This window comes from Sceloporus occidentalis, unplaced genomic scaffold, assembly GCF_023333645.1.
Source record: "Sceloporus occidentalis isolate IW3139 unplaced genomic scaffold, rSceOcc1.0.p SCAF_120, whole genome shotgun sequence".
Taxonomy (NCBI): domain Eukaryota; kingdom Metazoa; phylum Chordata; class Lepidosauria; order Squamata; family Phrynosomatidae; genus Sceloporus; species Sceloporus occidentalis.
In genome coordinates, this window is record NW_028317100.1 from 171195 (window position 1) to 243283 (window position 72089).

The 72089-nt window shown below is 40.6% G+C and overlaps 1 protein-coding gene across 4 annotated transcripts; it reads right to left on the bottom strand.

Annotated features, from left to right (window-relative positions):
* Window positions 1–20077: 20077 nt before the first annotated feature.
* JAKMIP1 (janus kinase and microtubule interacting protein 1) lies at window positions 20078–55284 on the bottom strand. Of its 4 annotated transcripts, none has more exons than XM_089498389.1 (20): window positions 55156–55284; window positions 53661–54143; window positions 52497–52706; window positions 51532–51645; window positions 51119–51265; window positions 49898–50035; window positions 49251–49310; window positions 42985–43113; window positions 40955–41083; window positions 40211–40294; window positions 35755–35817; window positions 34386–34484; window positions 32142–32243; window positions 30280–30333; window positions 28880–28945; window positions 27098–27166; window positions 26658–26735; window positions 26001–26204; window positions 21006–21071; window positions 20078–20128 (listed from the first exon to the last, which is right to left on the bottom strand). In XM_089498389.1, the coding sequence occupies exons 1-20, from the start codon at window positions 55282–55284 to the stop codon at window positions 20078–20080; spliced, it is 2475 nt and encodes an 824-aa protein (XP_089354515.1). The 4 variants fall into 4 exon arrangements, with proteins under 4 accessions (XP_089354515.1, XP_089354514.1, XP_089354516.1 ...); XM_089498388.1 differs by having other exon boundaries at window positions 51532–51651; XM_089498390.1 differs by lacking the exon at window positions 35755–35817.
* Between the last annotated feature and the right edge of the window lie 16805 nt (window positions 55285–72089).

Sequence of the window (72089 nt, forward strand, 5' to 3'; positions counted from 1 at the left end):
GATGACTGATCATATAGAGGCCATCACTTGGTCTTAGTTTATAACAAGGGTCATAAGGGTATGAGAAAGGGTCTGTATATGAGTATGAGCTTAGGATAGTCAGAGGCAGAGTTGCCACGTTCTACAACTAACCACTAAAGTGAAAACATTACTATATATTGTAATTACAATTCTTAGTGATTCTTAGCACAGTATATCAAATCTAGATCATTATATACGTTTGGGTTAAAGATCAGGTCTAAATCTTCCATGTACCCCTCTTAAGCCCCTTTCAATAATACATCCACCATATAATTCAGCTCTAGCTTCAGGGCCCTTCTGAACTGAAAACAGAGTGACAGGGAAATAAAACGCTCTTTTATTTATTGTACGATAGTATACGAACATTTACAGAATAGAAGGTACTGTATCCAGCCCATATTAAGCACTTAAATGCCCAGAATAATTTAGGGGTCTTGGTTCCAGTAGAAAGGCAGGGAATATGGCAATGCTAAAGCCGTAGGAGGTGTTGTTCTGGATCACTGAGCAGTAATAGCATGTGAGCCTCTCCCACACAAAGTAAGGACCCCCAGTCCATTAAACCTTACCCACTAAGATAGCTGGTAAGTGATATTTGGTACGTTTTACCCTGCCAGTGCCTACATCATTAATAAATTGGCTTTCCTTATTTACCATAGCCAGTGCCTTCAGACTTCACGCCTCTGACAACCTCACTCAAACAGATAAATCTATTGGGGTCATCACATCAAGATTGGCTGTCCTTCTCTTCCCTTCTACTGTTAGCTCCTTCTTCATCCACTAGTTTGCAACCCCAATTGTTAGCGAATGCCAGCTAAGTGTTGTGCTTCTATATTTTATATACCAGTGCTCCTGAACCTGAGGAACTGTACTGATGGGTTTCATGGGGTTATTCAGATTCATTTAAACTGTTAAATCTATTTTATCTGGGAAAGTTATAAACTTACTAAAGAAACATTGGTATCTATCTTACAATGTGTTGTTGCCTTTAACCACTTCATGACACACCATGCATTGTCATGAATGGGCTTAAGGGTCCTTAAGGGGTTAAATCTGTTGCCCTCAAATATGGGCAGATCCCACGCTCACGCTTTACATTTGTATCATATCTTGTTATTTTAGTTTTTCCCATATTTTTTTTTTGAATAGTTTCCATAGAGTGTACGTATCTTATAGCCAGCATCGGAAATTGTCCTTACAATTAGAGGAGGGATAGAAATCTACCATAACTTCATTGGAATCCTCACTGGAATCTGTGCTTTAAGACAAAAAAACAGTCAGAAAAAACCCGGGTACTTGGTAGACAGTATAAGTGAGAAGGTTACACACCAAATGGCACTATGGGAATTTGGTTTAGGTACAGGAAGATTAGAAGAAGAGCGTTCGATGAGGAGAAAGCATTCTTCTAAATATATCCGACTTTCATTTCTCCTTTGTGCATCTAAAGTGTGAAAGAATACTTTTCGTTAGAGCCAGGATAAAAAGCTTACTTCTCTTACCGAAGGAAGGCCCACAATTGGAATAGATAGTTTTGTTAATATTGTGACACAGAGCAAACATCCTTATTTCCGCCAACCACATATCATTGATCATAACACTTCACTCAAGGATGCGCCCACATAGCCTATTTTTCAGAAACAAACCAGTGTGAAAAGCTAGCTTATTATTTTTTACCCTCTTTCCAGACAAAAGGCTTCTCTCGTTATTTCTTCTCCTTGGATGGAAAAGAACATAATAATTCACTCTATGGAGCCTGTTAAAGCACATTACAAACACAGCCGGCTCATATATCTTAATCCTTTGATAATATGGTTAGCAACACTGAGCCATCCAAATAAAATCTGCCTTCCCATCATGAAAATGGGCCAACAGACTCAAGACTATCCACTCTCTCAGAGGCCAAATGTTTCTCTTATTCCTACCAAGTATCATGGGCAGACAATGAAAAATGGCTTAAAGATGGAATAATGGAAGTTATTAATCTAAAGACCTACACAAAAACTCCAAACAAAAAACTTTTTGGGGCACGTTCTTACGGGTTCTCATGAATCCTTTTTTTTTTTGCATCGCATAAGACTTCCATGTGGCAGCCTTGGCTTTGGCAGCATAGAAGGAATAGATTGGTACTGTACTCGGGCCTAGTAGTAAAATAATAATTACTCAAATTGATACGCTCAGACATGTCAAACATTTTAATAGTTCGTATTTTGTCTGCTTCTTTGATTATGCGTTCTATGCAGCAGTTGACAAAGACCATTCAAAAATTTTCACATTTGAAACATTGTTTGTTTAGATTTGCTTGGCAAATATAGAAAACACATTTGGTAAAAATTATACCGTTTTGGCTAACTGGGGTATAACGGATTGCAAGATTTTGACACTATCTAGGTCTCGTATAATAGACCTGATGAAGAGACCTAGATAGCCTAGAAAGCTTTCAATCCATTATACCTCAGTTAGCCAATAAAGGTTTGAGCCTTACTAAATTTGCCCTCGCTTTCTACGGGTGACACGGTACAACTCTATACCTTCATCAATAAATATGACAACTGAATTCTAAATGGTACTACTGAGAGCATTTAAATAAAACAAAACATAACCAAGACTATTAATTGTGAGCTTCGGTTACATTGCGGTTTGAGGATTGAATAAGCCTTCCGCCGGCAGCCTGAGATGTGCTGAATTGCATTATGCTGTGAACGCTGATTTATTGATCGTCTGGAATGAAGGATAATGGGTTTTTAGATAGAGCAGATCAGCGCAGGCTCAATTAGGTGTGCGCTCGAGAACAGATAGCTATTTAAAGGTCTAGAACAATACATGCATTTGTTTCTTTGGTTATTACAGATGTTTACGTTCTGTAGAAATTAAAAAATGGATATTGATGTGTAAGCAAAAGGAAATATTGTGTACATTCTTCGACAATAAGACAATACACATTTTAATGAGACATTAACTAAGAGGCGAAGAGTTAAATTATTACTTTTTGTGGTATTTTAGTATTTAGTATTTTAATTAGGTATGCTACTACAAGTGCAACAAATGAAAATGTAATATCCAGGATGTAAAGACATGAAAGTAATTCATTATGTAGTATTTGCAACCAAAGGCACAAGAATGCACATGGTAGAATTTTATAGAAAAATGTGAAACTATTTATATTGTTTATAACCTAAAAAAAAATTAAAAACACAAATTAGGGTACGTTTCTAAACTAAATTATTATCTTTTATTTATATAGTGCCAACAATTTATGCAGCGCTTTTTACAATTCAAGGGGTCTGACAACTAGAATGGACAGACTAAGACAAAACGATGCATTAGGTGGATGGAGCCCGGCTTGCAAGCTTACAATCTAAATCTAGGAAGATATAAATTACAAATGCCCTCCAAAACAAGGGTATATAATTATATATCAAATGTTAAAGTGTTTGTATTTCCTCTGTTACACAATTCAGCTATATTTTCTGATACTGCTGAATATATATATATATATATCCTTATTTCCAGCTCTGCTATTTTAACACCCTCCTTACATCCATACTGCCCTCAAGTTCAATGAATGGAACAGAATGTTTACCCAAACTACAGATATGGAGAAAAAAAAAGAACATGACTTTTTGTTACTGAAATCCTATGGTTATTCATAGTATTTAAATAATTATTTAAATTGGATTGAATAATAGTTGAAGTAAACGTATCTGGAAATTATTGCATCTGGTGCTGGTCCCCTTAGGCCAGCAGGCAAGTCCCTTAAAGAAAAATCAAATAATATGATTTATATTAGCAATACTGCTAAAAAATTTTAATATGGTAATATAATATGTCTGCTATAAAAATAGTAGAATTCTGAAGATAGACACAAGATATTTCACCCTTTTGAGACCATGTCTCCTTAATGTATCTGTTTGGAGATTCATAGCTGCAGACATCAAGCTATAGAACACTCTTGAGCAGATACCAAATATCTTACACATTCTCCACCTTCTCTGTTCCTTTCAAGGAAAATTGACACCTGCGAAAGAGTGGTTAATAAGTGGTCGCTTGCACCGTACACAACGATTCAATCTGCTACCTAAAATGTTGCGTGTGGCGTTATATAAGTCATGTCAACAGGCCCAAAATGAGGATGACTAAGACGGCTCCGGCACTTTAAGGCCGGTGGCCGCCAAATGGCATGAGTTTCCATACTCACACAGAGCAGGGCCAGGCCTATCCAGCTGGTGACCGTACACTACAGCATCCAATCTGCAGCTTTAGTGAGTCCTGTTGGCCAGTGACCCACCACACATTGGCCTGCAGTGCTAGTTAACCAGTCCAGGCCTGCATGTTAGGTTACTACCAGTAGTCACATCACCCATAATGTAAGTGGCTGCAGAAAGTCCATGCAGAAATATTTTTTGGTTTTTATGGCAACAAACTCTCAGTGCTTGCTTTTGTGAAAGATGGTGTTGGGCATAAAGCAGTATCTGGAAAGGTATCTCTAATGTTGCATTTAGTTTCAAAAATGATACGTTGACAGAGTAGGTGAATGATTCATACAGTATATGAAAATCTTAGGTCCTCCCGTGGAACCTCATCTTCAGAGAGGATGATACAAGAGTCTAAGAGTTTATAAATATTATCAACTTTATAGAATTCGAATAAATAAAGTAAGGGATTACTCATGGGTGGGAGTGATTTCTACCTCTGTATAGATTCTCAATTTTAAGCTTTTCCTTTCTAATTTTTCTACCTTATTATTTAATACAAATCTAAAATTAGGTTACTACGGTAACCTTCATGTGACCTGTGCTCAGTAGACAGATGGGAAGAGCTCTTGGCTCAGTCAATAACGTATTTAGGTCTGCGGTTATCAAACCAAAGAATTAATGTGTTTAGACATTTCCGTACGCGGCTCTGTATCAGCATTGCTTCATACATGGCCCAGTTTTTAACTGGTACTCTTAATGGAAACCAGAATATGATTGTGAAAAAGGAAAAGGCTTTCTTCTGCTGTATTCCATCAATTTCTCACTCAGTGTCTTTATTTTAGTGACTGAATGCTTGTAATGATGTTTAGGCTTCTGGAAAACTTTCCATTAATTCCTTCAAGCTTTATGGTTACTGGATGTATCTTAGGGTCACTGAGTCTTGCTCAGTCAGAGGCGTCAGGTTGTCTCAAGAGATAACTGTTAGCAGCGAGTGATACTTTAAACTCTCTCGAGTATGAGAAAGGCAAAAGAAAAACTTTAAAAACGTCTGATGCAGAACCAGGAGGAGAACTCACTAAGCTCAGGTTTCATGAGAAATCACAAAATTGAAAATTTTAATTTTGTGAGATTCACTAAAATGTTCAAAAGGCCAACAGAAGAGACACATCTGGCACTGTGAGTGAAAAAAAATGGGAGACGACTAAGCTTCTAGGGTGTAGCACCCTGTGATACCACCCAAATACCCGGGCTAGAAGGCACTGACCACCAGTGGAAAGAAGTCCTCACACCCCAAGTACAGGTAAACTAAGGTGGTGATTCAGACATAGACTGTGCGGCTTCGAAGAGCGGCAAACCCGGGAGCCTGATCGCCCAATTATGTGACACAAAAGTGATGGGCTGCTGCCAGAGAAACTGAAAAGGCTTCCTAAACATTGGAGTGCAATTAATGTTTTGACAAAGTAAGACAGTACCTTCACCAGATAATACCTATTCACTAACATTATTGTGATTATACAGATACTTTCCCTATCCACAAACTGTATGTATCAAAGGACATTAGAGACTTGGTGCTGGAGGCCCTACAAATACAGTAGTATAAATGGTGCACAGTAGTAAATATTAGGGGTTAAAAAAGACACTCATTGATGCAGGATAACTCACAGGAAAGACAGTGATTGTGTTAGCTTTATTGACCTGCATTAAAAAACATAAGATTTATTCACGCGGTCGACTTAAACAAGGTGTAAGCGCGGATGATTTAGTGCTATTCAACAGGACAGAGTTCAATTCACCTCTGTGTCTCCCGGCCTGAATTATGTTACTCACTATTGATTAACGTTTGTAACAGCTGGTATCATAGAAAGGACCCACAATTGGGAGCAGAACTAGCTAGAGCCCGCATTTTATCCTATGACAGTCCATTTCCCCTAGTGTTTGAGCCCCTGGGTACTCTGCGGCTGTAGAGGTGCCCAAGGTGTAAACCAAATTATAGCCCAAAACGATCTAAGAGGTTCAGAGCAGACTGAGTACGATTGAATGTTTTAATGAAGCTGAGGTCTGGTACAAGAAAATCTGGAAACAATGAACTACTGGTGGACCACAAATAAAACTGCCAAACTCACAATTGGTGTAAAATGCGTGTTGGGTTGCATGCGACTAAAACAGCAGGTATAAAAGAAGTAATATGCGTAATAGAACACATGCGTGACTTAAATGGTGGAGTCTTCAGTCGAAGCTGATACCTCATCAGGGCCGGCCTTTGGGGCGCCACACTCCAGGGGGCGCCGCCGCGGGGTCCGACGCCACCGTAGCGTACCGCTGCCGCCAGCAGCGTACCTAGTGGCGGGGGGGCGGTCCGCACCGGGTGCCGCTCATCAGGGGGGCACCCGGCACCCCTCCAGAGATGGACAGTAATGTCCGCCGCTGGAGGAGCAGGCTCGCAAGGGAGCGGTATCGGAGGTCTTTAACAGACCTCCGGCTCCCTTGAGTGATTTTAATCCGGTTCAAGGATCTCCCTTGAACCCGGCTTAAAATCACTCAAGGGAGCCGGAGGTCTGTTAAAGACCTCCGATACCGCTCCCTTGTGATCCGCGCGGCAACAGCTGCTGTGCGCCGGGGTTTGTTGTCAGATCCCGGCGCACAACACTGAAGCCGCGCCCACCGCTGTCTGTGCCCTCTGACCCGGAAGAAGACAGAAGAACGAAGAGGAGGAAAAGAAGCTGTAAGGAGAAAAGAGGAAAGGTAGGAAAGCATTCAGTGAGAGTGGATTGGTATATGTGTGGATTAGTGTATGTGTGGATTAGTGTATGTGTGGATTGGTGTATGTGTGGATTGGTGTATGTGTGGATTGGTGTATGTGTGGATTGGTATATGTGTGGATTAGTGTATGTGTGGATTAGTGTATGTGTGGATTAGTGTATGTGTGTGGATTGGTATATATGTGTGGATTGGTATATGTGTGGATTGGTATACGTGTAGATTGGTATATATGTGTGGATTAGTGTATACGTGTGGATTGGTATATATGTGTGGATTGGTATATATGTGTGGATTGGTATACGTGTGGATTGGTATACGTGTGGATTGGTATACGTGTAGATTGGGTTACGTGTGGATTGGTATACGTGTGGATTGGTATACGTGTGGATTGGTATACTTGTGGATTGGTATACTTGTGGATTGGTAAGTGTGTGAGAGTGATGGGTGTTATGCTGTACCATTTCCAATGTCTTTTTCATGATCTAATTATACTCTAAAAGTACATCATAACTCCCATCATTCTATACTGTTCCATACAGAGCTGGGAGACAGAGGCCTTGCACCCCCACCGCAGGACTCCTGAAAGGTAAGTGAACTTCAAAGAGGGAAAGGGTAGATAGTTAGGAGGGGGTAGATAGGGAGAAGGGAGTGAGACAGGGGAAAGGGGGTAGATAGGGAGAAGGGAATGAGAAGGGGTAGATACGGCAGAAGAGAGTCAGAAGGGGTAGATAGGGCAATCATACTCCTATCATGCCAAGTCTGCGAGTAAATCCTGGAATCTGGGTATACCTGGGCATGATAGGAATGTGATTGCTGTTAATCATATATATATATATATATATATATAATATTATTTAATTGTTTTCTCCTATTTTGGTGTGTTACTTACTTTAAATAAAAGTGTTAGATTTTTTATGGTGTGGGGGGGTCATATTCGGTTTTGGCCAGGTAAATGCTGCACTTTCGGTTTCAGTCCAGAATTCGTTTCAGTGCATCCCTACTACTAAGCCAGACAATGAAGTGGTAGGCCTAGACAACATCAATGTTTGGCGTAGTATATAGTGATTGGGGTTTTGTTACAAGTTTTGTTACAAGTTTTTATTCCTTTCTTTTTTTGGGATGGGGGGGCGCCAGAGGAGTAGTCCGCACAGGGCGCCAGAACACCTAAGGCCGGCTCTGTACCTCATATTGGGCCAAAAGATGTAAAGTAACATGAACTTTGGGGACCTGAAGAAGAGATCTCTAAGCGTCCAAAAGCTTTATTCTGTTCCGGTTCAATAAAACTGTACCAACTTCAACGAAAGACTTTACTACTGCTAATTATTCCACATCTGCAACAACAAACTCCATAAGACATATAATAATTAATACATAGTCCAGCCCTAGATCTAGCTGGTACAAGATGCATGAAATTTCACAGCTACTCTTACTCTGAATTTATCTCTATTCACTATGATAGGCAATGAAGAAATGTATTAGAAGAGAATAATATACTTTAATATATAATAATATATACTTTATACTATATACTTTATACTATGTGCAGTCCAAGGAGATCACTGCGTATGCTTAATACAAGCTGTTGCCCGAATATACCATGATACCATGATATACCATGATATTAGCACATTTCTTTATCAAAGTTGCCCCATTTTTTTGCACAGATTTATTGGCAGCTCTCTGTACAGTATAAGCCGTCGCTGGGATATTTGCAGTGCGCTTTAAAATCCAGGGTTACCATAGCAACCTCAAACACCAAGTTACAGCTTAATATCTGTTGCCAACTTCTCATCTGTTTAGCCACACACAATATTGAATTCACCCCAAAACCCACACTAAAAAGCCAAAAGCTCCAGTACGGATAAAGGCTTTAATTGAGTCGTGATTTTTATTGGGCCGGTTAGGCAGGCTTAATATTTTCCTTTTATTAATTAATTCATAATTACTAGCCACATTTTAAATAACCGGACCCACTTTTTGTTCATATATGTACACGTAAAGATACACTCACTTTGACAGTAGTTTAAGTCTTTACTTAGTATGAGTGTCCTTGTACTCCATCTCTTGCATGCACTTGTTTGCTCACGAGAGAAAAGAAGGGTGGCAACTTTTACCCCAGGACAACAAATGTAGGCTAATGGCCTATGAGTGCATTTGGCAACCAACACACTTAATTCCCAATATCTATCGCTGTCCAACACAAGTTCATATAATGAGACAGCATGAAAAAGCAGGTAAAGGATCCAGTCATCGCAATAGGTTATTCTAGACACCCCAGTGAATTATTAAATAACAGCAGCCCATAGGGAAAATACCCCTTTTGCCATCCTTACCAGTCCTCACCTGCTCAAGGCAGCCCCCTACTGCTAGCTCAGTTTCCTAGGCAACTGAACTGGGGGGTGCAGGGTGCCATGAGCAATGTGCCTATATAGTAGCCCCGGCCATGGGCGAGCGTGATGATATGGTGTGATGATGTGATGACATAGAACAATGTACCCAATGAGGCTCATATGAGAAGGGGAAGTATTTATCAATACAACGTATCCGAATACAGCCAATATAATCTATTTAACAGAACAAAACAAACTACGCATCTCAGCACAATTACTTAACATTCAGCAGACTGCATTAAAGATTTGCCGCTGTCCCATAACACATTAAATGCTTAGCTTCAACTGCAATGCTGTAAAGTTCAGAGGTAGCACAAACACTAATTACCAGCAGTAATTAGCAGAGTATTGACTACCTTCCATAAACGAAGGTGGTACATGTAATAATAATCAATTACGCTGGCCTATGCCTGACATGTGATTAAATATAACCTTCAGCATGTGTCCCGCGTGCGTGCGATTCACCAGTGTCAATAGATCAACTAGTGTAAATGGTTTTAAACACGCACATTTACGTTAGTAGCCTAGAAAAACAGGGAGAGAAGGTTTTGCCATTACCTGTAAAGCCAGCCCTAGAGGACCCCAAGCACGCACAAGCAGACCCTTTTAATCTGGGACTAATGACATCAGATATCATTGACGCCTGCAGTTGTTAATTGCCAGGCATGGTGTTAGATGCCACAACACTTATGTGTAAGCAAAATTGGTACTTTGCGCTTACTTGCTCCATATTATACGATAAAATAAGGAAGTTATAAAATAATACAGTAAAATGTTCAGATATATTTATCCTTCTATTCCATTAAAAAATAATTTTAATTTTTCTGCAAGGGACACTTTTTATTGTCATTATTTTGTTTATTTTGTTTTACTTATAAAAGATGTCTATTGAGTTATTGAAGCATTATTTTCTGTGTTATATATATATATATATGGTATATTTAGAAAGGGGGACCCCTCGGCACAGTTGCATGGGACCCCACTCTTCTGAGTTACTGTAATGGTGTTTGGGGTATTTGCTGATAGCGGTATGTATCACTGCACAGTCTATTGAGTAGCAGAAAACTTTGAATTTGAAAAGGTTTAATTAATCCAATAAAAATGCCTTCCCACCTAGCGGTTAAACACCAATTTAACATTCGTTAGTTAACCAGATTTATTTTCTTCATAATTTCCTTACTTTTAATCCCAGAATAGAATAAAAACAAGATCCCCACTTTAAATATACGTTATTGAGCTTTTTTATATTGGATTGTAAGATTATATTTTAGCAACCTATTACTTGCCGCTAAAGCATATTAATTACCAGAGTTTACAATTACTTAGTTTGCAAATGAATAGCAGAATTAAACTCGGTATCTGCTTAGCAAGACCCCTGCTGAGATTGCATCTGCTCAGGTCATACAGAGTGCGGACATTAAAGGTGCAGTACCACCTCTTTGCCTGAATTTATCACCTTTTTTAACTAAATGTAGGAACATCATTCCTATTTCTGCTGAATGCCAAAACCTAATAAGAAATAATTTTACAATCATGTTAATTTGTCCCATTCATAATTTCATCTTTCAACCTGTAGAAGCGATCTCTGAGGTCCCAAAAGCATACGTGACTTTTTTTTAATGTTGGCTCAATATATCATCTTTCACTTTTCTCGAGGACTAATAGGGCTACATCCACCTTCTTGTCTGACAATTGTTTCTGAGGACACTTAATAACCATGTGATACAAAAGCTAGTGCTGATAGGTTGGTGCAGTAGAAATTGAAAAATGTTTTTGAACATTCAATATAAAAAAAAAGTACAAGAAATTGTTACTCACTGGTTCGTCCCTTCCAGGTCAGACCACCTCTTTGTGAACAATTTTTGAACCAGCCAAAGGGGGGCTGGAATGCCCTGCATCCTGAGATTAAAGGCGAGGCTGCTTGCACAATGTGAAGGCGCCAGAAAGAAAACTGCTAGTGAGGTAAGAGGGTGAGTAAAGGAAGAAGGTCGAAGGTAAGAAGAGAGAGAGCGAAAGGGAGGCAGTAGTGAGAGTGTATAAGTATTTTTGTGTGAGCATAAATGTGTATGTACACATGTGTGTGAGTATGTACATGTGTATGTGTAAATTTAGGACCATGGATGTGTATATGTAAGTGTGTGTGAGCATGAAAGTGTATTTGTATGTGTCAGCATGGATAATTATGGGTAAATTTGTAAGCATGGATGTGTAATATTTCTGTGTGAGCATGCATGTGTAAATGGTTGTGTGTTAGCATGGATGTGTATGTGTGAGCATTGATATGTAAGTGTATATGAGTATGTATAGTATGTGTAAATGTTTGTATGTGAGCATGGATGTGTGTGTGAGCTTATATGTGTAAGTGGGCATGAACATGGATATATATATATATATATATATATATATATATATATATATATATAAATATAAGTGTGTGAGCATGAATGTGTAATTGTAAGCATGGATGTGTAAATGTGTGAGCATAAATTCGTATGTGTAAATGTGTGTAAGCATTAATGTGTATGTGTAAGTGTGTGAGCATGGATATAGAGGTGTAAGTGTTGGGGTGAGTGTATAAGTCTGCGCAAATGTGAGAGTGTTAGCTTTACCTTTTAACAATGTTTTAATTGAGTTTAGACCAATCTACAGATTTCTGGAAGTGTTTTTGTCTGTCTGTCTGTCTCGCAAAACAGACTAAAATGTATCGATGTTCTGCGGATCCCATTAAATCACTCCAGTGCAGAGATTTACCCAAACCAAAAAAACCCCATTTAAAATACTTTATTAAAAGTAACACACCAAAATTAGACAAAAAAAATAAATCAATAACAATAGTAATATATATATATATACATATATATATATATATACATATAATTAACAGCAATCACAATCCTATCATGCCCAGGTTCTAGCATGTACTGGCTGACTGGCTGATTGCTGTTTGCAACCATATATATCTATTAATACTGTTATTGAATTATAGGACGAAAAAAAATAAAAAATTGATAACAGCAATCACACTCCTATCATGCCTAGACAGCCTCCCTATGCCATGCTATCCCCCCACACTTCCATGCAATCTGAAACCCTCATTCACAAACATTCATCATAAACTACAGCATAACACCCATCACTCTCACACACTTACTAATATTTTCCTACCTTTCCTCTGGCACTGTCACTTTTCCTCCTCCTCTTCATTCTTCCTCTTCTTCTTCCTCTTCTTATTTATTAATGACCTTGTAGAGGGATTGTATAGTAAAGTATCAATCTTTGCAGACGATACTAAGCTCTGTAACGTGGTTAACACAATAGAGGACAGTGCACGATTACAAATGGATCTGCATAGGTTGGAGGCTTTGGCTGGGATGTGGCAGATGAGGTTCAACACAGATAAATGTAAGGTTATGCACATGGGGAAGAAAAATCCAGGCTGGGAATATGTATTAAATGGGAAAACACTGGGGACGACTGACATGGAAAAGGACTTAGGAGTTTTAGTTAACAGTAAATTTACCTGTAGCGACCAGTGTCAGGCAGCTGCTGCTAAGGCAAATAAAATCATGGGGTGCATCAAAAGGGGCATAGATGCCCACGACAAGGAAATAATTCTACCACTGTACAAGTCACTAGTCAGACCACACATGGAATACTGTGTACAGTACTGGGCACCAGTGTACAAGAAAGATTTAGTGGAGCTGGAGAGGGTTCAAAGACGGGCAACCAGAGTAATAAGGGGAATGGGAGGACTACAGTACCCAGAAAGATTATCAGAATTAGGGTTATTTAGTGTGGAAAAAAGACGGTTTAGGGGGGACTTAATAACTATGTATAAATATATAAGGGGGCAGTACAGAGATCACTCCCAGGACCTATTTATACCCAGGACTGTATCTATAACAAGGGGACATCCTCTACGGCTGGAGGAAAGAAGGTTTCTACACCAGCACAGACGGGGGTTCTTTACAGTAAGAGCGGTGAGATTATGGAACTCTCTGCCAGAGGAAGTGGTTATGGTAAACTCAATAAAAGAGTTCAAAAGGAGCCTGGACGTGTTTCTTGAAAGCAATAATATTACAAGTTATGGATATTAGATTAATAGGGACAGAACGTTGATCCAGGGATTTATTCTGATTGCCATATTTGGAGTCGGGAAGGAATTTTCCCCCTGGTATGGGGCAATTGGCATCTGCTTCTTAAGGGTTTTTTTTGCCTTCCTCTGGATCAACACAGTAGGGACACAATATGTATATAGGTTGAACTTGATGGACTTTGGTCTTTTTTCAACCTTATGAACTATGTTACTATGTTACTATGTTCTGTGTCCTGTCCTTCCGGTGCGCGGAAGACGGTGGGCGTGGCGTCAGTGTTGTGCGCCGGGATTTGACATCAAGTCCCGACGCACAGCCACAGTTGCCACGCGCATCGTTTTCGGAGGCGTTCCGGCACCCCTCAGTGAGCGGCACTCCAGGCGGACCGCCCCCACACCAGGTACGCTACCTGTACGGCGGCCAGTCCCAGTGGCAGCCGCTTAGTTTTTAACTTTGCGGCTGCCATGAATGGTCGTCTGCCGGCCGCCCGGCTCCTGATTACGCCCCTGATTACGGTATTATTGTATTATTGCCCTTCATATTGTAAGGGGCTCTGCTATCATATATTATTTTCTACATTTTGTCTTTACATATTACCCTATGTTTGCTTTTTTTTTTTTTTTTTTTTTTCTATGATGATATTGGGACTCCCTGCATTTACTGGAGCATTTGTATAAGGTCATATTGCCTTGATATATTTTATTTTACAGGTAATATTTTGGTAAGTTTTAAATACAAAGCATTGTCTTAGTATCTCATGCTAGCAAATATGACTATTGCATTTGTATGTGGATATTTCAATATCCATCCACAATATTAATTGATTACTCATATTGAGGTTTTCTTGGTCATCTTTCTTTTTTTTCTTCTGGTCCCTCCATCACTGGATGCCTAAAGTATTTCTATATTCCTTTCCCCTATTTAATAAACCCTTGAACCGTGTAGCATACATTGGGCTTATCGGTCTATGTTCGTGATAAATGTATGTGTTGGCCTTTTGGTTAAAATTGCAACCAGGCAGAAACTCATCAGTCATGCCATGTCTTCCATGGGATTATTTCCTTTATTAATATAAAACCGTTTAACACAAGAAAAAGTTCTAGGTCTGCCTTGATAAATGAAGCCTGTGTAGGTAATGTAATCTTTGCACCTCTCACAGCCGATTCTCTTGGACATCCAGACAAAATTTTGTATGAACATCTTCCTGTAGAGTAAAACCTAAAGATTGCAACATCAAAAGGCTTTAATCCCGAGTCACAGCGTGATACATAGAGAAATAAAAAGCTAGTCAATAGAAAAATAATCAAACATTGAATAATAACATACATTTCATCTTCAAATGTTTTTGGGTTTTTTTACATTTCATCGGAAGGATAGTAGTTCTTGTATTGTCTACTTCATGGTGACCTTTGGCATTGGTTGTCAAGGTTTTTGACAAATTGCTTTTAATATCAGGGGGGAGGATAAGTCTGAGTCTCTAGAGATCTAATCTGGATTCTCAAGACTGTCCGATAACAGAATGTGAGTGTGACCAAGGAGATCCTGATTGGTACACATATCGATTGCCTAAATAAAATGAATTGTCTGGGGCCTTGGTGATTCTCTGCTAAACAAAAAGCCTTACAAATATAAAGAAATACAAACCCAATGAGGAAAATATATGACTTAAGGTTTACGACCTAAAATAAAATGTTAATACTACTAAAAACAATTCTTCTGTTTGAAAATACCTGTTACAGGCTGACGATTGCAATGTCAGATGCAATATAGTTTACTTGGGTACTTAAAAAGTAAAACATTCTAATAGATAGGGTGTGCGTGTGTGTTATGCAATCACTTTATTCCACAGAGAATTGGGTATCATGGATATGAATGAGCCAGGGTGGTTCAACTTTAGGTCTAAGGCTGTGCGATCAGTCATAACATTATGACCACTGATAGGTAAAGGGAATCACGCTGATAATCTTGTTATCCTGACATCTGTCAGTGGGTGGGATATATTAGGCAGCAAACATTTCCTCCTCAAAGTTGATCTCCGTGTAAGTATCTGAGCGTCTTTGACGAGGGCCAAATTGTGTTGGCTAGACGACTGGTTCAGAGCATCTCCAAAACCGCAGCTCTTGTGGGGTGTTCCCGATCTGCAGTGGTCTAAGGAAAATGGTCCAGGGTCATCGGCAACCAATGCTTATTGATGCACATAGGGGGGCGAAGGCTGGCCGTGGGCTCAAATACAACAGAGAAGCTACTGTAGCTCAAATTGCTGGAAAACAGGAAATCAGTTTTAAGAGGATTTTCACTTAATATCCCGGCAATACCAATGTCTGCTTTCCAAGTCTTTAAGGATGCTGAGGCAAGCCCTGTGGATGCAGTGTTGGTGCAGCAGCAACTACTATGACTGCAATCTGAGTACTGCAGCAAGTCCTGTGAGTGCAATCTGGATGCTGGGGCAAGTCCTGTATTTGCAATCTAGGTGCCAAGGCTGGCCTTGTGCATGCGACCATGAATCATAATGTGCATTTTGTTCGCACTTTGGTCGTTTTCTGTTTGTTTTATTATTCTAGCTTTGTTAACACCATAACATTTAAGTTGCTGATCTGTGATGAATCAATGTTCATATTCTAAAAAATTTAAAAGTGATAGTAATATACTGATGGGTTATTGGGAGTTATGCTGTATCATCATCAGTGTCTGGCTCATTTTATAGTGATGGGAGTTATGGTCTAGCATAGTATATAGTGATGGGAGATATGCTGTACCACTGTTTGTGTCTATCTTGCTATAATGATAAGGGTTGTGGTGATGGAAGTTGTGGTATTCTACTGTCAGGCTCAGTATATATACTGTATATATTAATGGGAGTTATTCTGTACCACCCTCAGTGTCAAAATGTGAAGAAATCACTGAGTTTGGGGAAATTTGGCTTTCCTTTTAACTCTGCAGTTCTAATATTATTAATTTCCTTGTTATTTACCTACTTTCCTCAAAATAACCTCTGTATTGATATAGTGGGGGAGACAATTTTCTGTTCTTACCTTGGGTGCAAAAAGAGCTAGCTACCGCTTTGCCCCTCTCGCTCAGCTGCTTCTTTAAAGTCAGAGTGACACATTTAGTGTAATGTTGTTTGGGGGGCAAAGGTATCACTGATGACCTGTTTGGTTTGGGCCGAAAATGGCACCGACAAGCTGTTTGGGGACAAAGCTGGCACTGTGGGAACTGATTGACATGTTACATGTGAGTGACATGCTGAAGTGGGGGGGCAAAGAGGTGGAGTAGAAAATGGGTGTGGTTTGAGGGGGTTAGGTTTGTTAAGGGGAGGAGTTAGCAATACTACCACACCCACCTGTGGGGGCACCCAAAAAACATTTTGCACACTGATGCCACATTTCATTATGAATTCTTAATGAAATTCTTAATGGCCCCGACTTTTTTCCTTTTCTGCAAGAAATGGTGAGTTGACTAGAAATCACATTGATTTAACTATACTATTATGCATCAATTGAGTAGCTTGTTGGTGTTGGCCCTTCAAAGTGCATTGCGAAGTCAGTGAGTTAGTGGGTAACTTTCCTGCAAATGTCTACTTTGATGGAGTTTCAGAACGGTTTATCTCCAAACTAGGTATCTTTTTACCTATCAGACATATTTCCATAGAATAAACAATAATAGAATAAACAAAAAGGGAAAAAAACTGCAAAGTGTTCAAACACCACTAGAGGTCACTCTTCCCCCGGCTATATCCATTCTTCACTCTATGCAGCTAGGCATGGCCATTCATGTATTCTCTCTACACAAGGTAAAGTGTTCTTAATGTTAAATAAATATATACCTTAAATGACCTTGTATATTTATGTTTAACAAACCATCAGCAGTCAGAATTAGCATTTCTAACAAGATCTACAGCTAGCAAAATATAGGTGATATATAATAAAATTGTTAGACAGAAAAGAATTGAGTTAAAGCAAATACTTCCCAGATTAAGACAGAGAATAAGAATCACCCACTTTGCAAAGAATACACATTTTATTCCCTATTTTTATTATTTATTTATTTTCATATATATTGATACAGTCTCTGAGTAACAGGACATTTTCTGTACAATAAATTTAGTCCATTTAAAAACTAAATTGTTACAAAACTCATAATCGAATTCAGTGGTCAATCCACAGCAGTCTCATGACGTAAAAAGGAAAAAACATTGATTGGTGTGGTCTCGTTTTGGCAGTTGCAGAAAAATCAGGTGTTTCTTCCATGTGCTCTTTTAAAACCCTACAAAATAAAGAAATGATTTTAATATGAAAACAAGTAAAACTAAATTTAACCATGCTCTATTATTTAAGCTGTTTTCATTTAAATGACATTAATAATTGTAAATAATGACAAATTATTACATATTCTATTATATAAAGTCTCGCTGAAGTTGTCTGTCTATGAAAAGAGAGGTTTACAAAGAAGTGAGAAAAAAGATGATGCGCGGAGAGGTGCAGAAAAACACAAAAACATGGATACTACGCATGTGAAACGTGCGGATCAATTCACAAAGACAAAACGTTTACTGAAAACGTCAAGTTTCAGCCGAGTTGCATATTATGGGTCAAGCTGCGGCCGAGTCACGGTCATAGTTTAACTCGACCATGGTCAAGTTGATCAAGGTTGTGAACCAGTTTTCAACCAGTGGTCAGGTTGGAGGTCCTGTTGAGCAGATATAGTGGGGGTAATTGAGTTCTGAGTCAACTCTCCTGTTCCTGAGTTAAGTTAAGTAGTCTAGTTGAGTTAGTGTTTTTTTTCCTGCTTGACTACAGCTTGTCTGAAAACGCGATTAAATTCAAATTTCTGTGAATAACCGGGGTGTTATATTTTTCGTAGCAACCCGCTATGAGTTGGCAGCTGCGTCGGCATCAATCAAAATGTAGTATATTGACAGCTAAGTTGCTTATTTTCAGAAACTTGACCTTACTGCCATCCTAACACAAGATCACATACGGATCGAGGGACACAGTAGAGAGAGACGTTCACATAAAGCTGCACAGAGACAGGACTCTCAGGCAGGCAAGGATGGCTCTCTGTTTTTTTGGTGTCTTAAGCAAATACTTTTGGGGGCATTTTTAATACATATGGAGAAAATAATATTTCTAAGGAAACATTTATGATTCCCATTAAAATACTGTAGGTGCCCCTTAGATCAAAGTATACCATATATACAGTGAAGGAAAGATTTATTTGATCCCCTGCTGATTTTGTACATTTGCCCACTGCCAAAGGACATGATCAGTCTATAATTTTATTTAAACAGTGAGAGACAGAATAACAACAAAAAAAATCCAGAATACGTTATAAATTGATTTGCATTTTACTCAGTGAAATAAGTATTTGACCTCTCCAAGTCATTAAGGTTTCGGGGATGACGTTTGGCAACTCAAACGTTCAGCTCCCTCCACAGATTTTCTATGGGATGAAGGTCTGGAGACTGGCTAGGCCACCCCAGGACCTTGATGTGTTTCTTCTTGAGCCACTCCTTTGTTGCCTTGGCCGTGTGTTTTGAGTCATTGTCATGCTGGAATACCCATCCACGGCCCATTTTCAGTGCCCTGGCTGAGGGAAGGAGGTTCTCACCCAAGATTTGACGGTACATGGCCCCATCCATCGTCCCTTTGATGCAGTGAAGTTGTTCTTTCCCCTTAGCAGAAAAACCCCCAAAGCATAATGTTTCCACCTCCATGTTTGTTGGTAGGGATGGTGTTCTTGGGGTCATAGGCAGCATTCCTCCTCCTCCAAACACAGTGCGTTGATGCCAAATAGCTCTATTTTGGTCTCATCTGACCACAACTCTTTCCCCCAGTTCTCCTCTGAATCATTCAGATGTTCATTGGCCAACCTCAGACGGGCTGTACATGTGTTTTCTTGAGCAGGGAGACCTTGCGGGCGCTGCAGGATTTCAGTCCTTCACAGCGTAGTGTGTTACCGATTGTTTTTTTGTCAACTATGGTCCCAGCTGCCTTGAGATCATTGACAAGATCATCCCGTGTAGCTCTGGGCTGATTCCTCACCGTTCTCATGATCATTGAAACTCCACGAGGTGAGATCTTGCATGGAGCTCCAGACCGAGGGAGATTGACAGTTATTTTGTGTTTCTTCTATTTGCGAATAATCGCACGAGCTGTTGTCACCTTCTCACCAAGCTGCTTGGCGATGGTCTTGTAGCCCATTCCAGCCTTGTGTGGTCTACAATCTTGTCCCTGACATCCTTGGACAGCTCTTAGGTCTTGACCATGGTGGAGAGTTTGAAATCTGATTCATTGGACAGGTGTCTTTTATACAGGTAACAAACCGAGATTAGGAGCATTCCTTTTAAGAGAGAGCTCCTAATCTCAGCTCGTTACCTGTATAAAAGACACCTAGGAGCCAGATATCTTGCTGATTGATAGGGGATCAAATACTTATTTCACTGAGTAAAATGCAAATCAATGTATAATTTGTTTTTTATTTGGTAATGTGACAGATCTTTAAGCGTCCGTGGAGGACGCTCAAGTCGACCAAATAAGTGTGAGTCTTGTTTACAATGAGATACATTATACAATGAAAAGCCAGATTATAAATACCCACCATGAGTGTTCGCTGGAATTGATCATCAAGGCCACAGAATGAATGCTAGTGAGAAAAACAAAAAAAGGAACAAAAACTATAAAATAAGACCAAAACAAAACAGAAAGAAGAGAAAAAGAAATGCTGTGAGAGATGTACAATTCACGGGATCCCTGCAGTCTGCAAAAAACACAAGGCTGGCCCTATATTTGTTATATATCTTATGTAGTATATTAAAGAAACTATAAACTATTAAACTATATTTACAACAATTCCCAGCAAAATATATTTTTACTATGTACATTAGTTTGGCATTTTCATTATATTTTTAAATACTCTGTTCTTGAACTGGGATCAGTGACAATAATTAATATACACACAGGCAAAAGCTTTAAAAGTAAGAAGGCTTTTCTTTGCCTTTTTATTGGAAAAAAATGATTTGTTCCTCTTTAATAGCAACACATAGGAGACATATAGGAAATGTATAGGAGATATATTGTAGGTTGGTACAGGTACTAGGAAGAAACCTGGAGACAGCAGCCAATCAGAAATAGGATCTCCACCTTACTCATCTTTCATTGGTTACCAACAGGGTGTTTTTGTCGTGTAATTTTGTACATTATACCAAAAGCTACGATGCACTAGGAGCCGAAGACGTAATAATCAATACACTCAACATACAATCTTTCCAAATTTCACATTTTTTTAATGAATTTATAATATTATAGAAATATCATATTTGGTGTATTATGTGCATCATGACATGACTGTATTTTTTAAATATTTAACGTGTTATTTTTTTAATTCTTTGTATTCTGGTCTGTCATTTATTTTTATCCATCCTCTACAAAGATTATTTCTAAGTGACCCCAAACTTTTGAACCATAGTGTGTGTGTGAGTGTGTGTGAGCGTGTGTGTGTGAGCGTGTGACAGCAAGTAATAGATATGGAATTAACCAGAGAGATGCATTTACCTTTTCTTCTATCTCCTTGAGTTGTCTTTTTTGAAGTTCTATTTTGTCTTCAAGTTCACGGATTCTCTGTGAAAAGGAAAGTAGATGGTGTAGAGTAACAAACCGCTTGTGTTCATAAACAGGGCGCGTGGCTGGATGATCATGGGCCTGGATCTATGTACCCGGCTCCCAGGACAACTCAAATCACAAGCTTTGTATGTTTGTGGAAAAAGGCGATGCAGTGCAGTGCGTGTCCAACAGATGGTCCTCCAGCCATATAGAACCCGGTCTGTATGATGTCAAGTAACATATAGTCTATGGCTATAACGGCCAAGCATCCTTGGAGTTGTAGCTTCACAATAACTAAAGAGTTACACGGCAGCTGTTCCTGCGCTACCCTCGTCTCATCGAAACAAGTATAGGAGCTGTCATTGAATATACATTGAGGATTTTCATTTTGTCTCCATTTCAGAGATTTTTTAATAAAACATGGTTGCCAAAGTTTCTCCCTCCTCAAAAAAAATACAAAAAACAGTAAAATCAAATCAAATCCCTAAGGAAAAATAAAGAACTATAGGACCTCTCTGATATATTTAAGGAGAGTATCTTTACTCATGCCGTACACCTCTCGGATGAGGACAGTGCATAAAATGCTGAAAATAATAATAAAATAAATAGAAACCAATACATTGAAACACTATCCCCTAATAAAACAGGAGGAAAAATGTTAGAACCAGAGGTCATAATCGAGAAATAGATTGGAATGTAAGGCCGTTTTACTTTATTGAGAGCGTGGTAGATAAGTGGAACAACCTCTCAGCAGAAGTGGCAGAGGCTAATATAGTGAGGGGATTTAAACATGCATGGGAAAGGCATAAAGCTACCAAATTTAATATTTATTTTTTTTTGAAAAATTTGCCCAACTTTTTAAATATCAGTGCTATCGAATAAACATAAAAATAGTTTTAAATGAAAACCCTTGTTGCCTCTAAATCATGGAAATCTCAAGTGAATTAAGACACAGCAAAAAAAAAGCTTGCGTCCGTAAGGAGTTAAATGGCGCAACACGGTCTTTACTTACATTTACTTGATTTTTCATAAATCAGAAGATATTTTATCTTAGATTGGATTTCTTGACAGTTTTTCTCGCTGGTAACGATGTATTAGGTCACGATGAAAATGTTACTTAAACCATAATCCAATAACAACGTTAGAGGCAGCAGACGAGCCAAGATTACACTTCAGTCGCACCCAGACTTTATCTTTGATTAATCTCATAATTGAGGATGAGATTAAAAACACGTAATTTATCTTTATGGTAGTGACCTCATGTCCTGATTTCAGGGGACGGTTTCCAGCATTAGGACATTTGTCCACGATCAACTAAATGGTATTTAAAAACTAACATGCTATTTTCATTTTTACCATACTCAAGGTCATTAGAAAAATCTTAAAATAATACAAGTACAGATTTTTAGGAAGATCACATATTTAAGTAACGCAGGAAAAAATGCCCCCTCGGGGTAATTAAGAGTGGGGCATTCTACTGGTAGAGACTTTTTCAACTGGGTCCCTTGGCTCTTGCTACGTCAATTACAGAGCTGCGTATTGTCATCAATATTTTGATTATTTGGAAATTAAAAAGAAAATGTAAATTAAAGAGCAAATTACCATTTTAACCATTTAACGACCAGTGAAAATAGATGAGATCTATAAAATGCAGTTTAGAAGCCCAATAAATACAAACTGCAGAAAGTGTCAGAAGATAAAATATCCGAGTGCCAGGTGAGGATATTCTGTCAAGCTAAGCGAGGGCCGGAAGGTGAGGTTCTAAGGGGGATTCGGCCGTCTAAACCCATGGATTAGTTAATGTGATCATTTGCAATAGGATTACGGTCATCATAAAGCCTTCAAATACAATTTTAAGAAGAGTGTAAAAGGAAGACGGTAAAGGGTTGACTAAAGGTGATCAGCATCTCCATGTCGCCATACACTGGGGCTCGTGTCTGAAGTCTCAACGTAATGGACTCTCGAGACACTGATGCAAGAATCGCGGTAAGAAAAAATGTAAAAAGCTTCAAGGTCCATTCTGTAATCTAAACAGGACTGGGCTTTTTATCCACTGGAGTAAACCGTGTCGACTAGTTTCTTGCATAATATATTTCACATTCTGTAAGCTTTTCTGGCTACAGACCAGGAAAACAACTATAAATTCGTTTTTTGTGTGCGAGTGTCTCTTTTTAGATGTTGACGGGGCGAAGAGATATCTGTTTTCCCAAATCCAAGCAGCTAGAATGATAGTAACTTGGCGTATGATATGTTTCAGAGGCTTTGTAAACCTTTCAGTAGGAAAGAGAGGGTTGCTAATAATAATTATTGTTAATTATTGTTATGATGAGAAGAGGAGTGATCTGTTGGTTTCTTTCATTCCTGTGTCCGAGTATACGGTCTATGGCGCAGATTATTAGATTAATATATATAACATAAAAGCCCAGCAGTGCTCTTTCCTGCCAGCAGGTGGCAGCCTTATAATATTTCTATTTATTCATCTGTAATCAATAATTGATGTAATTACCCACATGGGGTATGATTGACAGAAACAAACCATTCTCGTAAGAATACAATGTAGACTAATTCTGTAATTGTATTTAGCAATTAAAGCAATATGTTTTAGTCTAAATTCAGCACATTTTGAGAAATAAATACATAATATTAAGGTTCTTAATTGCATTTTTCTGCATAGTGGACCTCGAGCAATCAGGTCATCGATTTAGATTTGTTACGGTGTAGGGCTGCAACTAACGATTATTTTAATAATCGATTAGTTGGCCGATTATTTTTTCGATTAATCGGATAAAAAAATTCATTTTTTTTTAAATTTAAAATAATGTAATAAAAACGTACAATTTACACTTTCATCTCTTTATTGTAATGGCCTCTCTCTATTCACCTTCTTATTTTACTGACATAATAAAAGCTACAAGAACCCAAACACAGTGTTTCTCAAACTCGGTTTTAATACAAAGTTATTAGTAAATATTAATTCATATGTTAACTATTTTTCATATTTAATAAAAACTATGAGAAAAAAGCCTTGTTTATATTTTCTTTTATTTACCAAACTGCCCCCAGTTATGCACATCTGACCCCCCAGCTTGCCCCTCTGCCCCATATATGCCTTATACCTCTTATATGCCAGAGATTCCACTGTGCCCCCTGATATGCCACTGTGCCCCCGATATGCCTTATACTCCTTATATGCCAGTGATATCCAACTGAGCCCCCTGATATACCTTTTACCCCCAGATATGTCTTATGCCCCCCTTATATGCCTAATATCGATATGCTTTATACCCACTATATGCCTTATAACTTCCAATATGCCACTCGCCCCCATTTATGCCTTATACCTCCCTATATGCCACTGTGCACCCTGATATGCCACTCCGCCCCCCCATAAATGCCCTGCACCACCCTGAAATTCATTATACTCCCTGATTCACCACTCTGCCTCCCCCAGATATGCCACTCTGAAATTCATTATACCCCCCATACACCACTCTACCTCCCCCTATACACCACTCCCCCAGATATGCCATTCTGCCTCCCTGAAATTCATTACACTCCCATACACCACTCTGCTACCCTGAAATTCATTATACCCCCCCATACACCACTATAACTCACCTATACACCACTCTGCCTCCTCCCCCCATCCCATACACCACTCTGCCTCCTCCCCCTCCCATACACCACTCTGCCTCCTCCCCCATCCCATACACCACTCTGCCTCCTCCCCCATCCCATACACCACTCTGCCTCCTCCCCTCCCATACACCACTCTGACTCCTCCCCCTCCCATACTCCACTCTGCCTCCTCCCCCCTCCCATACGCCACTCTGCCTCCTCCCCCCTCCCATACACCACTCTGCCTCCTCCCCCTCCCATACACCACTCTGCCTCCTCCCTCTCCCATACACCACTTTGCCTCCTCCCCCCTCCCATACTCCACTCTGCCTCCTCCCACTCTGCCTCCTGTCAGCAACGGAGGTTCACAAGACACCAGGGAGCCGGGTAGAGAGGCAGAGTGGCGTATGGGAGGGGGAGGAGCCAGAGTGGTGTATGGGAGGGTGGCTCCCATACACCCCTCTGACTCCTCCCCCCTCCCATACAGCGCTCTGCTTCTCTCTCCCGACTCCCTGGTGTTTTGTGAACCTCCGTTGCTGACAGGCACTTACACTGCAGCTTCATAGAAGCCTCAGCGTAAGTGAAGGGCAGTAACGGAGGCTGTCTGTGCGATGCAGACCCCCACCGGCTGACAGAGAGGATGATCCTCTGGAGGAGACCACGATTCTCTGTGCACATCGTGAAGACCCCCACCGACTGACAGACAGCCTCCGTTACTGCCCTTCACTTACGCTGAGGCTTCTATGAAGCTGCAGTGAAAGTGCCTGTCAGCAACGGAGGTTCACAAAACACCAGGGAGTCGGGAGAGAGGTAGAGAGGTGTATGGGAGGGGGGAGGAGTCAGAGGGGTCTATGGGAGGGGGGAGAGAGATGGAAGTGAGAGACCGGCCGACAGTGTTTCGCAGCGTTTCGGGGGATCTGGATTCTATGGTTATAATACGATCTCTGTTTGAGGTCGGATTATATAAGGAGAGGAGTTTTTCAGAGCGTTTGCTCTGAAAAAAACTTTTTATAATCGATAAAAATCGATTCGACTAATCGATAATGAAAATCGTTGTCAACGATTTTAATTATCGATTATTATCGATTAGTTGTTTCAGCCCTATTACAGTGGCCAAGTATACCAGATATCAATACAGCTGCAAATATAAATATGTGACGAGCCAATAAAGGCTGGCATAAACAGTATGTATGGTTCAGATACTGAATTAATGTAACGAATGCCTCGTAGAATTCATCTCCAAACAAGAAGATGCTGTCTGTGAAAGAATAATTAAGCTGGCTTGCCGCCCATTGCTTTGGTTAGTATGTCGGAAGGCGGTATGTGTACCTGTTGTGCCTGGTGTAAGAGCTCCATGCGCTCGTGTAAGATCTGGCTGTCAAACTCGCGGCTTTGTCGGAGGATCTGCCTTCGAAGCTTTTCCACCGCCGCCCGTAGATCTTCTCTCTGGGTCTCGTTCAAGCATTCTCTCACTCTTCTTCCGGGATCGTGCTGCAAAGCATTATAGAGCGTGGCTTCTAACTCCTGGATTTTCTAGCACAAGTCACACCATTCAGCCGCAAGTTCAGAAAAAAAAGGAATACAAAAGGAACAAATAAGGATTTAGCACAATTAGACATTGTCTGGTTACTAGCATTAAGAACCATGATTTAGTATGGAGAGAGATCATCATTCTTAATGCTTCATTCAGTTACAAAAAGTGTTCAAGTCTTTAAGGAATGCATTTGACTTATTATCAAAGAACTTCTTAATAGGGATAGGAGTAACATAATGAGGAGGAATAATCATGCAAACTACGTTTCAATACTTCATGGCTTCACTCATATATGTAAGTAACGCAGGTATAGGATGTGAGGATATCACAGGTCCAAGTCCAAACCCTTCAGAGGAGTGAAAAGCAATACCCGGGCAAAAGGGCATCACGTGAACAGAATAAAGAGCTAATGGCGCGTTTGGGATTGACATGCAAAATGTTTAAGGGCCTACCATGTGTGCTTCATCAAGTGCTTGCTTCCGGTAGTCAAGTTCTTCTTCTAAGTAGCCTTTCTGCTTGCTGAACAGCTCCTGACAGAGAAAGGAGGGTAGTAAGAAGTAACCTTGGCAGAATTGTATGAAGTCTTTGACAAGGAGAACAGTATATGCTCAAACAGGATGGTAATGCCATAGTTATGAGTACGAGTAATATGTGACATGTCACGGAGATCTGAGGGCTGTATTGAGCCAAGAAAATAAAATCCTAAGAGGTCAAGGAAATTTGTAACCAGGGTCAGTTTAATACCAGATTAAGGTCTTGATGTGTAGACCCCAGGGGCATTCTTTGAAGACAAACTTTAAGATAAAAGCTGTATCAAGCGTGTACCGTCTGGGCATTCAGTGACTATTAGTAAGAAATAGGTCTCAAAAACAACACTTACTGTGGCTCTTACCTTCTCATTTTCAAGGTCAATCATTTTCTGCGTCAGGGCGGCTTCTGTTACTTCAATTTGTTTTAACCACTGCAACCAAAAGCAGAAGTGACCCGGCTAAAGGTTAAATCTGGCACTCGGGACTGCTGTCTGAACACAGGCATCATTGCCTATATGGGGCAGTATACGGAGAGACAAAAGTCCCAAAAGAACCAATAACTACAAAAAAACGTGTCAGGTACAAAAGAAAAAAGCGGTGAAACCGTGTAGTTACTAGTTACCATAGCGACCGTGTAATACACCTGTGTGACTAATACAGCTCATTTGTATAAATTCCCCATGTGACTGCGCAGAGTCCCTAAAAAACAGTAAAATAGGAACAAGGACGGTAGCAAAGCTTACAATGTATGGATACAGCACTTTTACATGCTAAATATATAACTATATGTTGCGTGTCGTATTATTAAAGGGAAAGATATCATACACAAGCGAGGATATGTACTAGATACCATACACAAGCGAGGATATGTACTAGATACCATACACAAGCGAGGATATGTACTAGATACCATAAACAAGTGAGGATATGTACTAGATATCATACACAAGCGAGGATATGTACTAGATATCATACACAAGCAAGGATATGTACTAGATACCATAAACAAGCGAGGATATGTACTAGATATCATACACAAGCGAGGATATGTACTAGATATCATACACAAGCGAGGATATGTACTAGATACCATACACAAGTGAGGATATGTACTAGATACCATAAACAAGTGAGGATATGTACTAGATACCATAAACAAGTGAGGATATGTACTAGATATCATACACAAGCGAGGATATGTACTAGATATCATACACAAGCGAGGATATGTACTAGATACCATACACAAGTGAGGATATGTACTAGATACCATAAACAAGTGAGGATATGTACTAGATATCATACACAAGCGAGGATATGTACTAGATACCATAAACAAGTGAGGATATGTACTAGATATCATACACAAGCGAGGATATGTACTAGATATCATACACAAGCGAGGATATGTACTAGATATCATACACAAGCAAGGATATGTACTAGATATCATACACAAGCGAGGATATGTACTAGCCTACGCTTGGCAACGCTGAAAAAGAAATACTGAGTTCCCAAGAGACCTACAGAGTCCGATTACACCTCCTCGTCTCAGAGAAAAGGAAACCAAGCAACCGGCTGGATGAGACGTCACACCGGCTCCCTCCATACTAATTGCCAATTAACTGCTAAATCAGAATGATGGAAGTAGCACGAAATAACGAGAGAAGCGCTTTATGTGTAAAATCCAATCATATGGTCAGCCCCGTGCCTGTGGAGCTCGCACTTGGCGTAATTTGCACTGGCGTGGGCTGCAGTTAACACAACTTCGCATTTCCAGGGTAATAAAATGTACACGTGATATGAACATATGTAATAATTATAGATTTGAATGTGTGCACTCAAATTAGCAATATAGACCTTAAATAATTGGTAATTTATAGGATTTTTTTTGGGTATAAATATTATGGTTCCTTTTACGTATAAAATGTAAACAATTTGGACGTCTTCCTCATGCGCAAAGCTGACATGTATGTCACATATATATACAGATTCTTTAGACCGTGAAACAGATTCATGCAGTGTACGACATGTCTTTGTAGCAGACTGAAATGTTAATTACTCAGCAGGTAATGTACACAGAGTTTCAACTTTTATAATATTGAGAAGGGATTCAGAAGAATTTTGACGTGACGTGTTTGTACCTTTTCACAGAGAGAGAGGACTGTTCCTGCCTGGATTACCGCAACCTGCTCTTCATTCCTCAAATTCTGAAAGAAAGTCCAATATTGTTAAAACGTACATTAACATTTAGAGACATAATTCTTTAGGATGATCACAAAGAGTATTCTACAAAAAAACAGCTTTCAATTCTTCAATTAAATGTATTTTAGTGGAATAATTGAATGTTTACGCCAACTACTATGAACATTTGGCGTGTATGCCATGTTCTTTAGCATTACATGAGTTTCAGAATGGTGTTTACTGACTAAAGGAAGAGTAGTAGGTAGAGTCTGCAGGAGACTGGTAGTGGTTTCAACTCCCTTATTCACTATTCATTATACAGGGCCAGCCAAGCTCTTCCTATAGCAGAAGCTTACTTCTACTGCCCTTCTGAATGAATAGTGAAGGCAACTCTCCTGTTGACTCTCCCTTAAGTGAATGGACCCCAAAGAAAGCATATCCGTAACCAAGTATCGGGACAACATATTCATGCTAAACCCGCCTTGACTGTGACACTGGCAAATGTATTTGTTTATCCATCAATATCCAGATTCTTAAACAGCTGCAAGGCCCATGTAAAAATAAGATAACCTTATAACACACTATTTGCGTCTTGGTGGAGCTGTGAAAACCTGAAAGATGATCATTTCCAGGAATCATTATCTCTGGAACTCACAAAACCAAATTCAGGGGCAGCTTGGAGGAGAGTGTAGTAAGAAAGCCTAGCATGGTAAATATGTAACGCACACCTCACACAGGTTACTGATCCCCCCCCTAATTGACCTTGCAAGTTTCACCCAGAGTATCAAGGTGAAGCCTTCTTCCCACAGAGCTCCAGGTTAGTATCTCCAGAGAAGGGAGTGGATTTGTCACATGACCACAAGATTCTGCTTACTACTACTCGCTCTACATCCATGTCCTAGCCTTTAAAACTTTAAAGTCTGGCAACCAACACTTGGGAGTTGTCAAGGTGAGTAGATGGACTTGGAAGTAAGCAGCTAAGTAACCAGTTTCTCCAAGGAGTAGGTTAGTTAAAACTTGCTCTTGAAACCTATTAGTCTTATCAAATGTAACATATCTGGCCATGTAGTAGAAGTCCATGGATGCAGCTAGATGTTATAGTCCTATCTCTGATTGTTTTCAGTTGGTTCAGGCAGACTTGATAAGGCTGGCTTATGGAAATGGAGAGGAAATTGTTCATATAACGCTGACTCTGCCACAGTTTGCCACTGATCCAAGTTTCTGTAAGGTGAACATTGAAATAAAAATGTCTCCAAAGGATTTAAACTTTTGTTTCTTAACCCCTGTTCTACTTTTGATATAATTTAATCCGAGATTCAAATATGGCTTTGAACACAAGCTTAGTAAACACTGCAGTTACCCCATTATCTCCAAGAATGTCAAGTTTCTTCATTAGTTCTGAAATATCAACATCCTGGGACAAAAATAAAAAAAAGAACAAAAAACATGAGAATTAATCAACATTTTTAGACCAAAGCAAACGATGAACAAGCATATGATTGGGAATCCAGGATGAAAAACTATGTGGAAAGAGTGGAAGTCGATTTAATGGCCCCTGATGAAATCCATACATACCATGCAGCTATATTCTGTAGGCTTAAATTAGTAATACTTAGAAATAGGGAGCTAATAATTAATAACATGTATCTGTAATACGTATATCATAACATATATACTAGACATGCATAAAGATAATGCAAACATCTATAACTTTAATGTTCCTTAATGGACAGTGAAGCTTTATGACAAGTGCTGTAAATTAAATTAAAGTTGTAAATTAAATTCCTTCTCCAAACTAATTACGTGGCGGGGGTTAACCCGATTTTCCTGGTGCACTTTTTCAAAATATAGCAAAGATTAAGAGGAATTTTTTAGTCATCATGTAGAGGAGCACTAGAACTTTTTTGTAATGTACAGTATAGAATACGACCAAAAGTAAATCCTAGCGATCCATTTCTAGCTTGTGAGCTTCAAAATGTACTAAGGAATTGACAGCCAATTCAGAATGCCAATTAAGTCCTAAATGGTTTAGAATTATTTCATACTAAGAATATTAAAATATGTTTGTAACAATTGTTAAGGGAACTAAGCAATTCCTTTTAAGATATGTTAATATGCATGCCCGGGAAGTCTTCAGATCTGCGCTGGAGGCTCCGGTATCACAGCTTTTGCAGCCTTCAGCTCTGCTGGTGGTGATTTCCCCCAAATCCCTATGCTCTACCCACAGTCTTTCCAGGTATGTCTGCCTCGCTTCCACCTTGCGTTTATTTCTACCTAGTTACTTCCCAACATGACTAGTCCCACCTGCCCCAACCTTGCTCCAATATCGATAGGGTTGGAGAGGTTTCCTGGACACTCAGTGTAGATGTGGGATAGTCACATGTAAGTCAGTTAGATAAGTCAGATACGCTTGGCCATTGGTCCACATAATTATACACATCCACTTTGGCCTACTAAGCGGTATTGTGGGTCTGATTAAGAAGTCTTTCCCATCTAATAATACATCTAAAAATACATATTTCCACCATAGGGCTCACATTCCATTTAGATAACAAAGCTGGGGAAACATAAGGTCTCTGGTAAGACCCAAGCTGTCCTAATTAAATGTGAGGTTACAATTTCGGGCAACAACTCTGCACTTTTCATCAGTATTGGATCTTTATTGGATACCATGTAACATGGACCATGTTACAAAGCCCCTAGAATTAATGACCCAAGACTATGATCTTTATCATGATAGTGTGTATATTTTCTAGATGCAAGTTCTAAAGATATAACACTATATTATTATTTGAGACCTTCCTCATAATTTTACCTCTACCCAAAAAAAAAAAAAAAGACAAAATCAAAAACCAGAACAATGATCAGGAAACAGAAAGAGTATCCCTAGCCTAAATAGTTCTTTACATAATGACCTCTGTAAGGCCTGAAGATAACAAACAAAGCATGTTTTCAGAAGCTCCCCTTAGACCTTTTCTTCAGCATTCTTACGTTACGGTTGGAAAACCTGCACCTTTGGGTGGGCCAGCCATTGAGTAACGTTCTCACCTCAGTCCCTTAGACATACGAGTATGACCATGCGTCGGTGAGTGACGTTTGAGAAGCCAATGTTGCTTTCGTTAATCAGTTTGCATTAAGTACTCATGGTTGGCATTTGTGATGGGTGAACAGTAATGGAAACAAATGACATCCAGCAGAAGAAGGAAGTGAAGCAGCATCTACCTTAATGCCTTCCTGTCGGCAGAAAAGCTGCAGAGCACTTCCATTATTCTCTGTGAAGTTGGCTATATGGAGGTTAAAGGCTGGAGACCTTCGCTCTCTCTCCTGGGGAAAAATGTGTTATTTTTACATTTTAACCTAGTAGGAAAAGCTTGGCAATGTCATGGATTACACCCTTATAAAAAATATGGTCTCTCTAACAAAAGGATGTCCAACTGGGGACCCAAAACTAATTTAGTTGAAGCCCAACAAATGCTTGGGATTGGCAGCTGCCTAAACTAAAACTGGGTCATTTTCAGTTATTTTAAAGCCCCTTCATACACCTTAAAAAAAAAACACCAATTTGAAAATCTATGTATGCATACATTCGTTAAAATTAAATATTGGGAAATATTGAGAAAAGAGGTTAGTATGTTTAATAAAATGAGTTCTCTTGTGCCGATAGTCCTCTGTGCAGGTTGCGGATGTTAACAAGCGGTGCTGAAATAGAAGTTAATTAAAGTGTCAAGTCGCCAAGATCTCCGTATATCCTACTTCAGTATAAACACGCCTCTCACTGGTAAGATGGAGGGTCTCTTAGAAAAACACTTAGATACTTAGTAGCTAATTTCATAATTAAAATGTGAAATCAGATTTGCATGTTTAGGGATGTTCACGAGAGTAAGTGTAAAAGAACCATGCATTCTGTACATTATTATTAAACAGAAGGGCACATTGATAAGAAAACACATTCACAAACCTAGAATAACGTGGTCCCATCACATACAGAGGACCATCCTTCCCAAGTCCATAACATCAACATTAAAAGTAAGGGGAGTATCCGCCTGGATATAATCATTTCAACTAAGAACTGTAAGTTGGCTGCATTAGACGAGTATTAAGGTCTTCTTTGGGGAAAGGAGCAGCAGAATTAATAAAAGTACCCTTCAAAACATGACAACCGAGTTCCCATGACTATGAATTTTTAAATGCAGAAATATAGTTTAATGGACGCACACAGGACCACCAACACAGTGGGATTATCTTTGGTGACAGTTTCACGCAATAAGTGTATTAACGCGACTTCATAAAACATTTTTATATGCAATATATCTATGGCGGATCAACTGAATGTTGGGAAATGAACATCCCCGACAGCCATAAACATTGAGAAGAATGGTTTTAGAATGTCTTATGTCTGCATGACTAGTATATCGTAAAACTCACTTATTACACCTTTTTATTATAACATAGAGGGAGGGCTGCCAACATTTAACCTTGGGGGATGAATTTAAGGCAGCCCAGCAATAAAGCAGGCAAACACACATCTGGAAGACAGCATATCCAATGCATACCATCCAGTTTCATTCAAAACAGGTAAGAAATCATTAACAAAACTGGAATATAATATAATATATAATTATATATATAATAAAAAAAACATAGCTGCTTGGCAAGCAATTTAGTCATGAAAAATGACACAGGACTCGCAAAATTGGGGTACTTTGAGTGGCGGGTTAAGCAATATATGGCCATACAGTGTGATGTAATCCCCAATATTTATGCATTAGATAGGGGTTTTAAATGGTATTCTCTGAATTCATCCTAAAGTTTGTTACTCTGGTGGCTATATGTGGAACTGCAAGTTCCCTGCTGTGACCCTGAAACTAAATTAAATAAAGCAGCCCTTGCCAGCACTCTCCCATCTGTTGGCTCTATATAAAATATACACACAAAATAAGTGAAAGGGGAACATGCAGCTTAACAATGCAATGGTGTAAGACGAAAAATAGTGAATGAAAACGAAAACAAAAACAAATTAAAGCAAATAAGGCTCAGTGCAAACAATATTTTATTATGACAAAAATATAAATCTTTAAAACTTATTTTAACAAAAATATTTTAAAAAAAACAATGTTAAACATGCAGGGAAAATGAACAAAACAATAAAAAAAAAAAAGACAACATTAAGATGAGTCACAGGACACATTTAATTTGTTAGACATGCAGGAAATGAAACGGAACAGAAACAGTGAAAGGTAAGGGGCGCTTAATGCTTTTAATAATATAAATGAGTGAATTGCAAATTCTGACTATGGTGCCACATTCTTGTGGAGGTTCATATCTATTTAAGGCATTTTTTCCTCCATGTCCCTCCTCGATAATTCCCCAATGTGTTATAGAATGCATGTTATATTAAATATATTTAATTCTGGACTCAAAAGCAATTTCAGCTCCAGCAGCCAGTTTACTGATGTTATCTCTTACTTCCAGTTCTAGGACTCGGAATTCTAGAAGCTCATTCTGGTCTCTAGCATCTTGGATTTCGTTCCTCAGCTGGTTCTCTTCCGTTTCATACCTGTATATCTAGCGATAGAGAGAGAATGTATGAAACAGCGAGAAAAGTGGCTTTATTTTTACACACACATATATATATATATATATATATATATATATATATATATATATATATATATATGTTAGGGGAAAAGTACACAGAATTTGGGGGGGATGAAAAGTTATACATACACACACACACATATATATATATATATATATATATATATATATATATATATATATATATATATATATATATATATATACACACACACACACACACACACACATATATACATACATACATACAAATGATTCATCTGTAATCATTTGAAATTATTTTGGGCGGCGTTCTGGATAGCTTGCATTCTCTTATATTAGGATTTGTAAGAATTGTCAATTATATATTTTCACCCAATTTTCATTTCGACTCCCTGCTATAAACAATGGCGTTGACTTGGGTTTATTCACCAAAGCAAAAGCTTGCAGGTGGATCAGTTTCAATACACCGACTTGCATACGAAGGACCAACTCCAGCGAGTATCTCAAGCATGCAGAGTCGGATGGGGGACAACTAAGCAGCCCTGGTACAAACGTCATACATGCAGCTACGTTACATTCATGCCCTCGCAGCTGGCGGCTGAAGAACCGAGTGGACGACGTGCACAGAAATGCGGAGAGGTTTCTTGAAACACCTCTCACTGGTTTAACCAAGATTATTGGTCAAACTCTTCTTGAGGTGGAACGTGTCAGCGTTAGCTCTTCATAATGAAGTCAGTAGGTTGAAAAACTGTATATCCTACAAACTCCCTCTTTTCTGAATAAACCGTATTATTTGTCGATTCACAAAACGTCACATGAACTGTCATATCCAAGTAGAGATAAACCCAAGAAGCTAGTTATATTTGGAGATATTCTTAATCAACGCTTTTTTGATTTAAACCTAAAAAGGTTACTGTAAAATCTGGGGTATGGTTTGCACCTTTCATTTAGAATTAAAGAGATATGTGTTAGTTTGTACTTGTGTTTAACACACCCCGTCTCTAAAACTACCTAAAAATGGGAAATAAAAGTAACTTTTATACGCACCACATAAAAATTTTAACCAAAGTGGCACATGGTTTGCATATTGGAAGATTAAAGCACAAAATGAAACATACTTCACAATACTAACAAAATAAAGTGTGTTTTCGATGGCAGGCGCACTGTAACCGCGTTTAAATGTAACCAAATAAATAAGATCATACCCCATGCAGACGGTACCAGATGTCGCCACTCAGAAGAATGAAAGTGTTACCTTTTCTAACAAATCCTGATTCTTCCGCATAAGTTGTTGTTTTTCTTCTACCCATTTGGAATCCTACGAGAATAACGGTGGGGAGAATTATGAAGAAGTACAATATTGCACAAACTTTTGCACACAGGGAATATATATTACCGTATTGGCTCGGATATAGGCCGCCCCCGTATATAGGCCGCACCCTAAAAGTTTGGTGCTTTTTTAAAGAAAAAGTTTTTTTCTTTAAAAAAGCACCAAAAAAACATGCTGCCACTCTGTCCCCCTCCCGAGATATGCTGCCACTGTCCTCCCCCCCCCCCCCGAGATATGCTACCACTGTCCCCCCCCCCGAGATATGCTGCCACTGTCCTCCTCCCCGAGATATGCTACCACTGTCCTCCACTGTCCTCCTCTGCCCCCCCCCCCACTTACCGGAGCAGACTCCCGGGTGTCTTGCGGGGCCGGCGGGGGACATCTACGCAATACGCGTATAATACTTCCGGAAGTTGTATACGCGTATTGCGTAGATGTCCCCCGCCGGCCCCGCAAGACACTCATGAGTCTGCTCCGGTAAGTCGGGGAGGGGGGGGGGAGGCAGAGGTAAAACGCATCGTGCGGTCCGCTTAGACAACCTCCCATGCCGGCACCCCCCCTCCCCGTGTAAAGTGCTGGCAGGGGAGGCTGTCTGAGCGTATCGGGGAGTAGGATGCAGGTCCCCTGCACCGCTGCGGGGGATCTGTATCCTAACCACGCTGCCTGCCCGGCGCCCGGGACATGCAGTCCGGGCGCTAGACCCCGAATATAGGCTTAAAGTGGGGGAAAAAGTGCGGCCTATATTCGAGCCAATACGGTATATATATATATATATGCATCATGTCCATATCAACAAGGGTATATTTACGGTGCTCGCCTTGCTCTGTACACATTCTGTGGAGTTATCTCACGGGCACCTTAATTCCCAGCCCTGTATTCATCGCAACCTCTTCTACCAGATATCATCAGAGACACGTTAGAGCTCTACGCCTCACTTACACAGCAAGCAGTGCTGCGCACACCGGTGACCGTGAGCTTAAAACCAAACCTCGTACTTTTATACAAAAAGAAACCGTGGGAAAAGCTCTGAATGCAAAGTGACACTAATCCATTAAACGGCAACATGCAAGTCACTCTAAAAGCTGGACAATCTGCGAGTATCCGTACAGACGTACCGATAACAAAGAGATGCGGTCACGTCTCCTGCGAGCAAAGGAGTTAGCGGGTGGAGAACAGTAGAAATGTCTAAAAAGGATTCTAATGAATCTTTACGTACATGCGCAGCACGTGTTGTAATGCAAGCATATGAGGTCTGTGGGTTACTTTCAGGAGGGTTATTTACCATGTTTTAAGGGTTTTATGGGTTGTTCCTTATACAGATGACCCTCTCTTGCAAAGCCCCTCTTTCACTCATACCTATTCATCGCAACAATTTTAAAGTTTCTCTTTCCAGGGGAGCAAGTTACTGGTTATACGTTTATCAACACAACATAATCCTTATTTCAATACGCGCTCTGTTTGGATAATAGCCTTTAAGGGGGTCTTCATAAAGCATATTCACTCAACTTGGACCGCAAGCAGCGCCCACATGTGTTCCATCACTCCCTGCATCTTAAAGGGAAACTGACCACAGTTCTCTGTCAGCAGTTTACCCTGAAATCTACATAATGGGGAAAATCACATTTCTGCAAAAATTCAAACCATTTGAAATAAAGTACTAATATTAAATAGACCTTTAAAACGGTCAACGTCGAGTACGAAAGATGCGATGCGAAAACTCACCATTTTATTTTCAAGACAACAAAAAAATATGCAACACAAAACTTGATTTATGATCTACACAATACTTTGAAAAAGATATTGTTTCCCATAAACACATAAAAGGACCACTGGTTATTTAATACGACACTAACAAGAAGTCTGGTCCATAAGTCTTGTTTTAAGAAAGAAGACTGAACCCGTCGGTTATATTATATGGACGATGCACGAAGGATTTCTAAACTAGGATGATTAAAAACCGTGTTCTTTGGAGGGGTAGGGGGATAGATTGTGATCATACGCATGATGTATGGAACGTGATATCAGCCATGACTCTTGGCTTGGTACACACCGGCTGCTCCCAAATGATCAAAGCGATTCTTTATTTAACCCCTTAATGACAATTGCCGGTCCTGGCACGGCACGGAAAAGCATGTGCTTTACGACAATTGACGTGCCAGGACCGGCACGTCTTTAAACGGGTGCAGAAAGCGATCTACTATCGCTTTCTGCACCCAAAAAGCGTTGCTGAATGCCTCGACCTCGAGGCATTCAGCAACGCCGCGATCGGCACGAAGGGGCCATCTCTGGCCCCTCCACGGGGCGTCAACATCCGCCATACTTTGTATGGCGGCGGACGCCCGTTTTAAAAGCGTTTAGGAGGCGATCGACGATCGCCTCCTAAACTTAAATGGTGTCGCTGGAATGCCTCGATCAGGAGGCATCCAGCGACACCAAACACTAACCTTTTGATGGGCTGTGACCGCTCCGGAGAGCGGTCACAGCCGCAGCTGCCGGCAATCTTCGCCATCAAGGAAGATGGCCGCCGTCCTGTAACAGGAACCACAAATTTTAAAAGTTCGCTAGATAGTCCAGACCATCTAGAGAACTTTGGCTCCACTTGCAGGTTGAATACAGGTACTGCATTCACCATGCAAGTCAATGGAGCCCAGCTTTCTAATCACAGTGTGATTAGTAAAAATAAATTAAAAAATAAAATAAAATTAATAATAATTAGAAAAAAATAGTAAAAAAACAGTAAAATGTAAAAATCATTTCCCACTGATGTCACTATCAGGGGAACCTCCAAGTTGAAAAAAAATGTTACATTTTTTTTTAAAAAAAATAAAATAAAAATATATATATATATATAAAAAATATATTTTTGTGAGCAAGTCATAAAATTAGCATATTAGCTTAAAACAATTCTCGCATGGAAAGAGTTAAAATACTGGCATATTAAATGCCCGTGGGGTGTCTACTTTAAAAAAATGTATGATTTGATGGGGTAAATTGAATTGGCCGGGTTCAACAACGTCCCAATTAACACGGGGGGGAGGATGGCCACACACCTAATTTCCAATTAGAAAAATGCACACGTACCAAATGTGGCCTTTTAGTTCCCCCAAAAAATGACACACCCATGCATGTGGGGTATCACTGCACTCAGGAGATGTTGCTGAACACATTATGGGGTGTCGTGTGACAGCGGCATATACCAGGAGCTGTAAATTCATACATAAAGTAGGTGTGTGTGGGAAAAATACACACACAAAAATATTACTGCAAACTTTGAAAAAATGCTGGTGGTAAAATATGTGCATGCAAAGAGTTAAAATACCAGCATTTAAAATACCCTGTGGTGTCTAGTTTTGAAAAATATATGGTTTTGTTGGGCACACTGAAATGGCCCGGCTCAAAGATGTACCAAATAGGGCATGGGCAGTGGATCCCAAATGCCAAAGTTCAACATTGAAAAAAGCGCATGCCCCAAATGTGGCCCTTTTGCCCCAAAACAGCCAGGCAAAATCATTCATGTGAGGTATCGCTGTACTCAGGAGATGTTGCTGAACACATATTGGGGTGTTTTGTGATAGTGACATACACGAGAACATTTTAATTCATACCTGAAGTAAAATGTGTATGACAAAACAAATGCAAAAAATGACTACCATAAAGTTTGACAAAGACTGGTGGTAGATATGGTGCATGGAAAGAGTTAAAATACTAGCATTTGGAATACCCTGGGCTGTCTAGTTTTCAAAAATATATGACTTGATGGGGTAAATTGCATTGGCCGGGTTCAAAGATACCCGAAATGGCACATGGGGGGAAGAATTACCAGATTTGGAAAAAATGGCTTTGAAATAGCAAAACGCTACCTGTACTTATTGCCCCATAATGGGTAGAAAAAAGCAAAAAAACATAAAAACATTGGGTATTTCTAAACTCAGGACAAATAGTAGAATCTATTTAGCAGGTTTTTTCATTACCTTTTATAGATGAGTAACAGATTTTTCAACTAAAAGTTAGAAACAGTCATTTTTTTCTAAATTTTTCACCATATTTTATAATTTTTTTAATAGTAAATAATATGATACAATCAAAACAATGTCATCTAAAGAAAGCCCTTCTTGTCCTGAAAAAAACAATATCTAATGTGTGTGGGTTCAGTAAACGGGAAAGAAGAAAATTACAGCTAAACACAAGCAGCGCAGAAATGTTAAAAAGGCCATTGTCACGAAGGGTACAAAAAGTAAAATCAGCCTTTGTCTCGAAGGGGTTAAACAAACTATGGGGTATATTTGAAACACAAAACAAAATACCAGGTTACAAGCACAGAAACCAAACTGCAGAGAAGCAGAGAATTGCGACCACGCGGAGGCTCGGCGCCGGCCTTTACCTGTCCTTTCTCGCTCAAAGAGTTTTCCAAGTCTTCAATCTTTTCCTGGCACCGCAGTAAGTCCGCTTGCAATTGCTCGCGGGTCTGCAAAGACACAAAAAACCATCAGCAACAGCCCAGAAAAGCACACTTACTTATAATTTTCATGGTGCGTAAAAAAAAAATAATCATCAGTAATAGTACATAAAGTTAAACAAATGCAAAAAATATAATGCTATACAGACATAAGGTACATAAGCTACTTTTAATACAATGAATGACCTTTCTTCAAAAGACATCATCGATAGACTACTAATATCATCAAACCCAGGAGTGGAAACCAGAAACGTGGCTATGAGTGTCGACATAAAATTACCCAACAAACACTACCGTTCAAACGTTTGGGGTCACTAAGTTGTTTTCATGGAAATTTCTTGCCGTGACATTATTGCAAAAGGGATTTCTAACGATCGATTAGCCTTTTAAGATTAAACTTGGATTAGGGAACGCAACGTGCCTTTGGAACACAGGAGTACGTCTATGAAGATATTCCATTAAAAATAATCCATTTCCAGCCACAATAGTCATTTATAACATGAACACAGTCTCCGTCTGCTTCTCATCCTTTTCATGTTATTTTAAAAACTAGAACATTTCTTAGGGACCCCAAACTTTTGAACGGTAGTGTATGAATAATAACACTAGTATAACATGCCGCCGATGTATAAAGAACATTTACCAAAAACATAAATTAAAATGAATTACTCTTGCTTCTCTTTCGGCATCCAGCGTTCCCCCCACTTGCTCCTGGAGCAGCGCGTACGCTCTCTGCAACGCTTGGTACTCTCGCGTCAGCTGGCGAAACCTTAAATCGGCTTCCTCTTTAGGCGTGCTCTTCAAAAAAATAAAAAGCAAGTAAATGTGACAGTAAATACCACGGCACACATCTGTACGCCAACGAAACCATGATCATTTCAATAAACGAGGGGGATCTTTTGTGCTGAAACTCAGAATAATAAGTAAAGCCTGAGCTATAGCATAATATATCCTTAGGTTTATGTTCCTTTAGATTGCTCTTTGCAAAACTAGGTTCGTATTTGCTGTTTCTTGATCATGTAGCGAGATAATCGCAGCCAAGCTGTTAAAGCAACGGATATATATATATATATATATATATATATATATATATATACATATACACACACACACATACATACATACATACATATATACACATATACATACACACACACACAATGCTACAGGCCTACAGACTTTGGCTGCCAGTGTGAAGTCCCAAACGCAGTCCTTGTGCACAGGTGCCGTGGTCCACCTGCATTCCTCCAATACATTTTTTTCAGCTCCTTGACAGACCCCCCTGTACCAATTGCCCCCACTGAGTGCTGATGATCTGCCCTTCTCATCAGCTGCACGAGCCCGTACGTAGTCAGCCGCTTTGATATTTTATCCGACTAGAATGCCTGCTGCCTTCCCCAGGACCATCCAACTATACTGACTACTACTGTCTTCAGCTTCTCGGACGTTCCTGGGTTTCATACTACTTACAGGGTAAACCATCTATCGAATCACTGGGAGTTCGGTCTAAAGCAGGGGTGGGCAATTAATTTTCCCATGGGGCCACATGAGAAATTGGAATGGTTTTAGAGGGCCAGACCTCTACAAACTACAAACTCCGAAGCCTTGTCCATTTTGTTAACTTATGTGCTGTTTAATAAAGTTATTCAAGCCTACGTCATTGGTAGAGGTGCTTGAATAAGTAAGGCCTGAATAACTATTAGCACAGCACAGAAGTGAACAAAATGAACAAGGCTTCGGAGTGCATACCGTATTTTTCGCTCTATAAGACGCACCTGCTGATAAGACGCACCTAGATTTTAGAGGAGAAAAAAAAGGAAAAAATATTTTGAGCTAAAAAATGGGCTAAAATATTTATTACAATAACTGAATAAGCTATGAACACAGTAAGACACACGCAGTAAGACACACACAGACACAGTAAGACACACACAGACACAGTGAGACACACACAGACACAGTGAGACACACACAGACACAGTAAGACACACACAGACACAGTAAGACACACACAGACACAGTGAGACACACAGACACAGTAAGATACACACAGACACAGTAAGACACACACAGACACAGTGAGACACACACAGACACAGTGAGACACACACAGACACAGTGAGACACACACAGACACAGTGAGACACACAGACACAGTAAGACACACACAGACACAGTAAGACACACACAGACACAGTAAGACACACACAGACACAGTGAGACACACACACACAAACACAGTAAGACACACACACACAGTAAGACCTCCCTCCCTAACCCCCCTTCTCAGTATCTCCCCTCTAACTCCCTAACCCCCCTTCTCAGGATCTCCCCCCCCGCCCCGGTCACTTACCTTAAACTCCTGTGTTGGAAGCGTGAGGCGTTTGTCTCGGGTGTCGGCGCTTCACTGCTGATCGCCGGCGTCTGACGTCATATGCCGGCGCCCAGCGTAAAGCGCCGGCACCCGAGACAAACGCTTCCAACACAGGAGTTTAAGGTAAGTGACCGGGGCGGGGGGGGACACCGGACTCATTGGTGAGTCACCAGGACACTCTTTGCGGGCCGGTCCGAGCTATTCAGCGGGCCGGATGTGGCCCGCGGGCCGTGCTTTGCCCAGGTCTGGTCTAAAGCAAAAAAGTATAATCAGAGCTTCGGTTTACAGCACAAAGACTAAAAGTCTGGCACATTGTCGCACTTACGTCTTCTATGTCTTCTTCAGGGGTCGCTGGGGTCCTGTCGGTTTTATCGCTGGCAAATGAGGCAACCGAAGAGCTCTCAGAATCAACAGATTCTTCATCAAATCCAAAAAACGTCTCCACAACATGCCTCTAAAGAAAAGAGAAACAAATTGAGATGTACACAAAGAGATGCAGATTTTCATATTTACATGCCGATTAACCCATTCTATAAAGGTTTCACCTTCTACGGATCAGTACCCCCAAAGCGGTACTTCTTATATTGACATTCATTGCAGCCTTTCCCTCTTTCTACATGGGAAGGTGAAAGTGGAGGTAGAAAATATACTGAGCATCACACGTCCCCATATACTCCCGTTTCCACGTAAAGCCATGTCACAAATTCTAAATATCCCAAATCAATAGATTTACAACCACCATATGGAAATCAGATGTCGTTTTGGACTCAAGATGGAGTCAACGCGGTGGGTTTGTTGCCTTCTTCTGGGTCATCAGAATGGTTGACCTTGATGGACTTGCGTCCCTTTTTGTAATATACTAGTACGTTAGAAGATCTAGTATCTAGTGAATAAAACCCAATGAGCCGTTTCTTATTGTTGTAAAACATGGAAAAAATTCATGCTGGAATTATCCGGGAATACACCTTCTGCCCCGGAGACTCCGCGGCTATCTTGGCATCTGCAAGAGTTCTGGATCTCTTTTGTCACACATTCTCATTCCTGTTGAATGATCAACCCATGACTTAAGTCTCCATAGCCCTGGTTACTTCTACCTTTTTTAATAGACTCACAGAGTATACCTGTCTAAACAGATAACACCTGACCATATGCCTCTACTGGCCATTTGCCCCTACTGGCCATATGCCCCTACTGACCAAGAGGTAGGCTTTTGTAGTTCTCCATTGACTATGTAACCCACTATTATTGCCAATCAGGTATGGTCAGCCATTATTACCAAGTCACTAACTCCATCATCTGTAACCATCATCCTCAGTACAAGGTTTATTGTGAGGTTGTCTGTATGATAAAGATCTTAAACAAGCATATACATTATTATTCCAATAGATAAAATGTTTCTGTTATATCTCACATTAAATCAGATAGCTTTGTATGTTATACATTGTATTAATATTTATCAGGATAGAGATGTATAAAAAGTGGTTTTGGTACATTGGTTACTATGGTGATAAGACCAGGTTTTCAGCTGTTGCACCAAAATCCCTTTTTTATGTATAACCCCCACTATTCTAGAGTATAGACTGATCAGAATCCACATATATTCCACTTGGCACCATCTCACAGACAGTCTGCAATGAGAGGTCTAAATGACAAAAAAAAATAAAAGAAACAAATTATACATATACATCTTTCCCCATAAATAACATTTCTGTTGGCCTGAAACTTCAAGACAACACTTTTAAAATTGCCTCCTTACCCCTAGGTAGGTGAAGTTCAATCCCAACAAAAATATACAGATTTTGACCTGGACAGATTTTATTATTTTACATTTATTGATACAATGTCTACAGCGTGGTAGTGAAACATGCTTATTTGTATGCATGTCAAGATCCTGTGTTATTGACTTTGCTCACAGTAATAGTTTCATCCCAAGAGATAAGCTCCGCATTAGAAGGTCATTTCTATAGATAATTGTTATTGACATCATGTGCATCATAAGGGAAACAATACAAGGCTGAAGTAATATTTTTCTTTTGACTCACAAAAAAGAATTATTATTACATGGAGAGAGGAAAATAAAATAATGTAAGCTTCAGTCTCAAGGATACTGCTTTTTCTGATACTTTTTTTTTTTTATAACAAAATTGACATATTAAAACTATAATAACACCTATAAAATAATGGTAAGTCAACAGGTGTACAGTGGGTTTTGGCCAAATTTTTTTTTGTAGGATAAATATTTAAAATAAAAATAACACATGCTACACCAATATTACCGTATTTGCTCAATTATAAGACAAGGTTTTTTTCAGAGCAAATGCTCTGAAAAATACCCCTCGTCTTATAAATCGGGGTCGTCTTCTAATCAGACCTCAAATAGGTCTGACTATGAGACGACTATGATCCAGATCCCCCGCAGCTGCAGGGGACCTGGATCCTCCTGTTTCCCACCCCCCCCCCCCACCCCACTTACCGGTACTTCTGAGTCCCCGGTGTGTAGCTGGGGCAGCGTGTAGATCCCACGCACTTACGCTGCAGCCCGAAATAGGCGTGGCAAGCAGCGGGGGTTGTCTGCGTCCATCGCGCAGACCTTTCCCGGCTGTCAGAGATCAGGTCTGGCACTGATGCGGGGACCTCTGATCTCTGACAGCCGGGGAAGGTCTGCGCGATGGACGCAGACAACCCCCGCTGCTAGCCACGCCTCCTTTCGGCTGCAGCGTAAGTGCGTGGGATCTACACGCTGCACCGGCTACATGACAGGGAAGTCAGAAGCACTGGTAAGTTTGGGGGGGGGGGGGCGGGGGAGTGTTAAATGGGGGGCATAAAGCATTTCTGGAGGCAGAGTGCTCTGTGAAATGCCTTTTAACCCCCTTAATGCCACTCTGCCTCCAGAAATGCCTTTTTAACCCTCTATATGCCACTCTGCCTCCTGAATGCCTTAAACCTCCCTATATGCCACTCTGGCCCATAATATGCCTTTTAACCCCCTAAATGCCAGAGTGGCATATAGGGGTATAAGGCATTTCTGGAGGCAGAGTGGCAGATAGGGGTTCAAAAGGCATATCATGGGGCACAGTGGCATATAGGGTTAAAAGGCATATCATGGGGCACAGTGGCATATAGGGGGTATAAGGCATTTCTGGGGCAGATGTGCATAACTGGGGGGCAGGTTGGAAAATAGAAGAAAATAAAACCAAAATATTCTTCTCAATCATAGATTTTATTAAAAAAAAAATTGTTTACATGAGTTAACATTTACTGGTAAAACTTTTTTCCTATAGGGTCGTCTTATATTCAGGCTTTTTCTTTTTTTCCTAAATTAATATTCAGATTTGGGGGGTCGTCTTATAATCGGGGTCGTCTTATAATCGAGCAAATACGGTACTAAAAATTATATATATATATATATATATATATATATATATAAAAATTTGGCAAAAAAGCACATTAAATTCAAACAGGATTAGTAGACCTCCCAACACTTGCAGAACCTGAAACATTAGAAGCCATAAGCCCCCTTATACATACCGTCACTAAACACAACTTTTAATAAAAATAAAAGCTGAAGAGATTTAATACACAACACCCAGGGCAGACGTTACCTTCGTGTTTATATGTCAGATCCTGGCACCCGGAAAAATACAGACAAACCAAGGCGCACAGGCAGATGAAGAAGGAGAAATACACAATGAGAAGCAAATCTTCCATGGCGGTAGAAGAGCGTACTTCAGTTATCCTTAATGTATTCCATTTAAATGGTCTGCTTGGTTTCACGCCCCGGCCAGACCACGCGACTCGGACAGCCTCTTAAGGTGCGAGCGTCAGAAAGGCTTCAATCGTTCAGCTGATTTAAGAAATATATAAATATATAGGAAAAAAAGCATCTACAATGCTAGCCGCTTGAGCTCTCCGAGCCGGATCTGTAAGAAGGCTCAGGTAGCCAAATACAAGCCACATGTGCTTTGAGTCCCCTGACGGTTCCATGCGAGATCCGGCTAGCAACAGTAACCCAGCCAGCATCGACAAACGGGGACTAAAAATACACACAACATGCCGCACACAAATGATGGCTTCTTAACTCGCACACCAATCCGAGACTTCTTACAAGAGGTTAAAAAGTTGTAAAATTGACTGCCTTAAGACATCGCGGATACTGCACTAAAATGATCACCACTGGTCACCTTGTTAACCGTATAGAATAAAAATGAGACATCCGTACGAATTTTAACCAGATTTGGCAAGTTCATTATTTGGTACAAATGTCTGAAAATGAGGAGTGACCCCCAAAGCAACCAACCTAAATAAAGAGTTCAGAATTTGCATTTTGTTGCTGTTTTCACTCTCTCACTTTATCGCCTACTCTCTCTCTCTCAATGTCTCTCCACCTTCTCCACAAACCTCTTCCATGCCCCCGTCTCTTTTTCCGCAGCTCCACTTCTCTTGCCTCTTCATCTGCTTCTCCATGCCATCTGCTCCATTAACAAGGCCTCCCGGAGCACTTCTGCACAAGGCCGGCGCCTCCGCGCACCTCTCTCCCCCAATTGGAGGAACGCGGGAGAGGCTGCCCCCGCGGTGTGGTCCTTCTGCAGAAGTGCTCCGGGAGGCCAAAATAACGTAGACGGATTGGCGGAGATAGAGGTGCAGAGATGCTCCTCTTTTCTACGGATCTGTCAGCATATTGCATCTGAAAATATCCATTTTGTGTGAAATTTAGGGAGACAAGACCAAAAAATAGTGAATCTCACCCTATTCTCTCCGCCACATCATAATTTAGCTAATAAACAGCTCAACCAAATTAAACTAATAACTTCCAAAAAAGAAAAAAAAATACATCAAGCTGTTTATTGACTTTTAGGTTATAATGTGTAATATTTAATAAAACCTCTTTTTTTAGAATCAAGTACAGAGACCATTCCTGGCGTTGCCATAGTGGTTTATTTTGTTCCCCAAGCCCGGCTGTGCAGACTAACATTAGACGGGGAACATCTCATCAGCATATCTCCAAAAAGGTTTAAATGGAACCCGTTATCTTCTGTGCAATTTGTCTCTTAATCACAGATCGTGTAACTCATCAGCCGTAATGGTATTCAGACGAGCAGCGAGTATCCGCCAGACAGAACACTCGCGCTAATACGCCACACTTATCACATCACACGTATAACGAGCTCTTCATATCCCACCAACGGCTCGATGAGAAGGGGAAGAGATCATTTCCATCCGTGGAATATGCTTAACCCCTTCTTTACCAAGGCCGTTTAGTCCCCCAAAACCTGGGACTTTTCCATATTTTTACACTGTTTTCTTAAACCTGATTCTTTAGTTTTTTTGTGCATCTACATGAACTGTATATAGTCCTCTCAAGGACAAATACAGCCTTCTTTTGGTGTCATTTTTTTGATGCATAGTCCAACATTTAGTATGAATGCATTAAAATGAAAATACTATTTTCCCCATGATGATAATTGTCCGCAAACCAGTTCAGTTGACCAAAATACTACAAACTATGTTAGTGTCTTAAATTTCAAAAACATGTTTTTTGGAAGTTACGGGGCAAAAAATGAAACACGCCTGTCCACTTTTCCAAACTTGAAATAACATTTATTTTGTAATGCCTATGTCTCACCTGGGGCTGTTTGGAAGCCCACCAGCTGAAAATAGCCCCATAAAAAGTATACGTTTTTGGAGAGAAGACAACCCACGGTCTTTCACTAAAGAAGGAGTTGGCAGTATTATCTCACAGAAGTAACTTTCCATGATGAAGGGACCAGCTCACTGGAATAATATATATATATATATATATATATATATATATACACACATATACATATACACACACACACACACACACACACACATTTTCTTAAGCCTCGGGCTCCCTATTGCACACATGAACATATATGAAACAGCACCCTCTAGTGTCAGCTAAGGAGATAAAATAAATCTTCAGCTTTTTTTTTTAAATTTTTTTAATCAAACCTGTAACATTTGTTTTTGAGAAAAAGGAAGGTTTTCTGCAGTTATTAAGGAATATTTTAGAGAAAGCACAAAAAAATAAGTGACATATGTAGAAAAAAAAAAAAAACCCCCACACACACACAGGCCTACCCACAATTCCTAAAGCGTACTGAAAACTGCACTTCTATAATTCACTGCAGAATGGCTCTAGACATGCGCGTATGTAAGTGTATTAGTTTTTTTCTTGCGCGATACATTTTATATACGATCACACAGTTTCATCTATGGAAAGGAATCTTCTATTTGCAAATCATTTATATTTTTGTCTTGGCTATTTTAAAGTGGTTACCACCAACTCCTGGTATGGAAGGTACAAAAAGCTAGAGAGACACAGACACCTTTGTAAAGGAAGCATATGAACACATGTCAGTGTATTTCTACCCGTTACTGCACAATCGAGATATTAAAGGCCATGCAACTGTGGCAAGAACGGTCCGGTCCGATCACTAGCATAGCTGCGGTACTTTTGGAAGAATGTATATTTTAAACCAACATAGAATAACTTAATAAAAATAAATCTAAATTTATTCCAAATTATTCCAATATAATACAAAAAAATTATGAAAAAATACTAACCTTTGGATGTCTTAAGCTTTTTCTTTTTGGCTTTTTGCAACGCAATATCCGCTCTCTTTCCTTAATCAAAAAATAGAAATATTTTTTTATGTACGTAGAAACATTCAAATTAGGATGTCAAGTCCTTTACAGGATGAAAAAATAGGGTGGATTGTCTTTGGTAGAACCCATTGCCTTAACCATTCCAAGTTAAGTCATTCCAAGGCTTAACTGTGCTTAAGCTAGACTACAATAAGGCATCAGCATTCATTGAGCTGTACACGTTTCAGAACTAGCAAGTCGTCTACATGTAAAGAAAGGTATGAGCCACCTACGCGTCACTTAAAAAGTTAGTATTTATCAGTGTCTACATACTTAATGAATAACATTGTGTCATATATATATATATATATATATATATATATATATATATATATATATATATATATATATATATATATATATATATAGCCTGCTTTGTTAGTGAAGCATTCGAAGAGATGCTTAAAAGTACAAGATTTGGTCAATTTTAATAGAAAAAAGTCCGCTCTGTATTTAGAACTAGTTTGTTTTTAAGTCTTTTCTTTGTACCCTGGTTTTAGTTTTATAAATACGATTTTATCAGCTACAAGTCATAAGGCCAACACCCTGTAACGGGAATGTGTTACCGCTGCGATGTCATCAATAATTTGCTGCTGCTCCATCACTTGCAACCTCAGGAACTCTATCTCTTGCTCCTGGGCGACAGCGACTTCATCCAGAGACACATGATGCTTCAAAGAGTTATGTGTAGACAACTTCTCTTTCTGCAGAGGGAAAAAAATTATAAAATATATAGATTTATAAGAAAATCCACACGGCATGCAAGTACTCTCTTTCAAAAACACACATTTATAGAAAGACAAAAAAATGGCATCAAATGAACATAAAGAAGCAAATATGTTAACACTAAATATTTTAACACTACATCCAGGCTTCCTATCGGGTAAAGTCATTATCGATATTCACCAAAAGTTAAGTAGCTTTCCGATGGGATAAACCAGGTCCATGCCGTCAGTTTATTCCTTGTTACCACATTGTACGTTTATAGACGAACTAAAAATCTTTATACTAACAAAGAACAAATAACATTATCATTTATACGGTTGTTATGCTTCCCTCCCCCCCTCCGATCAACTATAAAATACGAAAAGATTAAAATTTAACCATAGGTACGTTTTTTTTTTTTTTTTTCTGAGTAAACAAACGTGTAATAAAAGGCTAAATAATAAAGACAGATTTGCAGAGAGAGATAGAGAGGTGTGCAGAAATGCTTCTCTTTCTCAGTGAATCTGTCTGCATTATTCTGGCCTCTCGGAAATAACTCCGCAAAAGGGTGGAGCCACAGCGACAGCCTCTCCACGTTCCTCCAATCGAGAAAGCGCGTGTGCCCGGAGGTCCCGCCCTTTTGCAGAAGCGCTCCGGGGGGGCCAGGTTAACAAAGCGGAACAAGAGGCGAGAGGAAGCAGAGCTGCAGGAAAGGAGGCAGGGACACGGAAGCGATCGGCGGAAAAGATAGGGAGACAGAGAAAGCACAAGAGACAGCGAGTCAGGGCAAGAATAAGAGAGAGAGAGAGAGAGCGAGAAAAAAAAAAAAACGAACAACGAAACACAAAAGATTCAGAGCTCTCTGCTTCAAATCATTTTGTTTCTTTGGGATCCCTCCTTGTTTTCAGACTTTCTTACCAATTCATGAAATTGGCAAACTTTGTTATGATTAAATTCGTACAAATCCGAATGCACAAGTCTAATACATACTTTGGGAAAAAAGGTAAGGAACGGAACCAGACACCGGTTTACATTACACACGTCCAGTCCTGCATCGCACGCGGCTTCTAAAACATTCTCACCAGTTCAGCGTTATCCCTTGACAGGGATTTTATTTTGTCTTCCATTCTCTGGATTGACTGTAGCATGTCCTCAATCTTTTTTGACATCCTTCTGTTCTTTTCAAACAGAGGTTTTAGCTGGCTCTCTGCTTCTCTAGCTCGTTTCAGCTGTAATAAAATATTTTTTTTTAAAATTTATATATAAAAAAATTTTAGAAAAAAAATAAATAAAAAAAAAGTAAGGTCACTCCTGCAAACTTTTCCTTTAAAGAAACGGATGTAGCCTCTCTGAAAAAAGTGGCGGCGGGAACGATGATGAGACATGTTTGGACATTGTTATAATCTATGGCAGATATTGTCCTCAACAACATCAACATTGGCATCCTACTGGGAGAGCGGGTTTAGAAATTGTTTTACGAATACAGATTATTTACCAGTTCATTTCTCTCGTCAGACAGCAGAGTGTTTCTGTCCTCCAGTTTCCTGATGACCGCATACAGCTCGGCAATCTTCAGCTGGAATCTCCTCAGGTCCCGGTCATCCACATGCTGATCCTGAAATAGGACACACAAATATGGAAATAAAAGATGGCGGCATGTATACAATATGTAGTATCATTAATTGTCTATGATAGAGAATTGGCACTATATAGTGAATATACCTCAACAGTGACAAGTCTCGTTCTGAGGACGTACCCTGCATAGTCTATTGTGATCATTAAATCTGACACAGACTATTCCTAGTCTACCTTTAAGATAAAATAATATGGAGCGTCAAACTCTGGTCATCAACGGCCAGGATCAATACCTTTTGGATCAGTGTTCCACAATGCTGTTAATTATTTTAAATTGTGGTCCAATTTTGAAGTTCCTCTAGAATATGTAAGGAACGTACCTTGCAATAATAAAAATAAATTAAGGACTACAACTGACATGAAGGGGGGGAAGCTGGCACCTGTAGACCAGCTGATTGCACATCTGCAGCACTGGCCAAACTGGACACTCACAGTCATATCCATAGTACATTTGGGGGCATCATTTGTCAAGTATCTTATATATTTATTAGATGTGTGCACAATGGACATGGAAGGTGGTCGGCGGAGAAGGAAGGGAGACAAAATAAAACATTACGTATTGTACGCAAAAAAAACAAAAACAAAAAAAAAAAAAAGGGTTACAACAGGTTGGAGAACAAGTGGCTTACCCAACGACAATCCGAAAATGCCTTACATGCTAATTAATAGAGATAATATCTTAGAACTGAGCTGTAGCGGAGTTGAAAGGACATTGGCTATAGTGCGGGTGAATAAGTTTGCCCCATATAATGACATCCAGTAGAGCGCTACGGGGGGGGGGGGGGGGAGGAATCAGTCTGTTTATTAGACTGCTATTGATGTTACCACATTCCCCATGATCTCGGTGAAGTCCGCCACGCCGGCCGGAAGCTCTTTCTTTGGGCTGCTGTGGTAACGCTCAGCTTCTTTTGCCTGGACAAGCTGTTCATCCAAAGCTTCTTTCTGTAACAACAGTTTTTGTGTGTGACCGGTTTGCACGCCAAGCTCCTTTTCTAAAGCCAGGATCACGCGCTCTTTGCTTTTTATTTCATCCATCTAAAAACAAATACAGAAAAAGAAAAGGGAATTAGTATATTTTTTTTATTTTTTTACTCAATCATGGTGCTCCAGTACACTCAACTCCAACCTTTGCTTCCTCAGGGGGCAACTTTTATTTGGCAATTCAAAATGCTTTGATCACCGCAAAGTCCAATATATTTTTCAGGACCGTAATTGAAATTGTACATTGCAACCAGTTTAGGAGAAAACAAAAAAAAATCCCATAAAAGTTTGCTTCAAAATAAGTTAACTTTGCACAATTCTCCAAACTGCAGCCAAAGTGACATTGTGTTTCTATGGTAACCGGCTTTTGTGAAGTCTGATGTGTTCCGTACTATAAGCTGCGTTCAGTAAATTAGGTCTTCTGCTTCGTTTGAAATCCTGGGCAATAACTAACTTCATGCCAAGAAGCCCAGTTGCTATGCCTCGGAGCAAGAATTAGACACATTTCACACAGAACCCCCATCTAAAGAGGATTTATTCTTCTCGGAGACGGTACATTTTAACAGAAAAGGGTATGAAAAAAAAAAAAAGAAGCTCTGTTTGTATAAGATGTGGTCACCAGAAAATAAAAATTTATGCAAAATGTAAGAAAGCATGAAAGGTTATTTACATATCTTATTTATAGAATGCCTCACCCTGGCTTATCAGACTTAAAACCTACTTCTTCAGGCTCAATCCTCCTGCTTTCCTACCATCTCCAGATATACCCCTCAACCATGAGTTACTCGGTTCATACGTCTAGTAGTAGAATTTATTTAAACAAATTTTTCACTGCGATAGAATCTGAATGACGGACACATAAGAACCATCCGGCCTACCTGGTCTTCCCGTTTTGTTCCCTGCTTTATCTATAGCTATGCTGGCCCAATTCAACAAATGACCCATAGACCAATGTGGCTTCTATCACTTTTTAGTAAATCGGACAGTGATTTAGAGAAAGTAACTCACCACTCTCCGAATATCCCGCTCACTTTCTCGCTTTATCCTTGTGATCTCATCCTGGTGAGTCTGATAGGCTGTCCGCAGGTCCGCTGCTTTGGTTTTATCTGCTTGCATGATATTGTTCAAGGTCTCCTCTGTCTGTTTCTTGCTGGTCTTTAGCTCCAGTATCTCCTGGTGTAACTTACTGCGCTCGTTGTCAAACGCCTTCCTGGCTTCCTCCTTGGCTTCGTTCAATAAAGCAGTTTTTACTTTGTCCGCTGCCCCGTCCCGCAAGACGTTTAGCGTAGACTGTAAACGCTGGATTTCACTGTCCTTGATTTTAACCGTGCGAGAGATTTCGAGTTCGTGTTGCCGTATCAAGGCCTCGCGGACGGACTGAAGCTCCTTCATTTTCTCCTCGTGGAGTTTGGCTTTGAGCTCAGAGATATATGCCGTGTGTCTGCGCTGCTCCTGCTTCGCATCTTGCAACCTTTCTCGAAGTTTCAGAACCTGCAAAAAGGTGTAATATATATATATATATATATATATATATATATATATATATATACACACACACACACATAAATACAGATATATCATTAAACAGTGGCCCTATATTAAAATTATAGAAGAAATCAGAAAGGCTAGGCAGGGTTACTGCTCAATCTGTCAATAAATCCAAGTGTTTACAAAGACCAACATAAAATACCTGAATAAGAACCATGCTCTCATTCACTATAATTCCAAAGGTAATCTCCAGTATCCCATACAGTACTTTAATATACATTATTTTGCCCCCTCTGTGGTCCCTTTTTACACAGCTGATTAGCTGCCTCAAGCAGCCACTCAGTGACAGAACCCTCGCTGAGCTAGTGCAGGAGCTGACTGACATTGAGCACACCGCCTTGGCACATGAGATGTGGGCGGCCAAACTTATCTCCTGCAAGCCTAGGAGCTGGTAGGTAAGGAAACAAGCAAATTAATTTCTTCGGGGGATGGGTTCTGCAGGAACCCTGCATGTGTTTGGAGGGTTCGTATTCAATGCTATCATATGCAGTAAAGCCCATACCATGACTGGAGCGTCCCTTTAAACGCATCGGTTGCTTGATAAGCCACGTGTAGAAGCTATACAATCCTGTAAAAACTAAGCTTACCATTTAGTCCCTAAAGACATAGTACAAAACATTTTGGGGTCGCTAACACATAAGGGATCAGCTGGAGAATTTCCTAAATGTTGCTTTTATACTCCTCCCGTTGGAATGTTTTACTCTCCCCCTCAATCATTATAGAATGCTCAGAGACACAGAGCTGTATAAAAACCCTCCGAGAGAACGTACCTGTCCAGTAACTCACCTCAAATACAGACACCTGTAGTTAGTGCGGACGAACTCAAATGATATAACGTCTTTAGAAGTAACTGCGATTTATATATATAACCGCACCAATAACCACAGAAATCATTCCACCCCAGCATTCCTTTCCAATACAATCCCCTCGCCAATACAATTGCCACGTGTGATACCTTGGTTTTCTCCTGTTGGTACTCTATCTGGATGTGCGTCAGTTTCGTCCGAAGCTCTTCGTTGGCCGTCTGGAAAGCCTCCATCTCCATATCACACTTGTCTCCTTTAGTTCTGTTTTTCTTCGCCATTTTTTTTCTCCGAATTGTTTTAACCAAGCATAGATCCCCTTTTTTTTTTTTTTTTTTTAAGGGCGATTGTCACTTTGGCACAACCTTATCAACTCTTTTTCAATTTGCACTTTGTTTGTGTGTCAATCTTCCCCCATCCTCCCTCGGCTGGGTTACCTGCCATTAGAAAGAGAAAAGAAAAAAAAAAAAAAAAGAAAAAATATATAAAAATGATCACCCAGAAGAAGAAAACCACCAAACAGAACACAAAGGGCACATGAAACCATTTAACTAACCGTTTACTAAAGAAAAATAGAGTATTTACAACAAATTTATCACAGCAGTTTGGGGCACCAAGCGTAACCCCTTGGGGGGGTTCCCACTAAATAAAAAGTTTGAACATCAATCAGTCCATCATCCAGTTTTGTAACCTGAAATATTTTGCTGACGTCAGAGTCCCACAAGATCTTTTCCACAAAGTTCAAGGTATAAATACCAACCTCTACCCCGCTGTTCTCCATCAGATCCATGGAAAGAAAAAAAAAGAAAAAAAGAAAAAAATAAAAAAGCCTCTATGGCTTAAAAGAGCAGCGTCTGGCGGGTAGACACTCACGGAGGTGAACAAGTTAAAGATGGACTGCAAGCGTCAAAGTTCCAGACACCTGAAGGAAACGTCTGGGAGGGGAACGACCACGAGCACTTGTTACACAACATCACATTATTTAAAAGACCAAAAGCAAATAACCTCACCAAACAAAAAGCGAGCAGAATAGAACGTGGGCGATCCAACATGCTATAGAAATCTACAAGACCTTCCCACGGCTATGGCCGGTATTGTAATTCATACAATGACTGCACAGACAGTCAAACTTTGCCTTTTGTGAAACTATAACCGGAGTTATTCGCTTTAATGGAGTATACTAAACAAGATAAATGCGGTAGAACCGTATAAGGAGGGACGGAATAAGGCTTCACTGGCTGCTGTTCATCTCATAGCCCTGAACATATATACCGGTATACAAAAAACAAAATACTGTCTGCGCTTCTCACCCTAATAAAGTTGGCAACAAATATATAAACATAATATAAATGAGAGGTTTTGGTTATATGAATTGGCCAAAGCATAATTAAGCTCACCCGCCACGTCAAGGCACACTCTCAATAGGGTGAGAACCTACTCTCCCCTCCTACATAGTGGGCACACAAAGCAGTTTATACGGCTACCAAAACCTTATTAATGTGTTAGCTTAGCGCACCGACATTTTTTCTTTTCCCTGTTGGCACATATTTGAGGTTGTTGGCTCCTCATCAGTCTGGTTGCAGCTTGCTGTCCAGGGGTTAAATGGGAGGAGGTTTAATTGCACCTCCCCCAACACATTAATAAGGTTTTGGTAGCCGTATAAACTGCTTTGTGTGCCCACTATGTAGGAGGGGAGAGTAGGTTCTCACCCCTATTGAGAGTGTGCCTTGACGTGGCGGGTGAGCTTAATTATGCTTTGGCCAATTCATATAACCAAAACCTCTCATTTATATTATGTTTATATATTTGTTGCCAACTTTATTAGGGTGAGAAGCGCAGACAGTATTTTGTTTTTTGTATACATTGTACAGCCAACACACTGTATTTGCAGCATGCTCACACTGTTTGGTAGGCCTCATATTATACATTTGTATTATTTGAGCCTGAGACTAGCTTAGCGCACCGACATTTTTTCTTTTCCATATATACCGGTATACCTGTCCAGGGATCTTTTCACCCAACACAAGACCTCCGAAGAAGTTACTCGTTAATTAAGTATAAGGATGTTCTTTTTGTTGTTTAAACAGTCAGGGTAGTTAAGATGTGGAATACACTGGCACTGAGGTGGTTCTGGTAGAGTCAACTAATGCTTTCAAGGATAGGTTCCTTTGTAGCAAACACATGCAATAACACCTAACCTAGACTTGTCCTTCACTGAAGTGATGGCGTTCTAATGAATAATCTGATTGCCTTTGACTTCAAGAAGTTTATGTGTCCCCCCCACCTTTTGGCACATCAAGAAATAAACATTTTATCTCATAAAGACAAGAGGTACTTTTTTTACCTATGGGTTCAGCATCAGTGCCAAAGGAACAGAAGCCTGTGTAACAGGAGAGGCCGACTGACAATACAAAGGGATTTGCCCTCTAAACGTCTCTAAACCAGGGGCGTCCAACCTGCGGCCCTCCAGCTGCTGCAGGACTACATCTCCCATACACCTAAGCCAGCCCCTTAGCATTGTGGGGGATGTAGTCCTGCAGCAGCTGGACCTTCTCAAGCCAGAAGGGCACAGCTGGCCACCTGAATGCAACTGGAGATTACCCGACTCCATTATCGATGCATTATGAAGGGCCAGCTCTTGGAGTCGCACCACATAATGCATAGTAGCCATCTGAAATGTTTTGAAAAAGCATTTTAAACACGGTTTAGTTAATAAACCCTACAGATTCTTTCAGACGCATTATCTTCCATCACAAATACCGGACCACTTACCTAATGAGACGTTTAGATCCTTTGGAACAATGGAAAATTAACTAAAAGTCAAATATAAAGTCCAATTCTGCCGTAGAAATAGCTGCTCCTTCAGCTTTTGGTGGGAATCATTACGAGACACACAAACCGACACGCAACGTGGCTTTCTGCCTCGGACATGTTGTTTTAAGATCGATGACGCATGTGAAGGAGTGGTCGGTATACAGAGCGTCTCGAGCAGAACACGAGGATTAGAGGAGCCGTTTAACTCCATGCATCACCTACAAAGACCCGAGCGACATCTGGATTCCCAGCTCGCTTCCATTCATCGCCGATTACACCAGAATAGCCCTTCTAAAGCTGGGAATATCAACTATTTTCAGAAAAAAGTGTATTAATACCAGCCCAAAATTCACACACAATTGGTGTCAACAGTTTTTTTTCTGAAAAGTGCTGTGTATTTACGTTGCTGTAGACCCAAAGTAACTTTTTTTTTTTTTTTTCCCCTTTCTTTCTTTGTCGGGATGCAAAATATCTCTGAAGCAATGGAGACCTCATCAGTCCCCGTTACGCGCACAAAATGGTATCCCGGATCTTAAGTCTCACAACTTCTCCTTATGGCTATGACTGTAGCAAACCGGTAGCCCTATAACCACTGGGAGGGCCCCTGGGCCATTTAAATTTTTTTCCCCAGGGACAATTGTCTCACGTAACATAAAAGCAGGTTATGGACTGGTTGTTGCCGTAGAAACTAAAAAGACTCCTTGAACATTTCTGTGTAGTTTTTATGCAATTAAACCTTTAGAAGAAAGACTGCAATGACAGAGCTGCGAAGGCTTATATACTGAACATGCTACACGTAAAACCAACGGAACAGACCCATTACAGGGAGAGGATGTGTTACATAGATGTGCCGTTACCCTGTGATGTGATAGCGATCACAGAGTATAAAGCTGTAAAGCTCATTTCTGAAAGCAATATGTTTACAGATGAGCCATCGGCAATGCTGGCAAGCACGTTTCCAAATGTTCTATGTGGAGCCGTAAATTAGCTTTCTGTATATGGCAAGGTTATAGCATATAGCAACTGCCTGGATACGCAACATGCCTTCCACATTCAAACAATATTACGAGAAAAAATGGTCATAAAACAAAATCTACAGATCTAAAACAATAAAATACACCTACCACGACACTTTTCTTCCTTTCGTTTTCTGCACCCACTTGCTTCACTGCATTTCCTTTTGTAAGAAAACCACACGTCGGCGTCATTTACCTACAGCCCGGCACCCTGAGCGATAGAGTGACAGCTCGGGCTGAAGCGCGAGTGTTACAAGCAGATAACCCTGCGTGCCTTAAAAAACAACGTGACCTTCCCGGGGCTCAAGCGGCAATAAGAGAAGCCACAGCCATGAGACTTGGGATTACGGATTGTGTTTGATCTACAATCAAATATACATACAATGTAGGAGCCGTAGGGACAGAGGCCAACGTAAAACAACACAAGAGCGTTCAATGCCAGCGGTAACATTCTAAGAACTATAAGGACACATCCAGCTAGCAGAAGAAAATATAAAGCGTTATGTGGACAATCTGTTGGGATTCTCGAGGTTTACGTTAACATTGTGTATATAGCACCTGCAGATACTGTAGCGCCGTTACAATAGAGGAGCAGTGAAGGCAATATCAACAAACGAACAGGAGGGCGTACAATCTATAAGCGCTGCGTAAATTGTTGCCACAACTCTTCCTTTACTGAATAAACCCGATCATGACTGGTGGATTGTCTAGGGACCCCCCTCCATCAATTAAAGACACATAGAGCAAAATTGCATAATTAAACTTTTTTGTTTTCGCTGAAAATTAAATATGTCACGGGGGGCTATTTACAACCCGCCGTGACAGACCAAACGTTTAATTCATAAATAACTCAATAAACATTAACATTAATAACACTCTTTAAAGCACAAAATGAAACAAACTTAAGAAAAACAATCAACCCGGGCACAAGCGCACTTCTGAAACCACTGGCATCCTCCACTAGCACAGTGGCTACGAACTGCCATCACCGGGGCACTAAGCCCAGCGAATGTCCTGCACTTACTTCCTAAGGCTCATGCACCAAATCAGGGCCATACCAAAAATACCGAGGGAAGGGAGGGTGGGACGACAGGTAATTCCCTCAAGGGCTCCCCTATAAATAGCATGACTTCCCGCCATTCAGTGAGCCCCGCCCACCTTGTCTAAACACCCACCCCTTAAACTTTTCACCCCCTTAACCTGTTGGTTGATGTCCCATCCAACCACAGTCATGTTGCCGTTTCCTGGGGCATTTTAACCCCTTCAGGGCTTCTCCTAGAAGGGTAAATACTGGCAGGTACCTTCAACAAGATAGTCTAACCTAACCCTGCATAATGCATAATTCAATGAGAGAGGAGAAATAAATATCTATGAATCATGGCATTAAACATATTCGCTAGCAATATCTTGGGTTCTATGAAGACAACAGAAGCTCTAATTTCAGGTCATAGGAAGCAGTTACATTTAAACAGATCAAAGAACGCCTTCCGAACAACATCCCAGACCTCAGATAACCCCGCACGGCGCATGATTCCTTTACGCTTGAGATGCACCGGGATTCGTTTTTACCAGCAGATTATGGAACTATTTCAAAGTCACAGAGCCTTCATTGTAGAGCAGACCGAAACCATGTCCCTGCCCCCACTTCACTGTACGCAATGTCACCGAGGCAGCGCGTTTGCCACGTCTTGCCACATGCAGAAGATAGAGACGGTGTATAGAGCTCAGGATAGCTTTATGCGTATCCCATGCATATTAAAATTCCCTCACTGTATTAGCCTCTGCCATTTCTGCTGGGAGGCTGTTCCACTTATCTACCACCCGTTCAGTAAATAACAGTGACGGAATGATGTCTAAACCACCACCACTAGACATAAATTCTGTCAACATGGAAGGGTCATATTTTGCCCCCCACTTCTAAGTTCTATTAAAGAACGATAATATGTGGGGGGGGGGGGGGGGGAGTTTCAAATTTAAATTAAAAACTGACATTTTATTTAAGTTCCGCAACATCCAAAGCGCTCCGTGTGTACTTAAAAACACGAGCGCTCTTCCATCTCCACTAGACGCGAGTTTGTCTGCTTTTCCTTTGAATACGAATCCTTTGAGTCGTTTCCTGGAACTGCTGCATTTAAAATGAATAATTCATCTTTTTCCCCCACACAAGCATGATTAAGAATGCAGAAGACACGGCAGGCAATAAACCAAGACCACAAGCAGGTCACTCTCTCCTACAGCCCAGATTTTTATCCAGCATTTTTTTTTTTTTTTACCGATAGATTGCAAGCTCACAAGACCAGGGCCCTCTTCTCCTTTTGTGGAATTCCACTCTTACCCACGGGTTAAATTATGAAACAGTAGGGACTGAGAAGTACTGGATGTTAGCAGTGGGGTATTTTAAAGTACCCCATTTATTATTGGCACCTCCAGCGGCATTTTAAAGATCCGGGGTATGATCCAGAGAGATATAGAGAGCAAAGCCATACAGTATTTCCACCCCTTCAAGAACATGAAGAGGATTTACATTTTGTTGCCCTTATAACGGGGGATTTAAGTACCGTATTTTCTCGATTATAAGACAAGGTTTTTTCCAGAGCAAATGCTCTGACCTCAGAATCAGACCTCAACTAGGTCTGACTATGAGACTAAGATCCAGATCCCCCGCAGCGATGCAGGGGACCTGGATCCTCCTGTCTCCCCCCGACACACACCCGTGATCTCTGACAGCCGGGGAAGGTCTGCGCGATGGACGCAGACAACCCCCGCTGCTAACCGCACCTGCTCCCGGCTGCAGCGGAAGTTCTCTACGCGAATCGCGTATAGCTCTACATACTGCGCGGACTACGCACCGGGGACTCAGAAGCACCGGTAAGTTTGGAGGAGGGAGGGGGAGGCAGAGTGCTCTGTGAAATGCTTTTTAACCCCCTTAATGCCACTCTGCCTCCTGAAATGCCTTATACCTCCCTATATGCCACTCTGCCCCATAATATGCCTTTTAACCCCCTAAATGCCAGAGTGGCATATAGGGGTATAAGGCAATTCTGGAGGCAGAGTGGCACATAGGGGGTCAAAAGGCATATCATGGGGCACAGTGGCATTTAGAGGGTTAAAAGGCATATCATGGGGCACAGTGGCATATAGGGGGTATAAGGCATTTCTCAATCATAGCTTTTATTAAAAAAAAAAAATTGTTCAAGGTTTACACGAATTAACATTTACTGGTAAAACTTTTTTCCTATAGGGTCATCTTATATTCAGGCTTTTTCTTTTTTCATAAATTAATATTCAGATTTTGGGGGGTCGTCTTATAATCGCGCAAATACGGTAATTTCCCCTAAAATTCAAAAAGCTGGCCTCCTGCTAGGTGTCCATGAAGGGTTTCCCAGGAGGCAGAACCAGCCTCCGGTAGCGTGCCAGCGACGTGTGCCGACCTACGTGGAATATACCGTTCTAGACAATATTTCAATATTTTCATTAATAAAACTAGTCTGCGTATTATTAAGGGGTAGTTATTTTGATGACATCAGTAGACGAGAGGAAACTGGAAAAGCGACACCCGTGACCCTCCATGGTCAAAAAGCACCTTAATTTAAGGCCCGCCACATGCTATGGAAGGCCTCCACATGAAAATCTTGTGACAAACACTGATTCAAATTTGTAATAAAAACACCCAAAACTTTTGTCAAATTCATTACAGCCGCAGCAACCCCTGGGATACGGAGAATTTATTCTCGTAGGGCGCTTCAGGCTTTTAGTGGATAAAAAGGAGTTCCTCTCTCACCTTATCAGCCACTCACATCGGGTACAGCCAGATTTTCCTTTTCCCCCATAATGCAACAGCCCGGACCTCCATTTTTACGGCTCCTTGGGTAAGCCAGAGGCGATCAAAAGATCCCCCCAACTGGGACATGATCTCCACTATCCTGCAAAGGACGGTGCCCTAAAATCTAAATGGATTAGTACCAAACATGATAAAGCAGCTCTATAAAAACACAAATTATTTTAAAATACAAGCCTCGGGCAGCAGGTCCGGGGCACAGCAGTCCCAAGTCACTTTTCTGGGGCCGACCGCTCTACTGGGCGACTGAGCCAACTAGGAAGCCGTGGCTCTTAATGGGCTGGTTGGGAAGACCGCAAGATCGCTTTGGAACCAGCCTATTTATACTACAGAGATTTGTGTAGACCTCAGTAGTATCTTTCCAGCACAGCAGTACATAGCAACGTTCTTCTTTTTCTCCTCAACACAAGGAAGACACACAGCAGAGGACATGATAGGTCTGGGATGTAACCCAGCTTGATGCACACCAAAGAGACGTGCAGAGGCTACCAGATTTCAGTAAAAACCAACTAAATCCAATTAACAGGAAATCTACAGGGATTACTGCAGCCTCACGGGGAGGAAAAAATCCCATTACGACAGCCTAAGACTCTCGGCTTTATGGTTACGCGAATGAACACTTTGCTAATCAGGATGTTGTAAAATTCCCTGCACTTGAGCGGACAGGAAGCGGCCGCGGAATATCCGTAACCAGATTAATGCCACATTCTGCCAACTTCAGCAATTTATATTTCATTATACAAGCTACCAGAGCCCTGCGGAGCGACGCAAAGGCCGCGCTCACTAAATCATTGTTTATTCGCATTCCTGTTACCATACATTTTATCAAAACGCCCGTTAATCAAGTTTTTTTTTCCCTCTTCAAACAGGCAATAATAGGAAAACAATACTTATTTTGTTGCTTTATGTCAGAACCGCCATCTTCCTACCACATCACCCCTTAAATAACCCGAAAATATCTGTAATAATAACTTAGACTCGGGCAGTGCCTCCGTAAAGCTCGCCCCACGCCAAGCGTGCCAGTACAGTACCGGCAGAAGAACAGGAAGTGAGTAACCAGTTCCTGCGTGTGCCGACAGCCAATCGGGACGTAGATACATACATAGCGCAGATTCATTTGGCCACGTTTCACAATATGAAAATGTGGATATTTGACACTAAAGGGGACTGACTGGAAACCGGGTCAATAAACACGAACCCGTCCCTCTCCATAAACACACTGGTTTCACTACACGCCATCTCGTGGGAACACAACATTACGCAAAGAACACACAACATTACACAAAGAACACACGCCGATGCATTTTAGAGGAACAGCTTTTTGTCGGGCTGGATTTACCAAGCATACCTCCCAATCCTGCTTCTTTTAGATCCAGGTCCCTCTTTCCTCCCCCCGATTCCCCCGCTTTTCCAGGGGCTCAGAATGCGTGCTGGGTGTTAGCGTGTCACCGTGTGCCACAGCCCTGGAAGTCACAGTAAAAACAACAAGAAATATGTAAAGAAAATACATTATCTTCCGAAAGCCCCAGGACTCCTCTAACCGCTTCCCCATCACAGACCTGCCGCTCTGGCCATTAAGGGGCCGCTCTGGCCATCATATGCCCTTTAATGTCCCTTTAAATTCCTGCTTTCTCCCCATGGAAAATGTAAGGAGGGATTCAGCAAAACCCAGAAAACACAATAACGCAAGAGTCACTTTAGCTACGAACTTATTAGTACTTATCTTGAACTGCATTTCCATCGCTCACACTCCCCAACTCAACAGATAATGTGCACGTATGTAAAAAACATTTGTAAAAATTTTTATTGGAGCCGATAAAATGGGAACAAGTGCCAGGAAACAGGTTCTGTCCATCGACTAAACAATGGGGTTTATTCACTAAAGGGAGAGTTGGTAGGAGAATTTGCGATGAAGTTGTGCTTTCAGCTCCCAACTTTAATGTTCATCATGAAGCGCCAACGCGGCCAAGTTTTTCCCATGAAAAAGGGCTGCGCTGGCCCTGCATAATGTATATAATTCAACGGGTAAAGAGACTTTAAAGAAGTCTCACTGATTTAACTATGCATTATACAGGGCCAACCAAGCTATTCGTGCAGAAGCTCTCCAGGGTTGGACCTTCCTAATGAATAGTGAAGTCAAGGACCTGAAACACAACTATCCCGATGACTCTCCCTTTAGTGAATAAACCACATGCCAACCCTCCTAACAGGTTGTCTTCTCTAGCACTTGGAATCACAAGTGTCCCATTTTTTTTTTTTCATTCTTTTTACTAAGCCAACACAGAAAATAAAAAAAAATGTAACTTCCTCTGAAAGAGACCTCTGTGCACCAAAAGGTTTACATAACTCTACATAATTTTCCATGGTGGCCAAATAACGCTCCATAGGTAAACTATATATATATATATATATATATATATAATTGTCTTAGCATAGCGATCACATATGTCATATTAGACTTACCCTTTGATCCTTTCCGTTCTTGCCCCAAATAAAAATACACTGACCCAAAGCGAGCGTCCGCATCGGTATAAATGTGCAGCTGACAGTAATTCACTCGCTTCGCAGAGAAACATTAACCCTTTTGGTTCAGGAGTGACCAGCAACTTAGATTATGAATGAAAGTGGAATTTAACAAGATCGTTGCGTGCAAACCAAAATTCAATCTACAAGAAGCTGTCATAGAAAGTGTATTTTCCATGCCAAAGTAATAGCATTTAAAGGTACACTACACCCGTAAAAGGCACCTTAACGCATATGACAGCTGAGGGTCCCTGTTAGCCAGCTCCAGCGATTAGTTGGCTAAAAAATACACATTCCACCAGCGGGGTTTATTCACTAAAGTGAGAGCTTGCAGTAGAGTTGCAGCTTCGGCTCACAGACTCCCCCAGGCATGAAGGTCCAGCCCGCCTCTCCAGCAACTCCAGTTTGGTGAGCCCTGCATGATGTATGCATCAACTGACATCTCACCAATTGAACTATCCATTACACAGGGCCTGCTCAGGCCTATCTGCAGAAGAAACGAGTCATGGCCGGCCCTTAGTAATGAATAATAAAAGCTTTTAAATATAACTAGTGGGAATCCTGCCCACGTGGGACGCAGTACGCTCTCTCTGAATTCCAGCTACATTCTAGACTACGTGTGAGACGCTACGGCTACAGGTTGGTTCCTCCATGAAGCCGTCATCTCGATCATCATAGAGCGATACACAAAAAAGCTGATATTTATGATATGATTCCTGGAACACAGCAGTCTTCTTTTCAGACCTACGCTGTTTAGTTGTTTTGTTATCGCAGTGATTGAACTAGACGTACGATGTCATTGGATCAGATCCTGACCTCATACACCCATAACCCCCATTTAAGCCAATTACCTTACTTTATTTCCTTACTGGGAGCCATGCCAGTTGCAGGACGCTCACTGCCTGTCTCCCAGTAGCCAGCTAATGCCTACGGCAGACTGATCGATAAGTCACGGCGGGACTGTGTGTTTTTATAATAATGCACATAATTGTTGCCAATGCAGCTCAGCAGCATATATTTTCTTTGATTCCCAGTAATAATACTGAGATGGTGGTAGATAAGTGGAACGGTGTCCCAGTTTAAGTGGCAGAGGCTAATTCAGTAAGGGAATCTTAAAAAGTTTGGGGTAACTACAAGGCTAAGACTTATTATGGTTTTACTCTTAACATCAGGAAAAATGGGCTGAATGGTTCTTATCTGCCGTCGGTTTCTCCTTAATCTTGTGTTTTCAGTAGGAGTTCTAAGTACCGTATAAAAGCTAGGAGCTCTAGATGTTCCTCTCTATGGTTATTTCTGCCAGTGACAGGAAGAGAAGCAAGACTTCCTGCAAGGCCTAGAGATCAAAATGGTTCTAGGCTTTGGACGCCATCCCAAAACGTATTCCTTTCCAAAATCCTAAACGCTACAGCTCTTTACATTATATCAACCCACGTAAATGAGCCCACCATATGTCTACAATATGATGAAAACCATATCTGCTTCCTATTCTCAGCATACGTATAATTATTCCTCCCCTATTGTTAAGTTGATCATAATGATGAAAAAAGGAAAATTCTGTATTAAAAGAAAAGTGCACTCCTTGGTCAAAGTTGATTTTTATTGGAAAAAGATGTAAAGTTGCCTGCTTTCGGACTGACGAAAAGACCTCAGGTGCCCCAAAACCATACATTTTTCCAAGTCCGCTGGATCAAACGTATGAGCTTCCACGAGAGACCCGGTTACCGATTGTGGTTAATTGGGCCAGGAAGCCTTTGTAAAGGTGAGTCAAGGGGATGGGGAGAACGTCAGAAAACAGATTAGATAAGTCTGGCGGTGCACTGTGCCCATTCTCTATAGGCATATATTATACGGGACATTATTATATCCTCTGCTGGAAGATAAATCGGTGGAGGCCCTGACGAGCAGCTTTAAAACAAGAGGTCGGTTCCTCCGGACTGTCCCAGTCAGTAAAAATAGTCTTTGAGATGGTCCTTGGTCACTCAACCATACCGTGCCCCAGACCCCTAAACGTCTGTGTTTATGCCCTTTTGAGTGTATTGGGGTAAGCGTCATATTGCAATACACAGGAGCTGTGAGTTTCAGGGTTTTTGCCCCAATCTTAGAGTGAAGGGGCAGATTCTCAGAGTCACACAGTTCTACACTGCTGTGATCTCATTGGTGCTTTTACTATCAGTATGTGATGGTTGATATTGATATTCCTGCTTGAATTCAGGTTACTCAATTAAGTGTCTACCTGTCAGGTTTTCCATAAGGTTCATTTTGTTTGGTTAACACATTTGGCGCTGGCTTCATAGATCTTCATGATGGGCTTGTAAAGGGTTAATATTTCACGAGCCTAAGGGTGAGCTCATTGAGAAAGTCATCTGGCACTCAACACTTACAGGAGAAGCCATATGAAAGTGACAGATGTCACCGTGTCATCCCTATTTACTGCTTACAATAAGGTGACACCAGGTATCCTCCCCGAGTCCCAAAACATAAAACTGGTCCCAAGAACTGACACTTATATACCAATATACCCTAATCTGCATATACTTAACACGTAAATTTTCCCATGAAATAAAAATCTGTACGTGACGAGCAAACAAATCTACAAATAGGCAAAATCAGTGTTTGCGATAAATCAGGAATATTGGATTAGGCTGTACAGTTTCTACGGCCGCGTGAGCAGCATCAGACTGTATACCATTTCCACCCATTCTACAAACTGATCCATTAAAGGATTCTTCATTATATCCGCCGAGTGACATCCTTCCAACAGACATTAAGCGTCTGATCCTTGGACATTTTTATCGGTAGCTTGTGCTTATCGGGAGACCACCACACCCCAGTACATTGCAATGCAAGCAGCCTGCAGACCTGCAGCCTCCCAACTCCCACCAGTGTCACATAACGCAATAAGGCATCTGCTGTATATCAGTAAATGCAGAGTATCACCCACATTCACACTGATCTGCATGATAAGGCAATTTATCAGTTAAAGCACACACACATACAGCCATTTACATGGACTAAACCCAGCTTTCAGCAGCAAAGGGTTAAGGGTGGTTCCCATCTCTTGCCCATCTAAAGACAATAAGGGCAAAAGGGGTGATGTCACTTAAGGACAACATCTCACACAGACACTGCATAACCACCCAATACACGGGCCTACAATGTGAGAAATTGTTGCACATCACACCAGATCCTGTACAGGCAGGTGTGATGGGCAGGGAAGCAGAGCAAGCAATCCGCAGAAAGCCAGTCAAAGCACAGTGTCGCCCCCCAGCTAGGAAACCCAATCTGTGTTACTCACTGGGGTTACTGCTCGTGACACTTACAGGAATTGCTGCCGGAGACACGGGTGGGTTTGGATGAATCCTCCATTCACCATTCCATCTGGAGGAGCTGTCTCTGCACTTGGTGCTGCTGCAGTGCCGTCTATGGCCAGAGACTGCGAAGCAGCAGAGCATACACCACGTGCTTCACTGACAGGTACACCGGCGACACCTAGTGGAGTATCTGCTAACTTCCACAGTCCATCTTGATGCTTTAGTCAGAGCTGTCGCCTTATATTGGGCTAGTGATGTAAAGTCACTCGCCATGACATCATAGGGGCTACAAAAAGATCCCTAAAGTCTACAAACACCAGAGGCAAAATGTTAAACAAATAAAAAGTGTAAAAAAAATATAAAAGGGTCATCTACCAGAGGCCTGGGAGTCTGAGGGTTCCGCACAGTATCTTAGCTGTTCCCAGCGATTCACGGGGATGTTTAATTTGTTTTGGAAAGCCATCATAAGAATAGTCATTCTGGCGTACAGTCTCGGGGTGGAAACCTCCCTACATTGTGAGGAGCTTCTAGGTCATCACATTGTTTTTTTGTTTTTGCAGTGGCATTCAACCAGTGGAGCGAATCTTATGTAAAATTGCAAACAAAAAAAAATAATTTTCTTTTTTATATATAAATACTGTATTGAGAAAGCTCTATTTGTGCTCTTGTCACTAGAATGTGAAAACCCATGGTCATGAAGGGGCTGGGGATCAGTGAAGCAAATTGGGCTTAGACCCATGGCTTGCTTATTTGTCCAGTGGCTGCTTCCTCATGTCAGCCTAGAAACAAAGGTGGGATCCTCTACTGATACACGGAAGGCAATCTTCTCAACGAGCTGACCCTGAATCCATGTCATAGTTCATCTTGAAGACTCTATTGTAGTGACCCACTCTTGGCAGTAACCACAAGAATTCCACTAACAGTTTTTTATTAAAACTGTCACCTGAACTCATGCAGGGATTTAACTATGATATAGCAGCGATTGAAGCACAGATCATGAAGCCATGATGCCATCAAATCAAATTAGGAGAGTGACCCCAAGAATTTGTCCATTAATCCTGAGATCCGGGTATGTAATGCATGCAGTCATGGCTCGGTTCTATTCATCATTCAACATCATTTTGTGAACAAAACAATCATGTGTGTTGTGCTCAAACATTTTAGAAAATGTCATTAGTGGTTGGATCTGGGAGCCTCTTTGCTTTCTGTTTACTATTTTTACCTTCTAATCTACATCTGTGTGAATTAGCGCTAATCAGATTGTGAGTTCATGTTGTGGACAGCCATGCGTGTGATCTGCATGAACACGGCCTGATCAGCCACCCAACTGTGTATATGTATGTATGTTACAGTGAGTGAGTGTATTTGTGTTGCAGTGTATGTGTGTTAGAGTGCATGTGTGTGTTAGAGTGCATGTGTGTGTTAGAATGCATGTGTTTGCTTGTGTGCAAGCGTGTTAATGTTTGTATGTGTTAATTATAGTCTGTGTGTGGGGGAGGGGCCCGGGGCCACAAGTCTTTACCCTCTCTTGTAAACAGGGCATCCACTTGATTTGTAAAGGAGTAGTTTAGTGTCCCTGACACGAAAACCCCAGTTAAAGGGGCCATTTAAATTATAGAAACTTCAGCAGCCGCCGTTCTTCTCCATTATTCGGCAGGTTCACAAAGTCTCCATCTTAATAAAGAGTGCATACTCACTGCCTGACCCCAGAAGACTCCGACAGGGAGCTGCAAATTGTTTTGGAAAATCAAAATCACAGGGAACATTATAAAAAAAGCTCAAGTCAATAAAGTAAACCAAAATACATCAGCAGAATTAACATTTTTTAAAATTTTTATTTAAAGCATACAAAATTGAATATAGATTACATGCCAGTTTTCCATAACGGAATGGAGCGGAGGGGAAATTGCAGGCGGCAGGGGCACTGACTGCACTTTTCCATCTCAGCCACAAGGCACACAAGCTATGGTTATAAGAGTCATGGTCCGGTGGCCCTGCAGCCCGAGGTCATGCCAGTGGCTGCCAAATTTTCCACTTTGTGCTGATTTGAAAATCTTTTGAAAAACAAAAAACGCATTTTTTTCAATACTTCGCCCAAACTCAACATTCAGGGATCTGCGTTCTCTTGTAATGGTGAATGTTGCTTCATATATTTACATACATGTATATATATATATATACCGTATATATATATATACCGTATACATATTTATAAGTATGTAAGGATGTTTGCACTGCAACAGAATAGCGATGCCCTGATCAGCTTGAAATCTATTTATTAATTTCCCAGCCTATTACCAGAACTGGACTGGGACGTAGCACCTCCTCAAGGTCTATACCCCAGTTTCACAGGTTATTGATGCCTCAGAGAAGTTATTACCCTCTTCCAAGCCGCATACCTCTATTATCATTCAGATAGCGAATTGCAGCCGATGTGATGGCCAAGCTGAATAGAGCCCTGAAAGCACAGTTAATGCAGTAAGATACGCAACGCATCTTTAGTGAATAAACCCCTACAATGCGATTAGGAGTAAAAGTAAACCTACATTTTTTAACAATGTAGTCACTTGTAAGTTGTTTTATCACTTAGATTGTAAATCACGGGTATTCTATGCGTTGTGTGTTGTCAAGCAGACACATTCCTTATGAATATGACGATGACAATGTATTTACTCAGCAGGGTTTGTCTCTGAGGTCACTAGTGAAAGTGAGTAATGTATTTTATTGGTAAGCAATAAAAACATAAATAAAAGTCATCTGTGATCTAGTATTCATTATATTCAAGTAGAATGTTTGTAATCCACGCATAATAACTTGAATATAGAAGAATATTACATTCTGGGATTGTATTTTAGAAATAAGCATCTGGAACCTGACTGCCCCCTTGTGGATAATCACACTCCCTCACTGACACTGGTAAGAAAACCTCTCGGGATGGGAGCTCCAGGGCCTTGATATGGCTTTGTACTAGGGGAGAAAGCACTGGAAGTGCTTAGATGGCGTATACCCAGGCCCGGACTGGGACAAAAAATAGGCCCGGGCATTTAAGCCTGAGCAGCCCATTTTTATTTATTTATTTATTGTTAAAGCCCACCCTTTATGTACCATCTTTGCATTTACTCACTCATTCACACAAATCATTAACACATTCATTAATGCAGTCTCACAAATCATTCAAGCAATTCATCCACACATGAATTAATTAATTGTCATATGCATTCACATAATTCATCCAAACATTTATTCATTCATTCTCATACGCATTCACACTACCCGTTCTCCCCATCTTATCTGCCCCTTCTCACTGTTCCCCCTTTTCACTATGTACCCCCTTCCCCACTTCTCAATATGTATCCCCTCTCCCCATTTCTCACTATCTAACCCCTCTCTGCCCCTTCTCACTGCACCCCCCTCCCCCACCCTACTTACCTTGTTGCCAGAGCAAGCAGCAACTGCGACCGGGCCCCCGGCAGGGCCGGATTGACTTAGGGGCTGATGGAGCTGCTGCTCCAGGCCCCTACCTTAAAATGACCCCACCCACTCCTGAGAATGGCCACACCCATCCCTGTCTGTCATCACAAACC

Bases quoted from the DNA above. Each gene is read 5' to 3' on its own strand.
- JAKMIP1 (XM_089498388.1), bottom strand. From the start codon at position 55,284: ATGGCGAAGAAAAACAGAACTAAAGGAGACAAGTGTGATATGGAGATG. The intron at 35,818-40,210 runs GTAAAGGCCGGC...TTATTCTCGTAG, and splicing joins CTTTGAGCGAGAAAGGACAG to GATTCCAAATGGGTAGAAGA. The intron at 26,205-26,657 runs GTAGGCCCTTAA...GACTTGTGCTAG, and splicing joins CACTTGATGAAGCACACATG to AAAATCCAGGAGTTAGAAGC.